The 72,089-nt window shown below is 37.6% G+C and overlaps 3 protein-coding genes across 3 annotated transcripts in view; all 3 read left to right on the top strand.

Annotated features, from left to right (window-relative positions):
- Nucleotides 1-7,412, top strand: part of slc25a23b (solute carrier family 25 member 23b) — a 26,765-nt gene extending 19,353 nt beyond the window's left edge. The window contains exons 7-10 of the mRNA XM_059348153.1: nucleotides 632-745; nucleotides 3,042-3,209; nucleotides 4,544-4,694; nucleotides 6,953-7,412. Of these exons, the coding sequence (XP_059204136.1) occupies nucleotides 632-745; nucleotides 3,042-3,209; nucleotides 4,544-4,694; nucleotides 6,953-7,137 (618 nt within the window). The 3' untranslated portion in view covers nucleotides 7,138-7,412. The remainder of the gene's footprint in view (nucleotides 1-631; nucleotides 746-3,041; nucleotides 3,210-4,543; nucleotides 4,695-6,952) is intronic.
- Nucleotides 7,413-15,414: 8,002 nt separating this feature from the next.
- pdxdc1 (pyridoxal-dependent decarboxylase domain containing 1) lies at nucleotides 15,415-63,765 on the top strand. The gene is made up of 23 exons (XM_059347968.1): nucleotides 15,415-15,582; nucleotides 22,247-22,391; nucleotides 22,690-22,764; nucleotides 24,177-24,260; nucleotides 27,281-27,430; nucleotides 28,138-28,327; nucleotides 29,549-29,617; nucleotides 29,709-29,787; nucleotides 30,611-30,695; nucleotides 31,595-31,643; nucleotides 33,544-33,645; nucleotides 35,598-35,723; nucleotides 38,498-38,548; nucleotides 49,241-49,301; nucleotides 50,767-50,837; nucleotides 52,866-52,971; nucleotides 53,885-54,059; nucleotides 56,221-56,339; nucleotides 57,799-57,920; nucleotides 58,287-58,379; nucleotides 59,844-59,940; nucleotides 61,056-61,148; nucleotides 63,126-63,765. Exons 2-23 carry the CDS (start codon nucleotides 22,315-22,317, stop codon nucleotides 63,386-63,388), a joined length of 2,337 nt encoding a protein of 778 aa, XP_059203951.1. The 5' UTR covers nucleotides 15,415-15,582; nucleotides 22,247-22,314; the 3' UTR covers nucleotides 63,389-63,765.
- Nucleotides 63,766-70,923: 7,158 nt separating this feature from the next.
- The window catches only part of gspt1l (G1 to S phase transition 1, like), a 34,280-nt gene continuing 33,114 nt past the window's right edge, over nucleotides 70,924-72,089 (top strand). Inside the window, exon 1 of the mRNA XM_059347970.1 lies at nucleotides 70,924-71,340. Within this exon, the coding sequence (XP_059203953.1) occupies nucleotides 71,127-71,340 (214 nt within the window). The 5' untranslated portion in view covers nucleotides 70,924-71,126. The remainder of the gene's footprint in view (nucleotides 71,341-72,089) is intronic.

The following is a 72,089-nucleotide window of genomic DNA, read 5'->3' as shown; positions in this document are numbered from 1 at the left end:
ATCACCATTTTATCCATTCTACATATGAATGAAATTACATTATTCAGCACCAAATGTGTGCAACAAATGGTATCAACCCAAAAACTGCTGCATCAACTTGTGGGAGCCAGTTGAACCTGGACTTTAGAAACCATAAACTAATGTTATTAACCCTTTATTCACCATAATAAGCTTCAATAAATAAATAATTGTTCCATTAAGTCATTCTTATTAGGTGTTTTTGACCAGAACAACTCAACACACAGTGCTGAGCTTCATCTTAGATTAATCTTCAGGTTCACCACCACCAGATGATGTCAACCTCTTCTATGAGGCATTTATCCTTGACCTGCTATCTCCCCCTAAACACCCACTGGCCACAACCACCAGAAAGCTCTTTGAATAGTACCAGGTTATTGTTAGCAGATAGATTAGTGGTTGCTTCTTTTACATCAATATAAATGATTGTTATTTAGGTTACTGACGGTTATTCTGTCTCCGATAGTGAATATATCTCACGTCAGGGTGTTCAAATCCTGTGTGACTATACCTTTATCACTACCGTCTGTCCTGCTGCATCACTCTTCTGGTCCTCCAACTTCTTCTTCATGACTCATGCCTGACCCTCCTCCTGGGCCTGTTGTTCCTCCAGATCAAGTGGCTGATCCGAGGGAGTAAAGAGGGAGGCGGTCTGCGGGTCCAAGAGAGGTTCATCGCTGGTTCTCTGGCAGGAGCTACAGCCCAGACCATCATCTACCCCATGGAGGTCAGTCTGAACTCTCTGGAAGCTTCACAGGAACATCATTTGTGAGTTTCTTGCCACTGTTAGTGCAGATTAACAAGTTTTAAATCAATGCAAATCAAGTTGTGAGGCAGACGGGCTTCTTTATCAAGAGCAATGTCACACAACTCAGCACCATGGGAGACAGACCAGTTCTCATTTTCATTGTTCATTTAGTAAGTATTAAAGTTTATTGATATAGCACTTTTCACAGATCAAATCACAAAGTGCTGTACAGAAGATAAAAAGAAAGAAATAAGATTATGACATAAGATTGATATGATATTTATTTTCTCGAGGGTTAGGGTCAAGGTTATTATAGTTAATGAAAACTAACAAAACTGTATTTTGTGGTTCCAAAACTAACTAAAACTAACTAAAATTATAGTGAAAATGTCCTTCGTTTTTGTCTTTGTCAACTTTTTTCATCCGTAAACCTTTTTGGTTGATATGAAATCTATTTCATCTATCTGGTTTTATGACTTAATAACCTTATTGGGGCTGAGATGGATCAGACAAAGGAAATAAAGGAAACATTTATTGTGACCTTATTGAATCTGGACCCAACAAATACCCCATTACAAAAAAAAATATAACTAATAAAAAATAACACTAAAACTAAGCGTTTTACAAAAAATAAAAACTAATTAAAACTAGCAAACTCACTCTAAAAACTCATTAAAACTAACTGGATTTGAAAAGAAAAAATCACAACGAAATTAAAACTAAAACTAATGAAAAATCCAGAACTAGTACTTTGGTACTTGTGTAAATTTCTACCTAGCGTCTGTGTTTGGAGACAGAACAGGTGAACAGAGTTAGCTGGCTAGTTGAGAGTTAGCTTCTTACTGAGGACACCTGAACTTCAGGTGAGCTGGTTAATAAGTTGCTATAAGTCATCTTTGTTCTGACTTAGCCTGGCTAACACCAGACTATTCTCAAATGAGGTCTAGTCTGGCAACAAGCAATGTATTTCTCCGTAGAGGAGGTGTGGTTTACGATCCTCCAGAGCCGTTTATTGGGCGCTTAGAATGTCTATCAAAGCGTCTGTAGGTAGCTCTTAGCCAATCAGATCAGTTATACCAGATGACGTAGTAGAGCAACAGAGATGGATGTTTGTTGTGTGTGTGTCTGTGAGAGAGTGTTGCTGCTGCTTTGCTTCTCCAGTTCTCGCTTTCTGCAAGATTATTTATTTTCACGCTTTATTCCCCCTCATGTCATTCAGCCACACATCCACTGATTTTATGGGCAATAAACAAGCTGCTGGGGGTCTCTGGGGGCTCCGCTGTCCCCCGGCTCGGAGCCAGATCACCGCCGGTGATCTGGCTCCGAAGACATTCTAGACATTGATAGACATTCTAAGCGCCCAATAAACGGCTCTGGAGGATCGTAAACCACACCTCCTCTACGGAGAAATCCATTGCTCGTTGCCAGACTAGACCTCATTTGAGAATAGTCTGGTGTTAGCCAGGCTAAGTCAGAACAAAGATGACTTATAGCAACTTATTAATCAGCTCACCTGAAGTTCAGGTGTCCTCAGTAAGAAGGCAGCAGGCTGGCTCTCAACTAGCCAGCTAACTCTGTTCACCTGTTCTGTCTCCAAACACAGACGCTAGGTAGAAATTTACACAAGTATCAAAGTACTAGTTCTGGATTTTTCATTAGTTTTAGTTTTAATTTCGGAGCCAGATCACCGCCGGTGATCTGGCTCCGAGCCGGGGGACAGCGGAGCCCCCAGAGACCTTTCGCCTTTCAACTTTGGCTCTAAACTATTTAAAACACCATCTACAGCTAAAGAGAGTTTCGCGTCTGCAGCAGCCATGTTGGATCCGTAAGAAAACTACAAGCTTCCGTCTGTCCAGTAGTACGCGTCATCGTCTCACCGTCCCTCCCCGCTCTGTGATTGGATCCTAAAACAGGGCTAAGAAACCTCCCTGGTTTCCAGACTGGATGGAGGTTCGAAATTAAATTTGAGCGCACAAGGCAGTCTGGGTACACCAGGCTAGTTCTGACTTGTAAAGGGCTTGAACTGCACTGTGCTGTCTCCCTTTGACCAGTGGCTCCTTGTGGCTTATAGAAACCTTCTGTTTGGGAAGTGAACATTTATTGGTGTAGACAATCTGTCCCACAATGGTGAGATCTATGTCTGATCTGAAGTCAATGACTTTCTATTTTCCACCTCAGATGAAGAGCAAACATGGGGATGAGAAGCAGAACATTAATAGATGGAGAATGTCCTCATGATGTCATTAATAATCTCTAGTTCCTGTCTGTTGTCCAGGTGCTGAAGACTCGTCTGACATTAAGGAAGACGGGACAGTACTCCGGTATGGCAGATTGTGCCAGACAGATCGTGATGACGGAGGGAGTGAGAGCTTTCTACCGAGGCTACCTGCCCAACACGCTGGGCATCATCCCCTACGCCGGCATCGACCTGGCCGTCTACGAGGCCAGTCTGCTTTTACACTAGCAATGAGCTGTTGGGGAAACTAGAACAAGAACTATCAAAAGTCTTCTGGTTTGTTGAAAAAATACCAAGCAGTGGTGGAATGTAACTAAGTACATTTACTCAAGTACTGGACTTAAGTACAATTATGAGGTTCTCTTACTTTACTTGAGTATTTCCATTTAATGTAACTTTCTACTTCTACTTCACTACATTAATCTGACAGCTTCAGTTACTTTACAGGTCCAGATTTAACATAAAAACATGAGACATTTAAAGCGATAACTCATGTTTATATGAATGCATCAATAATAATAATATAATAACATATATTTAGAATATCTAAAACAATCTGAGTGGGTCCATTCTGCATAACGAGTACTTTTACTTTTGATACTTTAAGTACATTTTGATGCTGATACTTTTGTACTTTTACTTCAGTAAAACCAAAATTTACCAAAAATTACCAAAGACGAGGTAAAAAAAACAAAATATTTTAAAAAATTACCTTAAAAAAGCCATAGAAGTTCCAAAAAATATGTAAAAAGACAACATTTTAAAAAAATTACAAGAAATTATTAAAATGACCAAAAAATACACAAAATTACAAAAAATACACAAAAAAAAATACAAAATTTTTACTTCTGCTTCACTACATTTAGAGACAAATATTGAACTTTTTACTTCACTACATTAATCTGACAGCTTCAGTTACTTTACAGGTCGAGATTTAACATAAAAACATGAGACATTTAAAGCGATAACTCATGTTTATATAAATGCATCAATAATAATAATATAATAACATATATTTAGAATATCTAAAACAATCTGAGTGGGTCCATTCTGCATAACAAGTACTTTTACTTTTGATACTTTAAGTACAGTTTGATGCTGATACTTTTGTACTTTTACTTCAGTAAAACCAAAATTTACCAAAAATTACCAAAGACGAGGTAAAATAACCAAAAGATTTTTAAAAATTACCTTAAAAAAAGCCATAGAAGTTCCAAAAAATATGTAAAAAGACAGCATTTAAAAAAAATTACAAAAATTAAAAAAAATAATTAAAATGACCAAAAAAGACACAAAATTACAAAAAATACACAAAAAAAAATAAAAATGTTTTACTTCTACTTCACTACATTTAGAGACAAATATTGAACTTTTTACTCCACTACATTTATCTGACAGCTTCAGTTACTTTACAGGAAGAGATTTAACATGTAAAATTCATATAAAACTCACATTAAACTTTCATATCAAGGTGGCCACAATTGGCCCGCGGGCCGCCAGTTTGAGACCCCTGGTTTACCCCATGTTTTGTCCCCCTCCAGACCCTGAAGAACGCCTGGCTCCAGAGGTACTGCGTGAACACAGCCGATCCTGGAGTCCTGGTCCTGCTGGGCTGTGGGACCGTGTCCAGTACCTGTGGCCAGCTGGCCTCTTACCCCCTCGCTCTCATCAGGACCAGGATGCAGGCACAAGGTGAGATATTCTACCAGTGTGTTCATATACAGGCTGGATCCTAAAGTCCAGGAGGGATCCTCAGACGGCTGAATCTGAAGGATCAGACCAGGATCCTCCAGAGGACAGAGTCCTCTCAGAGCGCTTACATGCAAGGTTTAATCCAGCTATACTTAAAAATCCATATTGGCGTCTAATAGGACTTCTGTCCTTGTCCCGGTTCACATGCAACTGATAAACTCTAGTAACTGACGTGAACGTGTCCTCCTCCTCACCACTGGGGGGCGATATGTGTCGTTTCAGACGGTTAGCATGGATCCTTTTAGTTCAACACTGATAATAACTAATGTGACCGGCTACTGGCCAGGTTTCTTGGATGTTTTTGTTCGGGTTTCGTACGCCAGAACGGGCTGTTGGGGGGCGGAGCATGTAGAGCAGGGGTCTCAAACTGGCGGCCCGCGGGCCAATTGTGGCCCTCGTGACGATATTTGGTGGCCCCCACCTTGATATGAAAGTTTAATGTGAGTTTTATATGAATGGCACTTTACCGTGTTGTGTGTGGAAGGTCCCTTTAATTACTTTTTTTTGTAATTTTGTGTTTTTAAAAAAATAATAATTTTGTCTCTTTTTTGTAATTTTGTGTCTTTCTTTGTCATTTTGTGCTTTTTTGTAATTCTGTCTTTTTTTGGTCATTTTGTTTCTTTTTTAAGCAATTTAGTTTATTTTCTGTCATTTTGTCTATTTTGTAATTTTGTGTCTTTTTTTGGTCATGTTGATACTGCCTCCAGTGGCCCCCAGGTCATTAGAGTTTGAGACCCCTGCTGTAGAGCATGCGTACATGCGTTGTTTGTCATACATGCCACCAAGGGAGGATCCTTCCTTGGTAGGATCCTTCCTTGGTAGGATCCTACCAAGGAAGGATCCTCCCTTGGTAGGATCCCACCAAGGAAGGATCCCACCAAGGAAGGATCCTACCAAGGAAGGATCCCACCAAGGGAGGATCCCACCAAGGAAGAATCCTACCAAGGGAGGATCCCACAAAGGAAGGATCCTACCAAGTAAGGATCCTACCAAGGGAGGATCCCACAAAGGAAGGATCCTACCAAGGAAGGATCCCACCAAGGAAGGATCCTACCAAGGAAGGATCCTACCAAGGAAGGATCCTACCAAGGAAGGATCCCACCAAGGAAGGATCCTACCAAGGGAGGATCCTACCAAGGAAGGATCCTACCAAGGAAGGATCCCACAAAGGAAGAATCCTACCAAGGAAGGATCCTCCCTTGGTAGGATCCCACCAAGGAAGGATCCCACCAAGGGAGGATCCCACCAAGGAAGGATCCTACCAAGGAAGGATCCCACAAAGGAAGAATCCTACCAAGGAAGGATCCTACCAAGGGAGGATCCCACAAAGGAAGGATCCTACCAAGGGAGGATCCCACAAAGGAAGGATCCTACCAAGGAAGGATCCCACCAAGGAAGGATCCTACCAAGGAAGGATCCTACCAAGGGAGGATCCTACCAAGGAAGGATCCTACCAAGGGAGGATCCCACAAAGGGAGGATCCTACCAAGGAAGGATCCTACCAAGGAAGGATCCCACAAAGGAAGAATCCTACCAAGGAAGGATCCTCCCTTGGTAGGATCCCACCAAGGAAGGATCCCACCAAGGGAGGATCCCACCAAGGAAGGATCCTACCAAGGAAGGATCCCACAAAGGAAGAATCCTACCAAGGAAGGATCCTACCAAGGGAGGATCCCACAAAGGAAGGATCCTACCAAGGGAGGATCCCACAAAGGAAGGATCCTACCAAGGAAGGATCCCACCAAGGAAGGATCCTACCAAGGAAGGATCCTACCAAGGGAGGATCCTACCAAGGAAGGATCCTACCAAGGGAGGATCCCACAAAGGGAGGATCCTACCAAGGAAGGATCCTACCAAGGGAGGATCCCACAAAGGGAGGATCCTACCAAGGAAGGATCCTACCAAGGAAGGATCCTACCAAGGAAGGATCCTACCAAGGAAGGATTCTACCAAGGGAGGATCCCACAAAGGGAGGATCCTACCAAGGGAGGATCCCACAAAGGGAGGATCCTACCAAGGAAGGATCCTACCAAGGGAGGATCCTACCAAGGAAGGATCCTACCAAGGAAGGATTCTACCAAGGGAGGATCCCACAAAGGGAGGATCCTACCAAGGGAGGATCCCACAAAGGAAGGATCCTACCAAGGAAGGATCCTACCAGTGATCCAGCACTAACCCAATGGTTCCTGTGTTGTCAGCTGTGACTGAGGGCCAGCCCAAGCTGACCATGCTGGGCCAGTTTAAATACATCATCTCCCATGAAGGAGTCCTGGGTCTGTACCGAGGAATCACCCCCAACTTCCTGAAAGTCATCCCAGCCGTCAGCATCTCATACGTGGTCTACGAACACATGAAGAAGATCCTCGGGGTGGGCTACTACTGACACAAAGAGGAGGATGGATGGATGAAGGACAGAGAGGCCAAAGGCTTCAGAAGAAGAGAAGAAATGATGAAGATCGTCAGATGACGAGGAGAGAGATGGAAGGAGTCGTTCTGCTGATGCTGCACCTCCTGTTGAGGAGGTTCAGGCTTCTGTAGCTTGTGGCTAGTTTACAGGTAGATCATATAATGTTTGTCCTTTCTGAAACCATCATACTACAGACAGAACGGACAAACATTGATATGATCTACCTGCAAACTGATAAAAAGGTGTTTAGTCTAAAAACAGATCAAACAGTAAATCTGAGGGAAATAATCTTGTTGCATGGACAGATTTATTAAATTAAGATTATTAAATCTAGAAATAAGCATGATGAACACTTAAAATAATAAATTAACTCTTCAAACCAGATAAAGTAAAGCTGCCAGCAGTGATGAACTGGCCCGAGCAGAGTGACCTGATGATTATTTGGTTCTTACCAAGATAAAAAAAAAACGTTTTGTGTCTTTTTTGGTGATTTTACAGCTTTGTGGTGTTTTTTTTTTTGTCTTTTTATTTCTTTTTGGTCAATTTACGTCTTTTGTTTCTTTTTTGGTCATTGTACGTCTTTTTGTGTCTTTTTTGTATCTTTTTTGTGTCTTTTTTTGGTCTTTTTTTTCTTTTTTATGTCTTTTTTGTGTCTTTTTTTGGTCACAAAATGACCAAAAAAGACAAAAAAATGTACAAAAGAGATAAAGTAAAGCTGCCAGCAGTGATGAACTGGCCCGAGCAGAGTGACCTGATGATTATTTGGTTCTTACCAAGATAAAAAAAAACTTTAGATTTAGAAGTGTTAGATCATTTATCTTGTTTTAAGAGTTAATTTATTATTGTAAGTGTTCAACATGCTTATTTCTAGATTTAATAATCTTAATTTAATAAATCTTGTCAAGGTAAATTATCTGTCCATGCAGCTAGATCATTTCCCTCAGATTTACTGTTTGATCTGGTTTTAGACCTTTAGATTTACTGTTTGATCTGGTTTTTAGATCTTTTTGCAGTTTGCAGGTAGATCATATCAATGTTTGTCCTTTCTGAAACCATTATAGGACATGCATCTACTCCAAGTCTATTTACTTCAAGTGCATTTGGATTTTTTTTATTTTGACAGTCAAAATAAAAAAGTCAAACCTTTTTTTTTTTTTAAGCAATTTTTAGTTTGGTTCTGTCACGAGACCACGGTGAAACCAGCTGTTGAAGCTCTAGCTCACTGTTCAGTTACGAGATGAGGTTGTAGATGGCAGAACATGTTTGTTTTCCCTGTTATCACTCTTATTAAAAACATAAAACGAGAAAGATGTTGCTCACTCCTTTAGAGTATTTTATCACTTCAACCTAAATCAGTGAAAAGTGGAATTTTGAAAAAGTGTTGAGGGCTAATTAGCCTAATCCCAAATACTCCAAACATTCTGAATTTCTGACTTAATGTATTTTCATAAAGCATATAACTATTTTCTATACCTTGTTCCTGCTGTGGAGCATCAGTCTTCAGCCAAAAAAACTATCTGCAAGAGTCAGAATAAGAGATATTTATGTATATGGAATATGTGTATCTGTGCATGTTTTTTTTTCTTTTTATATTTAGGTGAATATGAAGCGCATACGAATGTTCTGCAGTAGTTTGTTGGTTTGAAGCGGCAGCATGCAGTGGGAGGGTGATCCTCCATGTTACTATGCTAATGAATGCTGAAGACTTTTAGTTCCTTCTTTACAAATGTACTTGAATGATGAACGCTTGCTGCCACTGAGGCCTTGCAAGTATTACAGACAATATTTATAGAGCATGAGTGCATGTTTCCAAGCCTTTTAGTGTGTGTGAGGACTGTTTGAGCTACTTTCAACCCAAAACACACAAATCAAGCCGTTTTGTTTTAACCCTTCTAATGTACAACATGCTCTAAAATGACCCTCATTCATTCCCATGTTATTTAATATAATACTGTTATTTAATATAATACTGTTATTTAATGCTGCTGTGTGTTTCTGTGCTCTATTTTTTTTTATATCAGCTTATTTTATGATTGAATATTCCAAGTATTCTTTAAATATCTTGTTTTTGATAACAACAGATCATTATTTCCATTTTGCCTCTCATACTTTATGAAGAAAAAACGTTTTTGTGTTAGCTAACTAATTGGCTAAGTAGCTTGCTAACTACTTAGCCAAGAAGTTAGCTCAGTAGTTAGCTTAGCAAGCTACTTAGCTAAAATTATTAGCCAAGAAGATAGCTAAGTAGTTAGCATAGCAAGCTACTTAGCTAAAATTACAAGCAAAGAAGTTAGCTAAGTAGTTAGCTTAACATGCTACTTAGCTAAATGGATATGGGTCATTTTTGACCCATGTTGTGCATTAGAAGAGTAGTGACATAAAAAGGGATTTTATTAAAAAATAAATAAAGGAAAACATAAAATTAGGATGTATGATGATCAAAAACAAACTAATTGAGGAAAACCTGGAATACTGAATGATGAAAATAATTTATTGCAAAGATATATAGAACATAAAAACTCATACATATCAGGTCACTTTAGACCCATGTTGTGTATCAAAGGGATAATAATAATAACAAAAAAACATCATTATGTCAGTTGAATGTGCATGAGCACTTTACAAGCCTCAGTAATGGAATTTATTTTTTGACATTGAATAAATAAGAGGGCTCTAAATGTTCTGATGTGTCAACAGCATGCAGCTGTTTTCATCTACTGCAACATCCTCATTGAACTTTATTTAGACATGTCATATTTAAAGCTGCACTAATCCATTTTTGCCACTTGGGGCAGTTTATTTTTTCAACAATCTGTAAACAAAAACAGACATTTTAGCCGTGTTTCCTTTAGGGGGAAAAGTGTCCACCGGGAAAGTGTCAGGCTCGTTAAGAAGAGCCTCCGGCCCCCGCGGCTTGTTGAGAATAGCCTCCAACCCCCGCGGCTCGTTAAGAAGAGCCTCCGGCCCCCGCGGCTCGTTAAGAAGAGCCTCCGGCCCCCGCGGCTCGTTAAGAAGAGCCTCCGACCCCCGCGGCTTGTTAAGAAGAGCCTCCGGCCCCCGCGGCTCGTTGAGAATAGCCTCCAACCCCCGCGGCTCGTTAAGAAGAGCCTCCGGCCCCCGCGGCTCGTTAAGAAGAGCCTCCGACCCCCGCGGCTCGTTAAGAAGAGCCTCCGGCCCCCGCGGCTCGTTAAGAAGAGCCTCCGGCCCCCGCGGCTCGTTAAGAAGAGCCTCCGGCCCCCGCGGCTCGTTAAGAAGAGCCTCCGACCCCCGCGGCTCGTTAAGAATAATGTCCGTGCTGGTCTCCGGATCGATCCAGTCGCTAACACCTATTTTAATTTGTGTTTCAGTAGCCAGCAGTTCATCCATAATCCTCGTCAACAACAAACAAAAACACAATAAAAGTTATTGATTGGTGCAGCTTTGGATGCATGTTTAAATGAATATGACATAGTAAAGTATGTCTCACAATGAGCTGTCTATAATAAATAAATATTTGTTGCTGTTAATTGCTTGGAATGTAGAAATTATTTATGTACAGCCTACAAATATAATTTTCCGACTGTACATAAAAACTATTTTCATAATTACATTTCATAGTCTTTAGTGACTACAACACTATCTGTAATGTTGTTGTTTTTCCTCAGTTCACACAAAAACTATCTACAAAAAAACGTAGGTTTTGTAAAGGAACAGATGTATAAAATATTTTTATGCAGATTATAAATCCCCAGCTATGCTCTATTTTCAGCTGCAGCAGGAGTTTGACACCGTTAGCTAGAAATTAAAGAGAAAAATATAGAGATAAATGCATATATGAGCTGCTGATTGTCTGATTATGTGAGTCATAAGAAACAACTGAAGGAAATGGTACAAATTGATCGATATGATTCCATACTTGGTTGAGGCTGCTTGACTTGAACTTCTGGAAATGGACTTTTTCATCATATTCTAATTTATTGAGATGATTCTGTACATGAAAGTATGAAGGTATTTGTAGAGCGATGAGTGATGGATGGATCTGAACTGGTCTGTTCAATGGAAGAACACAATGATAATATTGATAATAATGATAATAATTACATTATAACTTTGATACTGAACAACAATGCTTTTGATGTGTAACAGATGTATGAGTGAGGGGAGCTGTATCTGTGAAGAATGTTATCAAGGAAATGAAAATAAATATATGTTCAAGTCAAAATTGTCCACATTGCATTTTTATAGATTTCACACGTCTAATTTATGATTGCTCTGTTTTCATCTGGAGTCATGTGATCAGAGTATTTCCTTACTACACACACACTGTATCATTTATTTGTCTACTTCTTTGAATATAAGATATACAGTGTACCTTGTGAATGGTTGATATGATTTCTGAGGTAAAGTAATACACTGGAATGCGTCAGTTTCCCATGATGCAACGTGATGTAGAGTCACCTGTGTTAGGTGGTCTTTTAACCTGGTCAGGTGTTTGTGTCCTGTTTACAATAATACAGGGGTCTCAAACTCAAATTACCTGGAGGCCGCTGGAGGCAGTATCAAAATGATCAAACAAAGACACAAAATTACATAAAAGACACAAATTGACCAAAAAAGACACAAAATTACAGAAAAAAACTAAATTACTTAAAAAAAGACACAAAATGACCAAAAAAGACACCAAATTACAAAAAAGACACAAAATGACCCATAAAAGACATAAAATGACCCAAAAAGACACAAATTGACCAAAAAAGACACAAAATTACAGAAAAAAACTAAATTACTTAAAAAAAGACACAAAATGACCAAAAAAGACACAAAATTACAAAAAAAGACACAAAATGACCAAAAGAAGACACTAAATTACAAAAAAAAAGACATAAAATGACCAAAAAAGACACCAAATGGCTGAAAAACACTAAATTACTTTAAAAAGACACAAAATGACAAAAAAACAAAACCCAAAAAAGTAATTAAAGGGACCTTCCACACACAACACGGTCATATAAATGTCACTTTATACTTCTACTTCACTACATTTAGAGACAAATGTTGAACTTTTTACTTCACTACATTTATCTGACAGCTTTAGTTACTTTACAGGTCAAGATTTAACATATAAAATTCATATAAAACTCACATTAAACTTTCATATCAAGGTGGGGGCCACAAAATATCGTCATGAGGGCCACAATTGGCCCGCGGGCCGCCAGTTTGAGACCCTATATCTGGGAGTGTTTCTGTAAAGCCTGATTTCCACCGGACGCGTTACTGCAGCGTAACGTCAGCGTCGCGTATGACGTTGCAAATAGGTAACACTCTAATCAATGAGAGCGTTTCCACCGGGCGCGTAGCGTAACGTTACTGCAGCGTCGCGTCAGCGTCTCTCCGCGAGCATTAGCTAGGACTTCTATTTCTCCGCGAGACGCTGCCAACTCGCGTGAATCTCAACAGAGCAGATCGCACCAGACAGGAAGTCCGACTCAGATTCAGCGTAAAACACTTCCGCCCCTTTCAAAATAAAACACAATACGCAGTTCATGCAGCCTAAAACTACTTCACATCAACGTTATGTTATGACCAGGGCACCAGATCAGCAATCAATCAATCAATCAATCAATCAATCAAAGGGTCTCAGAGGATCGGCGACACCGAAGACAAGAGACTAATTGTTGAAGTGGAACATCATACAATCATTTATGACATAACATATTGTTTTTATAAGGATAGATGGTCAGATCAACATATCTTTCACCTCAGAGAAGCAAAGTAAGCTGTTGGTTGTCGTTGTTGTTGTTTACTTCATACACACAGTTTATCCATAGACTGTATAAATAGAGTTTAGAGTTTATCACGGGAGCTTGCGGTCTCCCGTATGGTCAGGATTATGGCGTGATCTCGTTATCTCGCGTGTATACGGCCGGCCGGCTAAGCTGACGTGCTGCTGCAGTAACGCGTCCGGTGGAAATCCCCAGTAAGCCCAACACTGGCTTTTTCTCCCCTTAAGGAAGTGGTTTTGGTGCCTAAACTTAACCATTTTACAGCATTAACATCATGTTTAAAACCTTAATGCAGATGTTTAAAACGTGATGGAAAAGTTTTATCCAAGCCTCCTTCATGAGAAAGTTATCCAGCCTGATGGAAACCAAACGGCCGTGTCTCAGAAGTCAAACAGGTAATCTAATCTCCATCACCTTTGTTAAGCAGCCACATTTTAAACGTCTTTCTGTACTAGTGCAGAGCTCGTAGGAAGTAAGTATATGTACATTATATACTGACCACAACAACGTCTGCAACTCCATAAAACACTGACTGTTCATAAGGATCCACACCATCCAGCACATACACACTGAACACTGATATTCTCTGGAAACTATTAGAATATTATTGGAAAACCGAACCTTGTATCGCACTTTAAAACTGTTGTTTTTACGGTAAACAAAACAGCAGCTGTGGTTGCTGGAACTTTACCGTAATAAATACGGTGCAACTTTTTTAAATATTACGGTAAAAAGATATTAGCACTGTTGATTTCACGTTTAACATTCAGATTCAACTTTATTAATCCCAAAACGGGGAAATTTCTCTGTTGCAGCCCACCACAAAATTATTTCCCCTTTAGATGAAGACAAAAAATAAACAATGTAATAGAAAAAGACATTTAACAATATACAGTATACTACATTACCATTATATTCCATTTTTTACTGTAAATAAATTAAATAAAACATTAAGTAAATTAAAAAACATTAACCCTTTGATGCACAACATGGGTCTAAAGTGACCCGACAGAGTTTTTATGTTCTATATCGTTGCAATAATTCATCATTCAGTATTCCAGGTTTTCCTCAATTAGTTTGTTTTTGATCATCATACATCCTATTTTTATGTTTTCCTTTATTCATTTTTGAATAAAATCCCTTTTTCTGTCACTACTCTTCTAATACACAACATGGTTGAAAAATGAGCCATATCCATTTTTTTAGCTAAGTAGCTTGTTAAGCTAGCTACTTAGCTAACTTCTTGGCTAAGTAGTTAGCTTAGCAAGCTACTTAGCCAAGTAGTAACAAGTAGTTAGCTATGTAATAATACAAAGACTTTTTTTCTTCATAAATTATGAGAAGCAAAATGAAAATAATGATCTGTTGTTATCAAAAACAAGGTATTTAAAGAATATTTAGAATATTCAATCATAAAATAAGTTGATATCAACAGCTAGAGCACAGAAACACACAGCAAGCAATAAATAACATGGGAAATGAATGCGGGTCATTTTTGACCCATGTTGTGCATCAAAGGGTTAAATTTAACCCCTTAACGCCTGCTGTCGCAAATATGCGACAAACCGTTTGACTCAGTCAACCAGCCGAGACAGCGCCTCATTCCCCCAATGCCGTTGCAGGTTTATATAAATAAACGAGGGTGAATAAATAAAACATTGTTTTTTAGCGGAGCACCTTCTCTACAGGCTGCTCCAGCTCCACTGTCATAGGGACAGATATAAAAAATCTTTCCTTCCACATGCCATCACACTGTACAATAACAAATAATAACCTGGTTCATTACATACTGTCTATGCACTTTATGTGTTTTTATGCACACTGTTCATTACACCTTATTTGTTTCATAGCACCAACATTTTTATACTGTATATTCATATTTATTCTGCACTGGAATTCTATTCTACTCCTTAATACATACTCCTTCTTTAGACACTTTATATTTTATTGTATTTTTATTGTATTTTCATATTTTATTGCTTGAAGTATGCCTAGGTTGTTCTTTTTACTTAATTGTGTTGTTATTGTCTCTGTGTGTAATGCTGCTGCTACACTGTTATTTCCTAGCTTGGGATAAATAAAGTCTATCTATCTATCTATCTATCTATCTATCTATCTATCTATCTATCTATCTATCTATCTATCTATCTATATTACTGTGTTATTGTTATCCTATTATTGACCATTATGCCTGTTGTCGTAAATTTGCAACATACCAAAATTTCTATTTATTTTTTGTGCAAAAGTGAAATTAATAATCTCAACATTATTTACCATCTACTTAAAGGCAAAAACACACATAAAACATTTTTTTTATATACAGCTATATAAATTCAGGCGTTAAGGGGTTAAAAATATAAACATTTTTAAATATATCCGCCATCCTCACAACGTGACTGACCAGGCAGAGCGTGACGTAAGGTGACGTAAGGTGACGTAAGGTGACGTGTCCTCTGCCAGCGTGGAGGGACGTACGTCGCTCTCCAATCCAGGAAGTAAACTGTCCGGTTGCGTCTCCGGGACACAGAAGGAGTCCGACAGTAAACACGGGAAGCATTTAATATTTCACAGCTTTCATAGATTCAGCTGAAGGGAACCAGGAGGCCTTTCACCTCCTCAGACTGTCCGAGGCTCCTCCCGCCACACCGGAGAGCTGACGGTAAGCAGGGCTCGGTGGGAGCTAGCTGGTGTTCCGGTCCAGCCGGGGACCGGATTATCTGGTGACCGGAAGAGCCGCAGATAGAAACAATTAGACAATAAGAGGCTGAGTTCTCTATCTAGGTGGTTTATTAGGAAGTAAATGTTATCTGTGGAGCATTTATAAAAGTCTACATAAAAAGATTATTTTAAACCACAAGTTAACTTGGCGGAGGGTCACTAGATAACTCGGTGACCAGTTAAAGCGTAACACCAGCCTGTGACAGGCAGTAAACACTCTGATACCTGCTGTTATTATCATTATCATTATTATTATTATTATTACATTATTGTAACTGCTGCTGGAGGAGGAAGATACTTTATTAATTTTTTATCATTATTATTATTATTGACAGTAAAACATTGCAGCTTTATTACTAATATCTCCACTGAATAGAATAAAAAGCCTTTATTGTCACTGTACATATGTACAATGAGATTTAAAAGCTGACTCCTAAAAGCAGTGCGACAATAAATAACATATCTATAAAATATAAAAATATACAATATTAACATAGGCTCAACTCAACTTTATTTGTAAAGCACTTTAAAAACAACCACAGCCGCATCAAAGTGCTGTACAAAAACAATAAAATAAATAAAACAGGAAATAAACACTCAAATAAATAGTTTCTTTGCTTTTTAAAAATAAATAAATTAAAAAACAATAAATAAAAACACTAAAACAAGAGCAGAGTCTCATGCTGGTTGAAAGCCAAGGAATAAAAACAGGTTTTAAGATGAGTTTTTATAAATGCAAGTAAATGTAAAGAACATATATATGATATAATATAAACACAGGAAAGAAAGGGAGGTGAGGTGCACAGTCTTTCATTTCCCAAAGCAGATATGATGCTATACAGTGTAAATATAAAGTAAATATATTGCATGTCGAAGGACAAATATTGCACATTGCCAGGTATTGTTTATTTAAAAAGAAATATGAGAGAGACAACTGTTGACATGGTGCTTCTGTCATCCTCCAAAACAAACAATAAGCAGAGGAGGAGGAAGTATTCAGCTCCTTTACTGCAGTAAAAGTACTAATACACACTGTGACATGACTCCACTACAGTAAAAGTACTGCATTCAAAACTTACTGAAGTAAAAGTACAAAAGTATCAGCATCAAAATGTACTTAAAGTATCAAAAGTAAAAGTACTTGTTATGCAGAATGGACCCACTATGATTGTTTTATATATTCAAAATATATTATTTGATTTTTGTTATTTTTGTGTTTTTTTATTTTGGTAATTTTGTGGGTTTTTTTTTAAATGTTGTCGCTTTTTTGGTAATTGTAAATCTTTTTTGTAATTTTGTGTCTTTTTTTGAAAATTTTGTCATTTTTTTGTGTATTTATTGTAATTTTGTGTATTTTTTGGTCATTTTAATTTTTTGTAATTTTTGTAATTTAAAAAAAAAATGTTGCGTCTTTTTACATATTTTTTGGAACTTCTATGGCTTTTTTAAAGGTAATTCTGTTTATTTTTTGGGTTATTTTACCTCGTCTTTGTTAAATTTTGGTTTTACTGAAGTAAAAGTATAAAAGTATCAGCATCAAAATGTACTTAAAGTATCAAAAGTAAAAGTACTCGTTATGCAGAATGGACCCACTCAGATTGTTTTAGATTTTCTAAATATATGTTATTATATTATTATTATTGATGCATTTATATAAACATGAGTTATCGCTTTAAATGTCTCATGTTTTTATGTTAAATCTGGACCTGTAAAGTAACTGAAGCTGTCAGATTAATGTAGTGAAGTAGAAGTATAAAGTTACATTAAATGGAAATACTCAAGTAAAGTACAAGAACCTCATAATTGTACTTAAGTACAGTACTTGAGTAAATGTACTTGTAAATATGTATCTGATATAGAATGTAAATAAGAAATTCTTCATGTGGTTAATGTAATAAGATATATCTCTTAACGTATCTATAATTTAACAACAACCAGAATGATAATAATCCTAAAAAAAATCATTTTAATGAATGTATTAAAAAGAGGTTTACTCTCATGTGTTTAACAAACGGATCAAAACAAGAATGCTGATATTTAGATTCACTTTAAACGATAACAGCCAGTAATTTAAATATTAGGATATTAATATTAATTTAGTTTTGCATACAGAAAAGATACAGAATTATCTTCAAAGTGTCATCATCACTTTAATCAAAGTGTTTAGCATCTCTTTTTTAAATTATTATACTTCACGTATACTCTACTTTTTATTATAATAAATCTAGAGATCTGCCTCCAGGTCAAACTCACCACTGTTCACAGTCAAAATACATATCAGCAGAGATCTGGAATAAAGGTTTATTAATGACATGTTACTGTAATAAAACCAAGTATTTGAAGTTTAATTTATCAAGCAGTCAGACTTTATCTAGTCTCTGTTAGAGGCTCTGTCACTGATGTTGTGATGGCTGTATATTTGTATTTCATTGTTTATGTTAACTGTGTTTAAATGTTGTAACTTGTCTCTTGTTATGCTGCTTTCTTGGCCTTCTAGAGCTCTCTGGGAAAAGAGATCTTTTAATCTCAACAAGACTTTTTACCTGGTTAACCCATTTAGGCCTAAAACTTCCTGTAAAACCTCTGGGCGATTTTAAAATCAGCCCCTAAAATCTGAAGTTTTTCTGGAAATCCAACAGAAGTGTCAACTCTTCTACTAAATAATAGATTTTTCAGCCTCTGTAGCAGATAGAAATGAAATTCAAAAAGTATTTGAGAGCTTATACAAATACTACAAAACGACGTATCCGCTGTCCAGGCTTCAATGGGTTAAATAAAGGATAAATATTTATTAGTATATAACGTTTCATACATGTCCTGTTTCATCCTTACAGTGTGTAGAGGAGATCAGCACCTCTGCTTTAATAAACTGTGTGTGTGTGTGTGTGTGAGTGTGTGTGAGTGTGTGAGTGTGTGAGTGTGAGACTGTGAGAGTGTGAGTGTGAGTGTGTGAGCGTGTGCGTGAGCGAGTGCGAGTGCGTGAGGGTGAGTGTGTGTGTGTTTGTGTGTCTGTGCGAGTGCGAGTGCGTGAGGGTGAGTGTGTGTGTGTTTGTGTGAGTGTGCGTGTGCGAGTGCGTGAGCGTGAGCGTGTGTATGAGGGGCATTTTATGCCAGCACACTATACTAAAACGCCAATACGCGTGTCTGTAAGCACGCCTATTAATCAGACTTTATGCTGGCACAGGCGACGTGTTTTAGGCGTTTAAGTATAGTGTGCTGGCATAAAATACCACCGATAGTGTGTGTGCGTGTGCGTGTGTGTGAGTGAGTGTGAGTGAGTGTGAGTGAGTGTGCGTGTGTGAGTGTGAGTGTGTGTGTGTTTGTGTGTCTGTGTGAGTGTGAGTGTGTGTGTGTGTGTGTCTGTGTGTATGAGGGGTATTTTATGCCAGCACACTATACTAAAACGCGTGTACAGCGCCTATGCGATGACATCAAACGTCTAACGTGCGCGTGTAAATTCCATTCACTTTCAATGGACAGACAGGCGTCACGTAGGCGTCACGCAGGCGCTGTACACGCGTTGTTGCACATACGCCTACGTGACGGCTGCGTGACGGGTGAACTACGCCACAAATACGTGACATGAAGACCCGCGTGACTGTTAAGTACAATTCTACATAGGCGTACAGACACGCGTATTGCGAGTACACCAGATAACATGGGTGACGGGTGAAAAGTGCCACGAGCGAACGTAGTGGACGCCTGTGTGTGTGTGTAACGCGTGTAAGCCTATAACAATTTAAGTACACGCCTCGGCTGATGCTTAATGAACTGTATGTCCAAGCGCATAAAATTACTCAAGAAGCATCCTTATTCATTGGACAGGTCCGCATGGCTACTTAATATTCAATTTGTACATTACAGCTGATGCGTAATGAACTGTATGTCCAAGAGCGAACTGGGAACTGGCTGTGAGCGTCGCACTTTACTATTACTATTTTTAAGTAGCTGAAATTATTTTAATTATCCCTTTCACCCTTGCTATCATTAAATATCATCAAGAAAATAAAAACGGGCCTGAAAATGATAGAAATATCCTGACAGCTCTGTTGGGGCTTGGAGTTCATCTATAAGTTCTGCTTTCTTATAAACAACCCCGTATGAAGCTGAGACTCTGTGTAACAGCTGAACTGTTATAGGCGTACACGCGTTACACACACACACACACACACACACACAGACACACACACACACACAGACACAGACACACACACACACACACACACACACACAGACACAGACACACACACACACACACACACACACACACACACACAGACACAGACACACACACACACACACACACACAGACACACACAGACACACACACACACACACACACACACACACACACACACACACACACACACACACACCCAGGCGTCCGCTACGTTCGCTCGTGGCACTTTTCACCCGTCACCCATGTCATCTGGTGTACTCGCAATACGCGTGTCTGTAAGCACGCCTATTAATCAGACTTTATGCTGGCACAGGCGACGCGTTTTAGGCGTTTAAGTATAGTGTGCTGGCATAAAATACCCCTCATAGTGTGTGTGCGTGTGCGTGTGTGTCTGTGTGTGTGAGTGTGCGTGTGAGTGAGTGAGTGTGAGTGTGTGTGTGTGTGTGTGTGTGTGTGTGAGTGTGAGTGTGTGTGTGTGGTGTGAGTGTGTGAGTGTGTGAGTGAGTGTGAGTGAGTGTGAGTGAGTGTGTGTGTGTGTGTGTGTGTGTGTGTGTGTGAGTGTGTGTGTGTGTGTGTGTGTGTGTGTGTGTGTGTGTGTCTATTTGTCTTTGTGTGTGTGTGTGTGTGTGTGAGTGTGTGTGTGTGTGTGAGTGTGTGTGAGTGTGTGTGTGTGTGAGTGTGTGTGTGTGTGTGTGTGTGTGTGTGTGTGTGTGTGTGTGTGTGTGTGTGTGTGTGTGTGAGTGTGTGTGTGTGAGTGTGTGTGTGTGTGTGTGTGAGTGTGTGTGTGAGTGTGAGTGTGTGTGTGTGTGTGTGTGCAGCAGCTGTCTAAAGTAAACACCTGTAGGTGAACTCAGGTGCCCTCCCAGTAAAGCTCTGCTGTTTCTCCTCCTGAGGCCTGAAGTGTTGATCACATGTTGTTTGGACTGGAACAGAGTCGAGGATCTAATCGTGATGAAATGTTTACATGTTACCAACCAAAAGTTGAATAAAGTGAATTGGTTAAAACTGTGACTGAGGTAAACCAGAGGAGAACCAGATTCAGCCTGTGATTTCAAACATAAAGTTCCTTATCTTGCTTATTGTTAACTCTTCTGTCCTACAGAGTCTAACTGCAGTAGCTACATTTTTGGTCTAAATTCAGTTTTAACTCAAAATGAACTCCTTGATGTCTGTTTTATCTTGTGACAAAGTTTTAGATTTCAGTTTTACTTAATTTCAGAGAAATAATGATACAAAAACCACAAAATCCAACTCAAAACCAAGCAGTAATTGCACTTACCACAGTCTGCTTTGGATATATTTATATACTAATTTAAACGTAAAAATAATAGAAATGATAAGTTTATTTAAAAGGGAAATTATTATCTAGATAGTGATGAAGTAAAAAAGTGAGATAAAATGATATTAAGACTAAAATATAACATTACTTTATAATATTAAGTCTAAAATACACAAATCTTTGAATAGAGTTGTTAAACACTTTAAATACATTTATAACAAAATAAATTTGAAAATGTTTATTGACTGAAAACTAAATATAAAAGCTGAAAGAAGGCAACAACATTACTATTAGAAGCTTTTACAGCAAAACCACAGAACTATGTTCCTGGGGTCAAAGGTCAAATAAATCATCATGATTTTTTTATCATAAAATGACATCATCACTACATGTAGAAATAAGAGTCATATCACATATCTACCTATAACACATGAACAGTTAAAACACGTTAAAAACTTTAAAGCAGTTTTTCTCAGTTTAACCCTTTGATGGTTACAGCAGTTAGACTCTGTAGGACAGAATACACAAGCCAATATAATAATTATCCTCCAATTTGGCCAACACAACATTTGATGCAATCAACATATTGACATAATCATTAACAATTAATCAATGACAAAAACAATATCAGCTTGGACTGCCACATATATTTTTTTCTTTATTTTTTTTTTCAGCGTTATTCTGAAAACTTCCTGATATGATATCCTGACACACCTGGTACCTTTAGATCCCTCAGATCTTCTAGTTTCATATCATACCAGGATCTCCAGTATATTGTACACAATATATATAGTACACAAAATATCAGTACTTGGCAGCCATGAATGGATATAATATTAGCATGACTCAAAAGTCAAGATGTTTTCTGTATTTGGCAACTGTTTAATCTTAATCTTTAGATTTGCACTTTACACTACATTTTAAATTTATGATTGATTTTTTATTTTGTTGTATGTTTTTTATTCATTCATTCAGACTAAAAAGTATATATTTTCTATATATTTTTTTTCAGTATTTTATAATATTGTCAAGAATGTCATTATCGCAAATATACCCTGAAATATGGTGATAATCTTTGCTGAACGGTTTATAACAACTGACTTTAAAATGTTTTTCCTTCCTTCTATTCTCTTAACTTCCCACCAGCACACACACACACATACACACACACACACACACACACACACACACACACACACACACACACACTTTAGATGATGGTGGACTCAACGTTTGCTCAAGTGGGCAAAAATCTGAGCGAAGCCATGAGAATCCTGGGAGACGGACAGAGGTAAGATAAGAAACTATTATATTAAATGTATTATTATTATTATTATATATACACTTTTCTCAATGTTTCATTTAGAAAACAGATACAAAGATTACCACGAGGTTCACAATGATTTCCTTTTGGTCCTGTGATGTTAGTGAAGGTGGCAGGTGAACCTTCTGCCTCTTTTTGTTGAAGCACTAACTCTGTTTATCCATATATGGTTACATTTACAAAACCACTGAGAGCCCCTGAACATGAATAAAACAAATGACAGCATCTTCACCTCCGTGTCTTTTTGTGTTGTGCGTCTGTTTAGAGAGGAGGAGGAAGGACCAGAGAAGTGGCGCTTGACCAGAACCAGAACCAGCATCCCTGGACCCCTGCAGGGAGAGTACGACACACACACACACACACACACACACACACACACACACACACACACACACACACAGGTCCTGCCGGGTTTTCTCTGGCCTCAGCTCTATTCTTGGTGAACTGGAGAGTTTTTCTGTAGAAAGTGTTGATGGAAGTGAAGGGACAGGTTGTCCACCAGAGACACACACACACACACACACACACACACACACAGAGTACTCAATAGTATTCGATAAAGGAAACTTTGTTTTGTCTGAACTCTTACTCGAGTGAAACGGACAAACAAAGTTCAATCAGTTAGTTCAATCAAAGCTGATTTAAACAGTCAGCCAGATACACTACAGGCCAAAAGTCTGGAAGCAAGATCAAATTTGTACAAGAAAAGATCATAGCTTCATTGCTATACTTTGCAACAAAATAAACATGATTATTCTATAAAGAGTCACTTATTAGAACACATGTTGACTCTAATTATCAGCTCTTTGGGTTTTTATTGCTTAGACTTTGTGTTTCCTTCTTTCCTTAATGTATAAATCTGAACTCTTGTTTCTTTTGTCTGAGATATGAACACAGTTGAGATTTATTGGGGTTTTTGTCTCCAAACTCTCAAAAGACAAAGAGATAGTAGAAGTGAATAATGTAAACTGTGATTTTTTTTTTACTTTTGCACTGAAGTAGTGACTCTTCCTAATCTCCTCCACCCTAAAACTAAGCCCTTCTTTTCTGTTGGTAACATTTATTCACCAATGGTCTGATAACTTCAATGTTTACCTAAAGGTCAATGGAGGAAAATGGTTCAATTCAATAAAGGTAAAGTCTGATCATGTAGTAAACACATCCAGAAATCCAAAGAAAACACTGGTTTTGAAGAAAGACAAAGTGAATAGAACATTTAAGTTCCTTCCAAACTTTTGGCCTGTAGTTTACTTTAGGAATATTATAAAGGAGCCATTTAGATCTTTAGCTTATAACTACAGTAAAATGGATTATTCCATTTGTTTGAGTCTCATATTGGTCTCTTTTCAGTTCCATAATCCAACACAACATCTTCTTTTATCAGACTGCCACTTATTGTTGGGTTGATGGACAGTCACCGTCCACTGAGCCCAACATGGTGATTTAAAGCCCCGCCCCCCATGCTCACTTACACCTTTTTGTGTAGAAGAGAATTGTGGGAAATATAGGCATTTTTAAACTTTCAGTATGTCAGTCAGTAGAGGATTGAATGTCGCTCTTGGCAGTTTGAAGCTCATTGATAGGTCCAGAGTTTGGTGAGAGGAGGAGTTTTACAGTGTTATGAGGCCTTCATTTTGTACTAAGTGGGACATTTTGGCAGTGGGAAGAGTTTAAAGGGTTGTTGTATTTTTTATATTTTATTTTATTTTTATAAAAGTTGTTAAATCTCGTTTCTTTGTGTCTCCTGTTCAGTGGTCAGGATGTCGCCACGATACTGCGTCTCGTTCACAACCTCATTCATGATGAGGAGGAGGAAGAAGACAAGCCGAGCCAATAGTAAGTACAACTAATCAATGAAAAGCTTTCACAACAAAAGTCCTTTTTGTTTTTAACCCTCTGTGGTACGCATTATGATGCCAGTTAGGAAAAAATGTTTGGAGTGTTTTTTGTCTTAAAATAGACTAAATAAACATAATCTGAAGAAATGTTAATTCTTTTTTTGTTGAAGTTTTTATGGTTTGTTGTCCGTAGACAACATTGTCCCATAACGGTGCACAAGTGAAAAAGAAAGTTTTGAAATTAATTTTAACATCATTTATTTAATAAACATGTGTAAAAGATTCAGTAGCTTCAACAAGGTACAATACATAACATTTTAAATTTAAAAACATTAAAAAATAAACTTTTTTAACCGGTTTCTTGTCTGAATGTTGCCTGTCGGAAACATTGTATCATTCAACCAACGACCCATTGAAATAAATGTCTTCAACAATCTAAATTGATAATGAAACTATCAACAATGAAGCTTCACTCACCTATCAGTAGGAATATATATTTTTCCTGATGGAAAAGGGCCAGGAAATGACGTTTTGACGTCCCTCTCGGGATCATTAAAATTTTAACTTACTTACTAACTTACTTATGACTTACTTACTTACTTACTTACTTACTAACTTACTTACTAACTTACTTACTTACTTACTTACTTACTTACTTACTTACTTACTTACTTACTTACTAACTTACTTACTTACTTACTAACTTACTTACTTACTTACTAACTTACTTACTAACTTACTTACTTACTTACTTACTTACTTACTTACTAACTTACTTACTTACTTACTTACTTACTTACTAACTTACTTACTTACTTACTAACTTACTTACTAACTTACTTACTTACTTACTTACTTACTTACTTACTAACTTACTTACTTACTTACTTACTTACTTACTTACTTACTTACTTACTAACTTACTTACTAACTTACTTACTTACTTACTTACTTACTTACTTACTTACTTACTTACTTACTAACTTACTTACCTACTTACTAACTTACTTAATTACTAACTTACTTACTTACTTACCTACTTACTAACTTACTTACTCACTAACTTACTTACTGACTTACTTACTTACTTACTTACTTACCTACTTACTAACTTACTTACTTACTTACTTACTTACTAACTTACTTACTGACTAACTTACTAACTTACTTACTGACTTACTTACTAACTAACTTACTTACCTACTTACTAACTTACTAACTTACTAACTTACTAACTTACTTACTTACTTACTTACTAACTTACTTACTTAACTACTTACTAACTTACTTACTTACTTACTAACTTACTTACTTACTTACTTACCTACTTACTAACTTACTTACTAACTTACTTACTTACTTACTTACTTACTTACTTACTTACTTACTTACTTACTAACTTACTTACTTACTTACTTACCTACTTACTAACTTACTTACTTACTTACTTACCTACTAACTTACTTACTTACTTACCTACTTACTAACTTACTTACTTACTTACCTACTTACTAACTTACTTACTTACTAACTTACCTACTTACTTACTTACTTACTTACTTACTAACTTACTTACTAACTTACTTACTTACTTACTTACTTACTAACTTACTTACTTACTTACTTACTTACTTACTTACTTACTTACTAACTTACTTACTAACTTACTAACTTACTTACTTACTAACTTACGAACTTACTTACTTACTAACTTACTAACTTACTTACTTACTTACTTACTTACTAACTTACTTACTAACTTACTAACTTACTTACTTACTAACTTACTTACTTACTTACTTACTTACTTACTTACTAACTTACTTACTAACTTACTAACTTACTTACTTACTTACTAACTTACTTACTTACTAACTTACTTACTTACTTACTTACTTACTTACTTACTTACTAACTTACGAACTTACTTACTTACGAACTTACTTACTTACTTACTTACTTACTAACTTACTTACTTACTAACTTACTTACTTACTTACTAACTTACTTACTAACTTACTTACTTACTTACTAACTTACTTACTAACTTACTAACTTACTTACTTACTAACTTACTTACTTACTTACTTACTTACTTACTTACTAACTTACTTACTAACTTACTAACTTACTTACTTACTTACTAACTTACTTACTTACTAACTTACTTACTTACTTACTTACTTACTTACTTACTTACTTACTAACTTACTAACTTACGAACTTACTTACTTACGAACTTACTTACTTACTTACTTACTTACTAACTTACTTACTTACTTACTAACTTACTTACTAACTTACTTACTTACTTACTTACCTACTTACTAACTTACTTACTTACTTACTTACCTACTAACTTACTTACTTACTTACCTACTTACTAACTTACTTACTTACTTACCTACTTACTAACTTACTTACTTACTAACTTACCTACTTACTTACTTACTTACTTACTTACTTACTTACTAACTTACTTACTAACTTACTTACTTACTTACTTACTTACTTACTTACTTACTTACTTACTTACTTACTAACTTACGAACTTACTTACTAACGTACTTACGAACTTACTTACTTACTTACGTACTTACGAATGTAATGTATGGATCAGTCCTCCCTGTGTGTTGGATGATGGAGGTGTAATGTATGGATCAGTCCTCCCTGTGTGCTGGATGATGGAGGTGTAGTGTATGGATCAGTCCTCCCTGTGTGCTGGATGATGGAGGTGTAATGTATGGATCAGTCCTCCCTGTGTGCTGGATGATGGAGGTGTAATGTATGGATCAGTCCTCCCTGTGTGCTGGATGATGGAGGTGTAATGGATGGATCAGTCCTCCCTGTGTGCTGGATGATGGAGGTGTAGTGTATGGATCAGTCCTCCCTGTGTGCTGGATGATGGAGGTGTAATGTATGGATCAGTCCTCCCTGTGTGCTGGATGATGGAGGTGTAATGGATGGATCAGCCCTCCCTGTGTGTTGGATGATAAAGGTGCTGTGTGGTGTTTCCAGTAGGATGCAGAATGTGGGTGAACAGGGTCACATGGCGTTGTTGGGTCACAGCCTGGCCGCCTTCATCTCCGTGTTGGACAGAGAGAGGCTGAGGAAGCTGACCACCAGGATCCTGTCTGACACCACGCTGTGGCTCTGCAGACTCTTCAGGTAGGCCTCAGGACGAAATACTACACATTCAAATTTGCATTGAAATGAATGGGACGGCCGGAAAAAAATGAGCGAAAAAGAACAATAATTGGAGATTTTTAAACGTCTACTTCTCCGGCATAATTTCACCTAGAGACTCCATTTAAACTTTAAACAGTAGACACAAGTCTTGTGTATCGGTGTATTAATCCACGTTTCGATAGGTCATATAGTTTTTTATCAATCCCTGTTCAATGACCATGATCATTTTTGGAGAAATTCTGAGATTATAATGGGTGTGTATTGCACGGAATGTTCGTGTCACAGTGTGTGACATCATCACCAGAGTGTAGAGGGAGAGAAGAAACTGTCAAAAAATAAATTTGAAAACTGCGCTCCAGGCCGCAAATTCCACTCTACAGAAATAATTTATACATAGAAACGTAGGAAAATTAGTCTTCTCCCTCACAATCCTCTGGTAAAGCTGTCAGAGTTATAGTTTGGGCATTCTTTTTAAATCAATTTATTTTATGATTGAATAGTCCAAGTATTATTTGAATATCTTTTTTTTATTACAACAGATCATTATATCCATTTTTCCTTTCATACTTTATAAAGAAAAATTGGTTTTGTATTATTACATCAAGTTTACACACATGGGTCTAAAATGACTCATTCATCCAAATTTGATTTAAAATTAAATGACCTCATACTATAATGTTCCCCAGGTACGACAACGGGTCGGCCTACTTCCATGAGGACGACCGGGACGGCCTGGTCAAAGTGTGCCGGCTGGTCATTAACGCCCGTTATGAAGAATATGCCTCTGAGGGCTACGCAGTCCTCAGCTCTAAACAACCCGTCATCTACCAGAGCGCCTCTGGCCGGTCTGGACTGGGCCAGCACCTGTGCAGCCAGGTAGGAACGATGTCACTCACTCACAATAATGATGAAGATTATGGACCCTCGGTGGGAAACTTTGATGTGAATATTATAGAGAGCTCACAGCGCTGCAGCTAGAGAAAACACATTAAATACACAAAACACAACAAACTGAGAAAACATCTTCATCAATCTGACAACACAAGAGCAGCATTTAGAAAACAAAGACCACAACACAACAGAAGTGTTTCCAGAGGACACTTAAAAGTGACGCACACTTCTGGACATGCTTGATATTATCACGTTATTTCAAGATATTTCATGTTATAAAGCGAAATTATCACTTTATTTCATGATAATGATATTTTCCCTTTTTTTTGCCCGCTAGCGTTAGCCCGCTAGCATTAGCCCGCTAGCCCGTATCAATCACATTTGCGTGTGTGCTAGAAAATGGCACTTGTATTGCTTTCTTTTTTGTTGTTATTTGTTGTTGCCTTCTCTCATTGTTGTCATTGATTTATTTTTACAAAAAAATAAATTGCAGTTAAACAAATCAAATAAATGAATGATACATGTTTGGTCTCTCTCAACGGCACCCAGTTGGTCCCGCTAACGCTAGCACGCTATCGGTCGGCCGCTAACGTTAGCATGTTATTGATCACCGGCTAACGTTAACATGCTATCGATCACAGCTAATGTTAACATGCTATTGATCGGCCGCTAACATTAACATTCTATAGATTGGCCGCTAACGTTAGCATGCTATCGATCGCCAGCTAACGTTAGCATGTTATCGATCACCAGCTAACGTTAACACGATATGATCGTTATAACGGTATAACGTGAAATTATAATTATCTTGAAATAACGTGATAATATCAAGTGTGTCCAGACGTGTGCGTCACTTTTAAGTGTCCTCTGGAAACACTTCTGTTGTGTTGTGGTGTTTGTTTTCTAAATGCTGCTCTTGTGTTGTCAGATTGATGAAGATGTTTTCTCAGTTTGTTGTGTTTTGTGTATTTAATGTGTTTTCTCTCGTTGCAGCGCTGTGAGCTCTCAGGGCCACCGTAGATTATGCCTCAACTGTGGCTATGTTTTGTTTGTAGAAAACAACCACAGAGTTTTTAGAAATATTCAAATTTTACACAAAGGGGCTTTAAAAACAAAAGATGCCACCCAGGTCTGAGGCACTCATCTTGAATCTCAACAAAGTAGAACATTTGATATAAAATGATATTAATATCTGTCTGTCTTTAGCTCGGCCTGCCTCTCTCCAGTCTCTGCACCGTCCCATGCAACACCGTCTTTGGATCCCAACACCAAGTGGTAGGACAATACAAAAGAAGAAACAAATCAAAACACACATTCAGATAGTTGATATTAGTTCGTATTGACTCAGATCCTGTTTGTCTGTTAGGATGTTGCTCTGTTGGACAAACTCATCAAAGAGGATCTAGAAGCTGGGAAGCTTCCTCTGCTGTTGATCGCCAACGCAGGTGAAGGAAAACCACAGTTTACTTTTCACTATCTACCAGGGCTGCACGATTATGCCCAAAATGATAACCACGATTATTTTGATCAATATTGTAATCACGGTTATAATTACGATTATTCATCGTGTTAGGGAAAACATCTGTATTTTTATTGCTCTACTTTTAAACAAACAATAGGAACAGTTTTTAGTGTCTGGTGCCTGTTGTAAACAAACAGACCCCGCGGCTCGTTAAGAAGAGCCTCTGGCCCCCATCGGCTCGTTAAGAAGAGCCTCCGCGGCTCGTTAAGAAGAGCCTCTGGCCCCCGCGGCTCGTTAAGAAGAGTAAGAACGAGTCTCCAAAAGTCTCCAATAACACCAGAAAAAGTCTCTGGATTTGTCTCCAGTCGCTTTCTTGAAAAATAGTCTCTAAGGGGGTCTGAAAAGTCGCTAAATATAGCAACAAAGTTTCTAAGTTGGCAACACTGCTTCACCAGCTTTTACAAATGTTGCGTGTTGTTGTGGCGTCCAGTACTACGTCACATCGTGTTTAGCGTTCCATCCAATCAGCAACCAGGCTGTTTTCAGTGGAGAAACACGGCCCCGCCCCCTGGTGGTTGGTGGACTACTGGTGTAGAAAGTGTTGATTAGATCTGCAGGAGAGACGCATTTTAAAATGGAAATATCACCGATAATCAGGTTAATTTAATCGTGGCGGACAAAATCGATCAAAATTCGAATCATTGTGCAGCCCTACTGTCTACACAGGTGGCACATTACATTAACAATGTTCTACATTTTAAATCAAACCAGTTGCTTATTAGACTTTTTGTACTCTTTTCTCCCAGGTACCCCTGGAGCAGGACATACAGACAAACTGGGTCGTCTGAAGGAGCTGTGTGATCAGTACAGCATGTGGCTCCATGTGGAGGGGTGAGGCAATTATCTTACTGTCTGTAATACAAGGGCTTAATGTATGCAACACATTTTAACATGAATTCATTGAAATACTCTTAAATGTTTATGCAGTTGTGACTAATACACTGTAAAAAAGGAGTGTCCAAAAACCAGATCAAACAGTAAATCTGAGGGAAATGATCTTGCTGCATGGACAGATAATTTACCTTGACAAGATTTATTAAATTAAGATTATTAAATCTAGAAATAAGCATGTTGAACACTTAAAATAATAAATTAACTCTTAAAACCAGATAAAGTAAAGCTGCCAGCAGTGATGAACTGGCCCGAGCAGAGTGACCTGATGATTATTTGGTTCTTACCAAGATAAAAAAAACTTTAGATTTAGAAGTGTTAGATCATTTATCTGGTTTTAAGAGTTAATTTATTATCTTAAGTGTTCAACATGCTTATTTCTAGATTTAATAATCTTAATGTAATAAATCTTGTCAAGGTAAATTATCTGTCCATGCAGCAGGATCATTTCCCTCAGATTTACTGTTTGATCTGCTTTTTAGACTAAACACCTTTTTTTTTTTTGCATTGTGCAACTAATTTTTTAACATGAATTCACTCTTAAATGTGACTAATGTTCTTCACACCATTTTTATAATTGTCAGAGCAGCTGAAGCTCATAGCCCTTAAACACATATTGTAGCCTTTTCTTTTGTTTTGGCCTAAAATACAAATATATATATGGCACACTTGGAGCATTTACCAACACTGTCCTAAAGTGAAATGGTACTTTCTGATTATTATTATTTTTCTTATAAATGTGCAGCATCACCTTTTGGAAATCTAATGTTTGAATATAAATGTTTAAATGAATGTCAATGCTTTAATATGAACTGTTTTGATGGTGTTGTCTTCCTCAGGGTGAACCTGGCCACCTTGGCCCTGTGTCAGGTCACCTCTGCTATCATGGTAATTCATTTTAAATCTTCCACTCAAAGCCACAACCAAAAGGTTTCTGCTGCAGAAAGATATAAATACTGATACTGAATAGTGATTCAACATACATCTTGTTCTTCACCGTGGTTCATTAATTAAAGAATTAAAGTCTTAGCGACAGTTTCCACCGTGATCACATACGAGACGGATTAAACACGGAGACTCAACTGAGGCCACCGTCGCTAACTGTTCACAACGTCAGCAGCTGGTCATAAACAAAGCAGCATGGCTAATTATGCACAGAGTCTCCGCTGATCATAAACATCGTGATGATGAATTAACAGCATCACAAACTGTACACAGAGTGTCTGGTGCTTGTTGTTAACAAACAGAGATCACTAAGTGAACACCTCCTGCAGCAGCAGCACATACACACTGTACTGCTACAGAGCTAACTGTTAGCCTGTTAGCACATACACACTGTACTGCTACAGAGCTAACTGTTAGCCTGTTAGCACATACACACTGTACTGCTACAGAGCTAACTGTTAGCCTGTTAGCACATACACACTGTACTGCTACAGAGCTAACTGTTAGCCTGTTAGCACATACACACTGTACTGCTACAGAGCTAACTGTTAGCCTGTTAGCACATACACACTGTACTGCTACAGAGCTAACTGTTAGCCTGTTAGCACATACACTCTGTACTGCTACAGAGCTAACTGTTAGCCTGGTAGCACATACACTCTGTACTGCTACAGAGCTAACTGTTAGCCTGTTAGCACATACACACTGTACTGCTACAGAGCTAACTGTTAGCCTGTTAGCACATACACACTGTACTGCTACAGAGCTAACTGTTAGCCTGTTAGCACATTCACACTGTACTGCTACAGAGCTAACTGTTAGCCTGTTAGCACATACACACTGTACTGCTACAGAGCTAACTGTTAGCCTGTTAGCACATACACACTGCCTGCCTGCTGTAACGAGCCTCCGACCCCGCGGCTCGTTAAGAAGAGCCTCCGGCCCCCGCGGCTCGTTAAGAAGAGCCTCCGGCCCCCGCGGCTCGTTAAGAAGAGCCTCCAGCCCCCGCGGCTCGTTAAGAAGAGCCTCCGGCCCCCGCGGCTCGTTAAGAAGAGTAAGAACGAGTCTCCAAAAGTCTCCATTAACACCAGAAAAAGTCTCTGGATTTGTCTCCAGTCGCTTTCTTGAAAAATAGTCTCTAAGGGGGTCTGAAAAGTTGCTAAATATAGCAACAACGTGGCTAAGTTGTTCACCAGCTTTTACAAATGTCGCGTGTTGTTGTGGCGTCCAGTACTACGTCACATCCTGCTTAGTGTTCTATCCAATCAGCAACCAGGCTGTTTAAGGGGAGAATAAAGACCCTGCTCTACTACAGGGACTAAAAAAGTCCAGACAAAAGACCGCTAGGACGGCTCGTATTCAGATTAGGGGCGTTTCAGAGAGTGAGACCCTCCTCATTTCCTCAAACAGATCCCTATTTAAAGCGATTTCAGTGTATGTGATCAGGAACAACAGCCACTGTGGTTGTTTTGCTGTTTAAAATTCAGCTGAAGCTTCTATGAGGAGGCTTCAGTCTATGTTACAGTTAAAGTGTGAATCTTCCAAAGATACAGTGTTTTTGGTATGAATATATGGGTTCTTTCCTTTCTGAACTGTGGCACAAAGTGAGAATTGCGTATTATTATGACCAACTTTGGAAGATATCTACTTGATTTGCCTCTTATTAACTTTGCTCAGACTTTGTGATGCATTTTGTCCTCCTTTACTGGCATTAAGGAGATATCTTGGCAGTACATTTCCCACCTTATTGTAGTTGTAGAAGTCAGACGCCCAGACCACAGCATTGACCTTGACTTTGTCTTGTGTCATGTTTTTATTCCTCTACGTGTTGTAACGTGTCCAGGCAGCGACCAGGAGTGACAGCATGACGCTGACCCCGGGTCAGTGGCTGGGACTGCCTGCTGTAACTGCTGTCACCCTCTACAGACATGAAGACCCAGCACTGGTAGGCTCTGATCATTTCACACTGTTCATTCCACACGACAAGACAAGACATGTTTCTGCTAGTTTCATGGCAACTTCTGGTTGTTGTCTTCGTCCTGATCTGAGCCGATGAAATCATAGTCTGTATCTAAATACTGTTTATAGTGACGTCTGGTTGGTTTGTGTCCTGTTGGAAGCATCAGTTCATCGTTCCTCTTAGTCTCCATCTTGTTTCTGATAAGGGGATCAGACCATAGACACAAAATGACCAAAAAGAAAGACACAAAATGACTAAAAAAAGACACAATATGACCAAAAAAAAGACACAAAATGACTACAAAAGACACAAAATGACAAAAAAAAGACACAAAATGACTAAAAAAAGACACAAAATGACTATAAAAAGACACAAAATGACCATAAATGACAAAAAGACACAAAATCACCCAAAAAGACAAAAGAAAGACACAAAATGACTAAAAAAAGACACAAAATGACTAAAAAAAAGACACAAAATGACTACAAAAGACACAAAATGACAAAAAAAAGACACAAAATGACTAAAAAAAGACACAAAATGACAAAAAAAGACACAAAATGACCACAAAATGACAACAAAATGACAAAAAAAGGACACAAAATGACAAAAAAAGACACAAAATTACCAAAAAAAGACACAAAATGACAAAAAAAAGACACAAAATGACAAAAAAAGACACAAAATGACCAAAAAAATACACAAAATGGTATTGAGGAGGAGGAGGGGGGGAGGAGGAGGAGGAGGAGGAGAGGAGGAGGAGGAGGAGGGGGAGAGGAGGAGGAGGTGATCTCTGACTCCAGCCTCTCTACACCTCAACCTGACTGACTCATGTTAGCATTAGCTGTTAGCATTAGCTGTTAGCATTAGCTGGTGCTAGTTTAAATGTTGTTATGACCTCAGTAAACTGAGCAGCGACTCCTTGGAGTGTCTGTTAGTCCAACAAACGCTGAACAAGACATTTAATGAACAAAACCTTCAGATAATACGTCATTAAGTCAAAATACAGTCAAAGGATCAAAGTTATGAGACCAAACCACTAAACCTCCTTTTTTATATCTATATAACGTTATATATAACTTTATTGACACGTTGCCGTGGAAACTCTTCCAGAACAAACAAACCCAGGACTTTCACCCAGGAGACATAAAAAAACAACAATGTAAAAACACCAAAAAAGACACAAAATTACACAAAAAGACACAAAATGACAAAAAAAGACACAAAATTACCAAAAAAAGGAAACAAAATGACCAAAAAGACACAAAATTACCAAAAAAGACACAAAATGACGAAAAAAGACACAAAATTACCAAAGAAAGGAGACAAAATGACCAAAAAAGACACAAATTGACCACAAAATGATCAAAGAAGACACAAAATGACCAAAAAAAGGCATTAATTGACCAAAAAGACTAAAACACATGAACACTTTAACACAGTGGAGACAGAGCTGACTTCCAAAATGATTTGGCGACCCCCAGAAATCATCTCGCGACCCCAATTGGGGTCGGGACCCCAAGGTTGAGAACAGCTGATTTACACTATTAACATCAGATGTTTTACTAGTGATTGAGACCATAGTGTTGTCCTGAAAACATTTCTGAGGGAATAAATCAAGTGACAAGTTTTCTCATTTTGTATTGAAATGAATGGACCTAAATGCTTCTGCAGCCACACTTAGCGCCCCCTGCTGGAGTCTTTGGGAGAATGCAGCTTGAGTCACTTCCTGGTTTCCTCCCGCTCAGACCCGGAGGTTGCCGCCTGGATGAAATGTCATTTTTCTGCTCACAAACGGCCAAGTTTTCCTTCAATAGCTGCCTTTTAGACTTCAGATTAGCTCTGAATTTCATTTCAATGAGTCAGATTGTGTTGAGGTGTCCATGGCGACTCTCTCAGGGTCCCTGTAATGTTTGTCCCTGTAATGTTTGTCCCAGTCTCTGGCAGCAGGTCTGACGTGCAGCCAGCCGGTGGCCAAGCTGAGAGCTCTTCCTCTCTGGCTGTCGCTGCAGTACCTCGGTCACAACGGGATCATCCACAAGATCAGACACGCCTCCCACCTGGTGAGCTCCTCCATTCATCTCCATGGATACTACACACACACTACTGGTCAAAAGGTTTACAACACACCAACTTTTACAGAAATGAATTGAAAATGATGCAGTTTAATGTCTCAGTGTACTCTGAAATTAATGCACATTTGCAACATTTAAAATTCTTTATTGAGCATGATAGTGTTTTGAAAGTGAAAAATGACCAAAAAACATACACAAAATGACCAAAAAAAGACACAAAATGACCAAAAAAAGACACAAAATGACCAAAAAAGACACAAAATGACCATAAAAAGACACAAAATGACCAAAAAAGACACAAAATGACCAAAAAAAGACACAAAATGACAAAAAAAGACACCAAAAGACACTAAATGACTAAAAAAAGACACAAAATGACACAAAAAAGACACAAAATGACAAAAAAAGACACCAAAAGACACACAATGACTAAAAAAAGACACAAAATGACCAAAAAAGACACAAAATGACAAAAAAAGACCCCAAAAGACACAAAATGGCCAAAAAAAGACACAAAATGACAAAAAAGACACCAAAAGACACAAAATGACCAAAAAAAGACACAAAATGACTAAAAAAAGACACAAAATGACCAAAAAAAAGACACAAAATGACTTACAAAGACATGAAAAGAATTCAAAAATGGACAAAATAGCCCAAGACTCCATAGAGTTAAGTTGTTAACCCATTTCTTGTTCCCTGAAAAAGGCCTACTTGTATAATTCTGAAATGTACATTATTTTCCAGTTTTGGTTAAGCTTACCTTTTTTTATTTACCTCTGGCAGTTCACCACTTACCTTTGGACCCTTTCAAGCTGTTCATTTGACTTGAACTGCTTGAATTTCAAAAATTGGGGTGTTCTAAAACTTTTGACCGGTAGTGTATTACAATAAACTTTTTCTTTACATTATTTTAAATAAATATTAAAACATCTTGTGGGATGATGTGTTATGGGCTGAAACATGAGCCGCCAGAAACTGAATCTGAATGATTTATATTTTAATTTGAACTGCTTAACTTGAATAATTGCATTAAAAAACTGAATTTGAATCACATAAATTGAATTTGTATTGTTCAATATGAATCACTGCATTGAAAAACTGAATTTGAATTATAATTTGAAATTGAATTTATTAGTTTGGAACTGAACATTCTGGTCGCAAAATTCAATTCCATTGCGCCTCTTTGGCCAATAATAAATAAAACTAGAAAATTTCCTCTGGGGAAATTCTGAAAGGGCCACGGGGGCTACTGCCGGTGTGTGTACACTATGATGAGACTCTTCAGAGATTTATAACTATGCCCTTTAACCTCAAAATGTGTGTGTGTAGTGAAAATCGCATAAAGTTACCTGTGTGTGTGTGCGCGCGCGCGCGCGTGTTTGAAGCATGTGTATGCATGTGTGTGTGTGTGTGTATCTGTAACTGTAATCACATCAAAGATCAAAGCAATCAACTGAATTAACTGACACCTGTTAATGAAAGAGTGACAGCAGAGGTGGACAGACTGGAATTTCTGGCCTCGAACAGAAAGCATTTTTGGCAAAACCATAATACCTATCATTGATCCGACTTCACTTTGAGCGTCCTGAGTTCTTCCTGAACGTCTACATATGATTTTTGTGAAGAAAAATTAAAAAATAGCTTTGTTAGAGCGATCTAAAAAAACAGTTAAATGTCAGACAGCTCAGAAATCTTCCTGCGTTTTTAATATGGGAGCCAATGAGGCTGTTGGTGGTGTTGGTGGATCATCTGTGCGTCCTACGCCCAAACTATAACTCTGACAGCTTTACCAGAGGATTGTGAGGGAGAAGACTAATTTTCCTACGTTTCTATGTATAAATTATTTCTGTAGAGTGGAATTTGCGGCCTGGAGCGCAGTTTTCAAATTTATTTTTTGACAGTTTTTTCTCTCCCTCTACACTCTGGCGATGATGTCACACACTGTGACACGAACATTCCGTGCAATACACACCCATTATAATCTCAGAATTTCTCCAAAAATGATCATGGTCATTGAACAGGGATTGATAAAAAACTATATGACCTATCGAAACGTGGATTAATACACCGATACACAAGACTTGTGTCTACTGTTTAAAGTTTAAATGGAGTCTCTAGGTGAAATTATGCCGGAGAAGTAGACGTCTGAAAATCTTCAACTAATGTTCTTTTTTGCTCATTTTCTTTCGGCCGTCCCATTCATTTCAATGCAAAATTTTGGGCAGTTTTTCGCGACTTGCGTCGCGAAAAATTCATATTTAGTAGAGAAAAGTAATAGCACACCGATCCCGATCAAACCGCACGTTTTGATATATAATTTGTCCTGCAACTCTTCAAGTTGTAGGACTAGTAGCGGGACGAAATTGCGTCCGGAAGAGGAAGAAGAAGAAATCCACAGTATAACAGTAGTGCAGCACTGGTCCCTACAGATATTGCTGGATGGGACCAGTGCTGGGGAGATTGCCCCGAGGCCCTAATAATAATAAAAACTAATGAATTCAATTTCAAATTACAATTCAGATTGAGTTTTTCAATGCAATGGTTCAAATTGAACAATACAAATTCAAATGATTTGATTCAAATTCTGATTTTAATGCAATAATTCAAGTTAAGCAGTTGAAAATTCAAATATAAATCATTCAGATTCAGTTTCTGGTGGCTCATATTTCAGCCCATAACTTAGGCATCAACGTCATATTCTTTTTTTTTTTTTCTAATATGGAAGTCGGTCATTTCACTTTGGTCTCTCTCCTCTTCAGAGCCAGAAACTCCTGCAGAAGCTGAAAGCTGTGGCCTCCATCAGAACATCGGTAGGTCTTCTATGTTATTATTATTATTATTATCTTAATAAGACGTGAAGAGATTCTCTGAGAACACACAGAGTGAAAGGAAAGACCAACTCCTGCAGTGTTGATGCTAACACGACATGTGTTGATGCTAACACCACATGTGATGATGCTAACACCACATGTGTTGATGCTAACACCACATGTGTTGATGCTAACACCACATGTGTTGATGCTAACACCACATGTGTTGATGCTAACACCACATGTGATGGTGCTAACACCACATGTGTTGATGCTAACACCACATGTGTTGATGCTAACACCACATGTGTTGATGCTAACACCACATGTGTTGATGCTAGGGGTGTGCCATATCGTATCGTTCATGATAATATCGGTATATTTTTTTCATGGTTAAAAAAATGCATATCATGATATTGGCAACATTCCTACTTCTTGATGTAGTGGCGTAAGGCTAACAATAGCTAACAATTACATTTTAATCACAAAAAGCTACTTACTCTCTGTCGCTAAACACATGCAGCTTTCAAAATAAGAGCACAGTGTGTTAACAGAATCTACCACAGAACTTACAAGAAGACTGTCAAAATAAGATGCCTTAAATAAAACATACAAGAACCTTTATTTTCCTTTACAAAATGTCATTAAATTATGCCCCCGGAACCCCTAAATGGTTATTTTTTATTATTTTCTCATAATTTTTTTTTTTAATTTGGCAACTGTTGAGATTTGCACTTCACACTACATTTTAGATTTTTATTTATTTATACAGACTAAAAAAACCCCATCATTTCGATATCTTTTTAAGTATTTCGTAATATCGTCAAGAATATCGTTATCGCAAAAATAGCCTGAAATATGGTGATATTCTTTTAGGGCTATATCGCCCAGCCCTAATTGATGCTAACACCACATGTGTTGATGCTAACACCACAGTCTCTGTACAGCGTGTTGACTGGCAGAGAGTCTGGGATCAGAAGCATTCAACATAATCATACATATGAACAATCAGAGTGTTGGAGGTCTGACTTCTTACACAAAGAGACTCAAACTCCCAGCAGCTGGTAGGAAGTGGAGCATTCTACTGGAAGGTTTCTCAGCTGGTTCTTGTAGTATTACATGTTAGGGTTGTTAACACAGTTATTATAGTTAACCAAAACTAACCAAATAACCAAAACTAGAATTGAAAAAAACATTTTCGTTAACTGAAATAAAAATAAAAACTAGAGTTTTTAAAAAAACGATAACTAACTAAAACTGTATTTTGTGGTTACAAAACTAACTAAAACTAACTAAAATTATAGTGAAAATGTCCTTAGTTTTCGTGTTTGTCAACTTTTTTCATTCATAATTCAGTGTTTCTATTGGAACATGCAACACATGGTGAATATGTTTACTGAGACTGGGATGTTTACACTAGAACCAAAATTCAAAACACCAGAACTGTAAGAGTTAATAACCTTATTGGGGCTGAGATGATAAACCAAAGGAAATGAAGGAAACATTTATTATGACCTCTTTGAATCTGGCACCAACACATAGACCATTACAAAAAAACTAAAACTAACACTAAAACTAATAAAACTAAACTAAAACTAAGCATTTTTTAAAAACTATAAAACTAAACTAAAACTAGCAAACTCACTCTAAAAACTAACTAAAACTAACTGAATTTGAAAACAAAAATTCACAACGAAATTAAAACTAAAACTGATGAAAAATCCCGAACTATTCTAACCTTGGTTGTTACCATACTAACATGTTCAGCTCCATACCATACTCAGGAAAATATTCAATACTGGATACCAGCGAAGCTGTGGAACAGTTTACCGCTGCATATCCGCTCGTCAGAGACTTTGGACAATTTAAAATCTTCTCTTAAGACTCATTTTTTCTCCCAGGCTTTCCAACCTGCGTGAGAAGAAAGTTGTTTCTGTGTGCTCTACTGTACATCTCATCTCATATATCATTAGATTAAATTGTCTTTTATTTTTGTGAGTTTATTGTTGTTCAATTATGTATCTTGTATTGGATTGGATTTTTTGTTGTGATTCAGTTATGTAAAGCACTTTGGTCAACCTTGGTTGTATATAAGGTGCTCTAGAAATAAACCTGACCTTGAGGATAAAAACAAAGACCCCAAAATTTAACAGAAATATTTTTATTAACAAGAAAAATGCAACATGTAAAAATGAACAGAACCACCAGAGGTTAAATATTTGTAATAAAAACAGTTCTGCAAAAAGAAACTGCAACTATGATAACAAGCTTCAGGTCTGACGTAGTGCAAAACATAAATAAATACAATAAACAACAACAATTAGAACAATATTTCCAGCTGTGTGTGTTGCTGTTTGGTTGCAGGTCGACTTTAGTATCGATACTTTTGAGAATGAGTATCGTATCCGGATACAACGTTTTAGTATCGATACTTTTTTTAGTATCGATACTTTTAACGACCCTACTAGACGTCTAATAACACAATAAAAGTTGACCAGAATCTGACACTAGAAAGGAGTTATTATAAAGGTTTAAAAACACTAGACAAAGATAATAATAATAATAATAATAATATTAATAATAGCCTCCAACACTAGACAAAGATAATATTAATAATAATAATAATAATAATATTAATAATAGCCTCCAACACTAGACAAAGACACATGAGGAAGGAGAAATAATAATAATAATAATATTAATAATAGCCTCCAACACTAGACAAAGATAATAATAATAATAATAATATTAATAATATTAATAATAGCCTCCAACACTAGACAAAGACACATGAGGAAGAAGAAATAATAATAATAATAATAATAATAATAATAATAATAATAATAGCCTCCAACACTAGACAAAGACACATGAGGAAGGAGAAATAATAATAATAATAATAATAATAATAATAATAATAATAATAATAGCCTCCAACACTAGACAAAGACACATGAGGAAGGAGAAATAATAATAATAATAATAATAATAATAATAATAATAGCCTCCAACACTAGACAAAGACACATGAGGAAGGAGAAATAATAATAATAATAATGATAATAATAATAGCCTCCAACACTAGACAAAGACACATGAGGAAGGAGAAATAATAATAATAATAATAATAATAATAATAATAATAATAATAGCCTCCAACACTAGACAAAGACACATGAGGAAGGAGAAATAATAATAATAGTAATAATAATAATAATAATAATAATAGCCTCCAACACTAGACAAAGACACATGAGGAAGGAGAAATAATAATAATAATAATGATAATAATAATAATAATAATAATAATAATAATAGCCTCCAACACTAGACAAAGACACATGAGGAAGGAGAAATAATAATAATAATAATGATAATAATAATAATAATAGCCTCCAACACTAGACAAAGACACATGAGGAAGGAGAAATAATAATAATAATAATAATAATAATAATAATAATAATAATAATAATAGCCTCCAACACTAGACAAAGACACATGAGGAAGGAGAAATAATAATAATAATAATGATAATAATAATAGCCTCCAACACTAGACAAAGACACATGAAGAAGGAGGAATAATAATAATAATAATAATAATAATAATAATAATAATAATAATAATAGCCTCCAACACTAGACAAAGACACATGAGGAAGGAGGAATGTGTTGTTAGTGAAGGTAAACTGTGACGTGTGTGTGTGGTGAAGGTGTTCATCACTCTTTTTAGGGTTAAACCATATTTGCTGACTATGACTCTGGTAAACGTAGGATGAACTTGTGTTTGGCCACATTTACCGTGAAGATGGTGGTTTGAGTGTGGAGTAGCATTGTGTGTGTGTGAGGTAGCAGGTGGGTTATGAACATGAATAGAGTGACTCTGTGGGTTGGTTCCAGGGCCTGGTGGCTCCCCTCCCGCCCATCTCCGGGGCCTCGCTACGGGACGTCCTGGGCTCCCTCATGCTCTCTATTGTAGGTGGGACCAACCTGTCTCCCTCTTCCTCTCCCTCTTCCTCTCCCTCTTCCTCTTCCTCCTCCTCTTCCTCTTCCTCTTCCTGTCACTGCTGACCATTGTCTCTCACTCACACCAGCCCAGCGGTGTCTGGGTGTCCATTGGCTGATGGACTGTTCACTTCTTCCTGGTTGTTTAGGATGTGGACCCCTCAGGCATGTTCTTTGAGGTCCTTCAGGGAATGCCTCCACTCATTATGTGTTGTTGCCTTTGGAAGAAACACAAGGGTCATGAATAATTAATACATGTGTCATGTGCTGTTGCATCACATTCATTCCTTTTGTTTAAAATCCAAATCCCAGTTGGTGATGCTTCCTGTTAGGATCCATAGCAGGAACAGGGTTTCTGAACCAGTTTAAGGCGGGAAACATTACCGCATTCTACCATTAAGACCTGTTGGGCCTGTTGTTATTCTACCATTAAAACCTGTTGGGCCTGTTGTTATTCTACCATTAAAACCTGTTGGGCCTGTTGTTATTCTACCATTAAAACCTGTTGGGCCTGTTGTTATTCTACCATTAAAACCTGTTGGGCCTGTTGTTATTCTACCATTAAAACCTGTTGGGCCTGTTGTTATTCTACCATTAAGACCTGTTGGGCCTGTTGTTATTCTACCATTAAAACCTGTTGGGCCTGTTGTTATTCTACCATTAAAACCTGTTGGGCCTGTTGTTATTCTACCATTAAAACCTGTTGGGCCTGTTGCTATTCTACCATTAAAACCTGTTGGGCCTGTTGTTATTCTACCATTAAAACCTGTTGGGCCTGTTGTTATTCTACCATTAAAACCTGTTGGGCCTGTTGTTATTCTACCATTAAAACCTGTTGGGCCTGTTGTTATTCTACCATTAAAACCTGTTGGGCCTGTTGCTATTCTACCATTAAAACCTGTTGGGCCTGTTGTTATTCTACCATTAAAACCTGTTGGGCCTGTTGTTATTCTACCATTAAAACCTGTTGGGCCTGTTGTTATTCTACCATTAAAACCTGATGGGCCTGTTGTTATTCTACCATTAAAGAGGAAAGAGGATATGTGGTTCTGTAGTATTTGTAGTTTTTTACACCTATTTTCGGTCTCTTGGCCAATGAAATTTGTGTCTTTTTTGTCATAATTTTGTCTTTTTTCTCATAATTTGTGTCTTTTTTGTCATATTTTTTTGTCATAATTTTTTGTCTTTTTTGTCATAATTTTGTCTTTTTTGTCATATTTTTTTGTCTTTTTTGTCATAATTTTTTGTCATAATTTTGTCTTTTTGTCAATTTTTTTTTTTTTTCATAAGTTTATCTTTTTTGTCATAATTTTATCTTTTTTGTCATAATTTGTGTCTTTTTTGTCATAATTTTTTGTCTTTTTTGTCATAATTTTGTCTTTTTTGTCATAATTTTTTGTCATAATTTTGTCTTTTTGTCAATTTTGTTTTTTTTCATAATTTTATCTTTTTTTGTCATAATTTTGTCTTTTTTGTCATAATTTTGTCTTTTTTGTCATAATTTTTTTTCATAATTTTGTCTTTTTGTCAATTTAGTTTTTTTTTCATAATTTTATCTTTTGTCATAATTTTGTCTTTTTGTCATAATTTGTCTTTTTTGTCATAATTTTTTGTCATAATTTTGTCATATTTTTTGTCTTTTTTTGTCATAATTTTGTCTTTTTTGTCATAATTTTGTCTTTTTTGTCATAAGTTTATCTTTTTTGTCATAATTTTATCTTTTTTGTCATAATTTTGTCTTTTTGTCATAATTTGTCTTTTTTGTCATAATTTTTTGTCATAATTTTGTCATATTTTTTGTCTTTTTTTGTCATAATTTTGTCTTTTTTGTCATAATTTGTGTCTTTTTTGTCATAAGTTTATCTTTTTTGTCATAATTTTATCTTTTTTGTCATAATTTGTGTCTTTTTTGTCACATCCATGCTCCAGGACAGGAAATAAAGAAACGTGGGATTATTTCCATGGTGGGACCTTCAAGCTGCTCTGGCAGCTCTAATAAACTTACAGGAGTCTTTCCACCAAATGTCCAGGATATGTACAGATAGTATTAGTGAACAGAGAAGGATCTGGAATTACCTCCATCACATTCTGGATGCAGCGATTGGTGGGAGGAGCCAGACGGCTGTGAACGAGACCTGGGAGATCTAGTGATGGAGGAGAACTTTGTGGAAGGAGTAGCTGATGGAAACTTCCACATGGCCAAAGATGCTCTTATGGCTTTAAGTGATGCCGCCTGGCTGCATACAATCACATTCACACACTTTAGATCACCGTATCAGCAGATTTCCTCCTGGAAACACTCGATAAACCAGAATAAAAAGTGAAGACGAGACGCCACTTTAGTCTTCTGTTCACACCGTCACCATGGAAACGGAGCCTAATCTAACCTCCGTTGTGTTAAGTTGTGTTTAAAAGAGGTGTTCCTCTTTTTATCTTAGTTTTTAGAGGAACAGAAGCTGTTCGTGTCTCCTGCTTCACTATCTAGTGTTTGTTGACATAACGTTGGTTATGACTCCTTTAATAAGTGGAGGCGTCCCATCTGGTGATCTTTGTTTGCTCTCTTCTATCTTATCAGTTCATTATCTAAACTGCCGTCTCTTCTTCCTGCTGGGTTGTTCCACCTGACCAGTTGTATGACTTGAACCTTCGGTTAGCTGTTCTCCCTCCTGGCTTCTGTCTGAGGCTGGGTTTCTTTGTTGGTTTGTACTCGACGCTGGCCTCTAGATGGTCTTGGGGTTAGGGTTAGGATCTGGCTGGACCAGACCACCAACAACAGATAGATGGAAATCCTCCTTGTGCTTCAAATGGACACTAGGTCACGCAACATGTTTTATATCCACATCCAGAGACGAAAGCGTCTGAACCTGTTCTGTGTGCATGAATGAGAGGCTTGAGATGTGGAAAAAATAGTTTGAAATAAGAAATAATAGTATTTGAAGTACAGTTGTTCCAGTTCTGGAACCAGTATCTCCCATACTGCAGAAAATGCTGCATCAGAGTCCTGGAGTCCCAGTTCCCCCACTTACAGCAACAAACAGGATTAATGTTCCGTTAGTTAGATTATTGCAGCACATAGAGAGTCCATTAGAGGCTGATGGTGCGTTCAGGGTCTACACCAATGTCAGAATTTTCTACGTTGTTCTGAGCTCCAAGTTCTGACTTTGAGAGTAAATATAACACACCATACGGCGTTACGGTAAGAACGTGTTAGACCCGCCTTCAAAATAAAAGCAAACACATGTAGCTTTCAAAATAAGAGCACATGGATGTGTTGGCAGAATCCACCACAGAGTTTACAAGAAGACTGTCAAAATAAGAGCCTTAAATAAAACATAGAAGAACCCTTATTCTCCTTTACAATAATTCTCTAAAATATGAAGTGATTCAGATGGAATAGTGGCGTGAGACCCATGTTTGGGTCCCCCATCATCGTCTTGGATGACCAACCTTTCTGTTGTCAAAAACGTGGGATTTCGCTGCTTAATGAGCACAATAACCACAAAGATAATCATATCACAGTCATGCAGGTGGAGGATGATATATTTTTTATGACATACTGGTATCAGATCGGTACTCGGTACCCACAGCACAAGAATCAGGATCAGCATCGGGAGGGAAATGGTATGGGAACATCTCTGACCGTGTGTTCAGACCGGACGCGTAGCGAAGTTTCGCGTCGCATTACTCGCGCGAGTAGTTGAATTTACTCGTGCGAGTAAATAACTCGCGAATTTTCGCCCAAGAGACCTCCATTTCATTCTGTCATCAACCATGACAAGCATAGCGTCCCTGTACCTGCTCTGGAAGTCCGAGATCCGTCGGAAAACACGCCGTGGTGTCTGGGTGAGTGACATCATCCGGAGGCGCACTCAGCACGGAGAGAGGACCGCAGAGTACTTCCACCTTTTTCCCTCCTGCCGACCCACTCCTCCTTCCTGCCTCTTTTCTCCTCTCTCTCATGTATGTATCTCGGACACTGTCGTCCAGAATCTCAACGCTGATAGGCTGTCCCGACACAGCGTCACGCCAATATTTCGCCAAAGTTTATTGAACTCACGCGAATTCGCGTTGTTTCATTCGCGCCAATCGCGGCATTCGCGTCACGCGAAACCCGCGATTCGCGCCGCCGGCAAAAATTCGCGTCTATTCGCGTGTTTGCATTGACTTTGTATGTAATCTTGTCGCGCGAAATATTCGCTACGCGTCCGGTCTGAACGCACCGTAATTTGAAGAAAGGAAAAGAGAGCAGTTCACATCCTGCCTAGTGTCACTCCTCCTGGCCAATCAGGAAGGAGGATTCAGACAGCAGCAAGCATTTTATTTTGACAACCTGTCCTGGGTTCAGTTACTAATTGTCTCGTATTACAGATGAAGCGTTCTTTAACCTGACAACACCACATGCTTGTGATTATTCATGACCCTGTCACCCCCCCCCCCCCCCCCCCCGGCATGGCGCTGGCTTTAACCTCCATCAGTTACCGACTTCACTGCTGGTTTACTTCCTGTTTTACTTGCTCAGCAAACTGAGACAAAAAAGTGTGCCACATGCAACTTCACCCAGATCGTTTGTTTGAGTTTTATTGTGGTAAAGTGGCAAAGAACAATTTGACCCAAATAATAATAATCCTGAGGTGAAGCTGGACGGGAGAAGCAACCAGTGGAGGCTGGAGCAGGAGGCTCATAACGCTGCATCCATCATGGTTCACATCCCCAACGCCACATATTGGTCAGTTTCTGTCAGTTTGTGTCAGCCAGAGGATCTAAAGTGGAGCTTTATCTCACTGAGACTCCAGAGCTTCTATCATGGACAGACTGGAGTCTTCTCCTGGTTCTTCCTCTGGTTCTTCTCCTGGTTCTTCTCCTGGTTCTTCCTCTGGTTCTTCTCCTGGTTCTTCTCCTGGTTCTTCCTCTGGTTCTTCTCCTGGTTCTTCCTCTGGTGTTTATCTGCTGAATCCATTTCTGCTCATGTCAAACTGTAAAAGTTACGGTTTCATTGTAAAGGAGGATCCACTGAAGGTTTCACTGAAGCACAGAGATGATCTCTCTGACAAACTGCTCCAAAGAATGAATGGAGGTGACATAGAACACACACAAGAAGACGCAAAAACACACACAAGAACACACAAAAACACACACAAGAACACACATAAAACACACACAAGAACACGCAAAAACACACACAAGAACACACAAAAACACACACAAGAACACACAAAAACACACACAAGAACACACAAAAACACACACAAGAACACGCAAAAACACACACAAGAACACACAAAAACACACACAAGAACACTCAAAAACACACACAAGAACACACAAAAACACACACAAGAACACGCAAAAACACACACAAGAACACGCAAAAACACACACAAGAACACACAAAAACACACACAAGAACACACAAAAACACACACAAGAACACGCAAAAACACACACAAGAACACGCAAAAACACACACAAGAACACACAAAAACACACACAAGAACACACAAAAACACACACAAGAACACACAAAAACACACACAAGAACACACATAAAACACACGTAAAAAAACACACAAAAACAAACAAAAAATGACGAAAAACACACAGAAAAACACACAAAAAACGAGAAAAACACATAAAAACACACAAAAACACACATAAAACACACATAAAAACACACAAAAACAAACAAAAAAATGACGAAAAACACAGAAAAACACACACAAAATGAGAAAAACACACAAAAGCACACACAAGAACACACAAAACACACAAAAAACACACGTAAAAACACACATAAAACACACATAAAACACGCACAAAACACACAAAAACAAACAAAAAATGAGAAAAACACAAAAAACACACAAAAACACATGTAAAAACACAAAAACAAACAAAAAATTACAAAAAACACATAAAAAACACACAAAAACAAACAAAAAATTACAAAAAACACACACAAAAACACACACAAAAACACACCTAGAGCTGTCCTGAGCCGCTGACTTCTAATTGAAGGCTCACAATAACCTCTCACAGAGAAGAGTTTGGTATATTATTCTTCTCCTGCGCTGACAGAGTCTATGAAGTGTTGCAGTTGTTGGTTTTTGGTCCCTGATGTCTCTTGATCCTCCAGGATCACATCAACTAGAGAGTTTAGGAGAAAACTCTGGTAAAATGTGTGTCATTTCTGGTTTAAAGAGGTCATGTGACCTCAGAAAGATCCAACTTTGGTCTTAAATGAAAGCCATGGATGCTCCTTTACAATGACACCAAACAACCATTTATTATATATTCACACATTGGGACATTATAGACATTTCTAATATTGGGCGATTCATCAATCATTATGCTAATTAATCAATAATTATGACTAAACCGTAACTTCTACAGCTTCACATCCGGCAGAAATGGATTCAGCACAAACAAATACTAGAGGACGAACCAAGAAAAGACTTTTAAAGCCTCCAGCTGATTTTCTGAAGGTTTCTCCTCATTCAGTCTATAAAGACCAAAGGAAACATTTCTATGACTCCAGACGTTAGACGCATGGACACAAGCAGCAGCTGACAACAAACAAGGTTCTGCATGTCATGCAGCAGCTCACCTGTAAACTATGATAATAATAATAATAATGATGATAATGTGAGTGTCAGCTGGTTGATGTGTGTGGTTGTGTGTCCAACAGGTGGAGGATGAACTCAGCTCTCCTGTGGTTCTCTTCAAGTTCTCCCAGGAAACCAGTTCTGGTAAGAGTCACAAACTGCTTTATTAAGCGTCTTTGACAGTTATAAACTATGTCTGTAGTGAAGTTAGTGTGTTAAAGCCTTAACCCTTTGGAGTTTGGGGCTATTTTGACGGTTTTTGACTCCTTTTCATTCTGTATAAAACACTTAGTGACGTGTTGGTGTCATTGTTTTCACCTGATTATTATTGTTTTACTTTTGACTTACTGGATCGACATTTTCAACACACAAAAACACAATATAAACACACAAAACACACACACAAAATTACAAAAACACACATAAAAACACTTTTTTTTAAACAAAAAACACACTTAAAACATTTTTTTAAAACAAAAAACACATAAAGACACACTTAGAACACACACAAAATTACAAAAACACACATAAAAACACTTTTTTTTAAACAAAAAACGCACTTAAAACATTTTTTTAAAACAAAAAACACATAAAGACACACTTAGAACACACAAAATTACAAAAACACACATAAAAACACTTTTTTTAAACAAAAAACACACTTAAAACATTTTTTTTAAAACAAAAAACACATAACGACACATTTAGAACACACACAAAATTACAAAAACACACATAAAAACACTTTTTTTTAACAAAAAACACACTTAAAACATTTTTTTAAAACAAAAAACACATAAAGACACACTTAGAACACACACAAAATTACAAAAACACACATAAAAACACTTTTTTTTAAACAAAAAACACACTTAAAACATGTTTTTAAAACAAAAAACACATAAAGACACATTTAGAACACACACAAAATTACAAAAACACACATAAAAACACTTTTTTTTAAACAAAAAACACACTTAAAACATTTTTTTAAAACAAAAAACACATAAAGACACACTTAGAACACACACAAAATTACAAAAACACACATAAAAACACTTTTTTTTAAACAAAAACACACTTAAAACATTTTTTTAAAACAAAAAACACATAAAGACACATTTAGAACACACACAAAATTACAAAAACACACATAAAAACACTTTTTTTTAAACAAAAAACACTTAAAACATTTTTTTAAAACAAAAAACACATAAAGACACACTTAGAACACACACAAAATTACAAAAACACACATAAAAACACATTTTTTCCACAAAAAACACACAAAACACACACAAAATTACAAAAACACACATGAAACCCCTTTTTTTTTTTTACAAAAACACTTAAAACACACACAAAAATGGACAAGAATCACAAAAGTAGAGCTGAGTAGAGCTGCAGCAGGAAGCAGCTGCTGATGTTTCTATGTTTCTACGTCATGAAGAAGTCAAAGAGCTGCGGAGCTTTAATGGACTCCAGACGGTTAGCATGAAAAATCTGTAAAGTTTATTGATTATTGAAATAATACCAGGAAAAATGATGTATTTCTTCACTATACACTAAATGAATGATATTATCTGTTCCTTGTTGTTGGTGTGTGCAGCTTCCAGTGGAGGCTCCGTGGAAGGTTTCTGTGCTGGAGAGAAGGAGGTGCTGGACGCCTTCAACAGATGGGTGAGTGCTCCTCCAGGAGCCAATAAAACCAGTTGGTTAAAGAGACTGGATATCCCTGATCTGACACTTCTTCAACCCAGCTCTTTATGGTCATTTAGAATAAGATCTCCACCACCAGTGGAGCTATAAATGATTTAGACTTATTTAACAACCAACATGTGAAATTTAATTTATGTACATGAAGGCAAAGCTCTGGATCTACCGCTCCATCTACGCTCCAACCCTCAGCTTTGGTCATGAGCTTTGGGTGGTGACCAGAGAACGAGATCACGGATACAAGAAATGAGCTTCCTCCGTAGGGTGGCTGGGCTCAGCCTTAGAGATAGGGGGAGGAGCTCAGACATCCAGAGGGAGCTCGGAGTAGAGCTGCTGCTCCTTCACAAAATCACCAAAAAAAGACACAAAAAAATCACCCAAAAATTGCCGAAAAAAAGGACACAAATTGTAAAAAGACACAAATTACCCAAAAAATACACAAAATCGCCCCAAAAAAAGATACAAAATTGTGAAAAAAGACACAAAATCGCCAAAAAAGACAAAAAATTACCTTAAAAAAACAGATAGGGGGAGGAGCTCAGACATCTGGAGGGAGCTCGGAGTAGAGCCGCTGCTCCTTCACAAAATCACCAAAAAAAGACACAACAAATAACCCAGAAATTGCCTAAAAAAAGGACACAAATTTTAAAAAGACACAAATTACCCAAAAAAGATACAAAATTGTGAAAAAAAGACACAAAATTACCCCAAAAAACGATAGGGGGAGGAGCTCAGACATCCAGAGGGAGCTCGGAGTAGAGCTGCTGCTCCTTCACAAAATCACCAAAAAAAGACACAAAATAACCCAAAAATTGCCTAAAAAAAGGACACAAATTGTAAAAAGACACAAATTACCCAAAAAAGACACAAAATCGCCCCAAAAAAAGATACAAAATTGTGAAAAAAGACACAAAATCGCCAAAAAAGACAAAAAATTACCTTAAAAAAACAGATAGGGGGAGGAGCTCAGACATCTGGAGGGAGCTCGGAGTAGAGCCGCTGCTCCTTCACAAAATCACCAAAAAAAGACACAACAAATAACCCAGAAATTGCCTAAAAAAAGGACACAAATTTTAAAAAGACACAAATTACCCAAAAAAGATACAAAATTGTGAAAAAAAGACACAAAATTACCCCAAAAAACGACAGGGGGAGGAGCTCAGACATCCAGAGGGAGCTCGGAGTAGAGCTGCTGCTCCTTCACAAAATCACCAAAAAAAGACACAAAATAACCCAAAAATTGCCTAAAAAAAGGACACAAATTGTAAAAAGACACAAATTACCCAAAAAAGACACAAAATCGCCCCAAAAAAAGATACAAAATTGTGAAAAAAGACACAAAATCGCCAAAAAAGACACAAAATTACCTAAAAAAACAGATAGGGGGAGGAGCTCAGACATCCGGAGGGAGCTCGGAGTAGAGCCGCTGCTCCTTCTCCTCTAAAGGAGCCAGCTGAGGAGGTTTGGGCGTCTGGTAAGGATCCTCCCTGCGCCTCCCGTTAGAGGAGGTCCAGGTCCAGCTGGTAGGAGGCCCCGGGGAAGACCCAGAACACGGTGGAGGGATTATATCTCTCTATTATTATAGGAGGGACGTCTGGAATACCCTGCTTATCCTGCTGCCCCCGCGACCCGGCCCCGGATAAGGGGAGGAGAAAGGATAGATTTACAATATGAAAATAACTCTGATGAGAGAAAGCAGTAAGAACGCTTTCAATCTGTATTTTTACTGGACTGTATGTATGTGTAATGAATCTATATAATGTACAAGTTTCACTTTCTTAATAATGTTTTGAGATGCAGCTGTAGAACAGGGCCAGAGCTGAGTTCAGTTTCAACACAACATGTTGTCATTTGATGGGACTATTGTGTGCTATGACAACATGTTTTAAAGTCAGATAGAGGTTAAAAGCAGCACCAGAAGCTTTGTGGAGTGTTCCCACCACTCGACTGTTAACTCCCTATGGCTGATGAGTGTAACTGTCTGTGGTGTAGCTGGGAGAGACGCTGGTCCTGATGGTTCCCACCAGTGGAGTGGACGTGGTGGAGCTGGAGGACGAGGGGACATGTGTCCGCTTCAGTCCTCTCCTCACTGCTGCAGGTAACACCAGCAACCATCCTGCTCCATGTCTCTGATATATGAAATACTGCCAGCAAGGATGAAGACATCATCATACACTGTAAAAAGGTCAAACCAGGTCAAACAGTAGATCTGAGGCTGCATGGACAGATCATTTACCTGGACAAGATTTATTAAATTAAGATTATTAAATCTAGAAATAAGCAGGTTGAACACTTAAAATAAGTTTTTTTTTTTAAATCTTGGTAAGAAACAAATGGTCGTTTTGTGACCAAAAGAAGATGTAAAAAGACACAAAAAAGACGTAAAATGACCAAAAAAGACATAAAAGACAAAAAAAAAAAAAAACACAAAAAAAGACAAAAGATGTAAAAACACAAAAAAAAGACACAAAGTGTTTTTTTATCTTGGTAGAACCAAATAATCATCAGGTCACTCTGCTCGGGCCAGTTCATCACTGCTGGCAGCTTTACTTTATCTGGTTTGTACATTTTTGTCTTTTTTGGTCATTTTGTGACCAAAAAAAGACACAAAAAGACACAAAAAGACACACAAAGACACAAAATGACCAAAAAAGAAACAAAAGATGTAAAAAGACAAAAAAACACCCAAAAAGGAAAAAAACAAAAGACGTAAAATGACCAAAAAAAGACACAAAAAGTTTTTTTATCTTGGTAAGAACCAAATAATCATCAGGTCACTCTGCTCGGGCCAGTTCATCGCTGCTGGCAGCTTTACTTTATCTGGTTTAAAGAGTTAATTTATTATTTTAAGTGTTCAACATGCTTATTTCTAGATTTAATAATCTTAATTTAATAAATCTTGTCAAGGTAAATTATCTGTCCGTGCAGCCTCAGATGTGGTGTTTTACCTGGTTTAGACCTGTTTATCAGTGCCAACAGTCCCGGTCCTGACTCTGTCCCGTCTGGTGTAGTTGTGGGGACGCAGCAGGAGGACGTGGACCAGCTGGTGGAGAAGTTATCAGAGCTGCTGCCTGTGATGAGCTCCACCATCAGCCTGAGAGCAGAGTTCAGAGAGGAGACGCACCGACGCGCCCCAGCCCTCCGCTACCTGGAGCAGCTGAGCTGGCCCGGCCTCGGGGCGCTGAGGTAGCTGTTAGAGGCCTGGATGGTGTTGATGTTGATGATGTTGTTAATGTTGTTGATGTTGTTGATGTTGTTAATGTTGTTGATGTTGTTGATGTTGTTGATGTTGTTGATGTTGTTGATGTCGTGAATGTTGTTGATGTTGTTAATGGTGTTGATGTTGTTGATGTTGTTGATGTTAATGTTGTTGATGTTGTTGATGTCGTGAATGTTGTTGATGTTGTTAATGGTGTTGATGTTGTTGATGTTGTTGATGTTAATGTTGTTGATGTTGTTGATGTCGTGAATGTTGTTGATGTTGTTAATGGTGTTGATGTTGTTGATGTTGTTGATGTTAATGTTGTTGATGTTGTTGATGTCGTGAATGTTGTTGATGTTGTTAATGGTGTTGATGTTGTTGATGTTGATGTTAATGTTGTTGATGTTGTTGATGTCGTGAATGTTGTTGATGTTGTTAATGGTGTTGATGTTGTTGATGTTGTTGATGTTAATGTTGTTGATGTTGTTGATGTCGTGAATGTTGTTGATGTTGTTAATGGTGTTGATGTTGTTGATGTTGTTGATGTTAATGTTGTTGATGTTGTTGATGTCGTGAATGTTGTTGATGTTGTTAATGGTGTTGATGTTGTTGATGTTGTTGATGTTGTTGATGTTAATGTTGTTGATGTTGTTGATGTTGTTGATGTCGTGAATGTTGTTGATGTTGTTAATGGTGTTGATGCTGTTGATGTTGTTAATGGTGTGAATGTTGTTGATGTTGTTAATGTTGTTGATGTTGTGAATGTTGTTGATGTTGTTGATGTTGATGTTAATGTTGTTGATGTTGTTGATGTCGTGAATGTTGTTGATGTTGATGTTGTTGATGTTGATGTTGTTGATGTTGTTGATGTTGTTGATGTCGTGAATGTTGTTGATGTTGTTGATGTTGTTGATGTTGATGTTAATGTTGTTGATGTTGTTGATGTCGTGAATGTTGTTGATGTTGTTAATGGTGTTGATGCTGTTGATGTTGTTAATGGTGTGAATGTTGTTGATGTTGTTGATGTTGTTGATGTTGTTAATGTTGTTGATGCTGTTGATGTTGTTGATGTTGTTGATGTTGTGAATGTTGTTAATGTTGTTGATGTTGTTGATGTTGATGTTAATGTTGTTGATGTTGTTGATGTCGTGAATGTTGTTGATGTTGTTGATGTTGTTGATGTTGATGTTAATGTTGTTGATGTTGTTGATGTCGTGAATGTTGTTGATGTTGTTAATGGTGTTGATGCTGTTGATGTTGTTAATGGTGTGAATGTTGTTGATGTTGTTGATGTTGTTGATGTTGTTAATGTTGTTGATGTTGTTGATGCTGTTGATGTTGTTGATGTTGTTGATGTTGCGAATGTTGTGAATGTTGTTAATGTTGTTGATGTTGTTGATGTTGTTGATGTTAATGTTGTTGATGTTGTTGATGTTGTTGATGTTGTTGATGTTGTTGATGTTGTTAATGTTGTTGATGTTGTTAATGGTGTTGATGTTGTTAATGTCCTGAATGTTGTTGGTGTTGTTGATGTTGTTGATGTTGTTGATGTTGTTAATGGTGTTGATGTTGTTGATGTTGTTGATGTTGTTGATGTTGTTAATGGTGTTGATGTTGTTGATGTTGTTGATGTTGTTGATGTTGTTAATGGTGTTGATGTTGTTAATGTCCTGAATGTTGTTGGTGTTGTTGATGTTGTTGATGTTGTTGATGTTGTGAATGTTGTTGATGTTGTTGATGTTGTGAATGTTGTTGATGTTGTTGATATTAATGTTGTTAATGTTGTTGATGTTGTTAATGTTGTTAATGGTGTGAATGTTGTTGATGTTGTGAATGTTGTTAATGTTGTGAATGTTGTTGATGTTGTTAATGTTGTTGATGTTGTTGATGTTGTTGATATTGTTGATGTTGTTGATGTTGTTGATGTTGTTGATATTGTTAATGTTGTTGATGTTAATGTTGTTAATGTTGTTGATGTTGTTGATGTTGTTAATGTTGTTAATGGTGTGATGTTGTTGATGTTGTTAATGTTGTTGATGTTGTTAATGTTGTTAATGTTGTTGATGTTGTTGATGTTGTTGATGTTGTTGATGTTGTTGATATTGTTAATGTTGATGATGTTGATGTATTGATGTTATTGATCAGGTACGAGCCCCAGGCTGAAGGGATGGATGAGAGCAGGAGGAAACTGGAGCTGGAGAAAATCAACACTGAGCTGCTGAAGAAACTCCAAGAGCTGGACACTGACATCATTTTCTCCACTGGTTAGTTCTTCCTCTGAGCTGAGACCAGAGCTGGATATCTATATATCCAGATATATACCCAGATATATACCCAGATATATATCCAGATATTTTTATCTCAAAGTGAGAGCAAATGTTCAATCAAAGTCAAATCTGACATGTCAAAGGAGTTTTATTGGAACCGTTTATTTAAGTGAACATAAATACTGTAGAACAACAGGAGAACCTTTTTTAAAATCAAAGCTCCATAAAGTGCACATTTAAATAAAAAAATATCTTAAATAAAAATAGCCTATGAAATAAAAATATTTTTACTGAAATTAATATATTTATATGAGAAAAGAATAACAAACACTAGAAAATGTCTAAATAAATTGTGAGTGTGCTTGACTCTCTCCCAGACATTATTAGATTACAATTTGAACTTTTTTCAAAATGGAAAAGACGAAATCATGTCGGATAATAAACCAGGTGTGTGTGTGTGTGTGTGTGTGTGTGTGTGTGTGTGTGTGTGTGTCTGTTTGTCTGTGTGAGATAACGAGAAAAAAGTCAAAGTCACAAGAATAAAGTCAAAATGAGAAGAAAAAAGTAAAACTGAGGAGAGTAAAGTTGAAAATTACAAGAAAGTAGTTGAAATTACGAGAAAAAAGATAACAAGAAAGTAACAGGAAAAAGGTGAAAATGAGAAGAAAAATGTCAAAATAACGTCAAATGAGAAAAAAAGTCGAAGTCACGAAAAAAAGTCAAAATGAGAAAAAAGTCAAAATGAAAAAAATAGTCAAAATGAAAAAACATAAGTCGGAATCATGAAAAAAAGTCAAAATAACGTCAAATGAGAAAAAATTCGAGGTCATGAATAAATTCAAAATGAGAAAAAAAAGTCAAAATGAGAAAAAAAGTCAAAATGAGGAAAAAAGTCAAAATGGAAAAAAGTCAAAATGAGAAAAAAGTCAAAATGAGAAAAAAAGTCAAAATGAGAAAAAAAGCCGATGTCACGAAAAAAAGTCAAAATGAGGAAAAAAAGTCAAAATGAGGAAAAAAAGTCAAAATGAGAAAAAAAGTCAAAATGAGAAATTAATTCAAAATGAAAAAAAAGCCAATGTCACGAAAAAAGTCAAAATGAAAAAAATAGTCAAAATGAGAAAAAAAGTCAAAATGAAAGAAAAAGTCAAAATAAGAAAAAAGTCAAAATGAGAAAAAAGTCAAAATGAGAAAAAAAGTCAAAATGAGAGAAAAAAAGTCAAAATGAAAAAAAGTCAAAAATTTAAAAAAAGCAGAAGTCTAGTAAGGGCAGTATTTATATAGAAAGAAAGGGGAAAAATGCACTATATCGATATCTGTGATATGGTCTAATTCCATATCACATTTAATAATATATGGATATATCTTTTTTTTATCGGTATATATTGCCCCGCCCTAGTGGAGACCAGTTAAAATGTCACTCAGTCCTGGTCTTATTTATTCTCCTCGTCTTCCTCAGGTCCAGAGTTCGGGACAGAGGAGAACTGTATCTTCGTCGGCATGGTGACGGAGGACGTTGACGTGTCGGAGCTGGTGAATACAGTCGCTGCTCTGGGGAGAGACATCGAGGAGAGCGGGAGGGTAACTGCTGCTCTGTTGTGTTTTATAGTTTATCAAAGATTAAATACTTACAACCACAGTACAACCACAGCTCTCCCTGCACACTTTCTATCCTGGATGTCAGCAGAGCTTGGAAAAAACATTATCATTGTCTTTTTATAAGCTCATCTTCATCAGGCGACATGGAAGGAGACCGATAGAACAGAGGAGGACGATTTGAAATACCAGGACACGTTTCTGAGAGACAAACTGAAGAAATGAAGCCAGGGCTTTTAAAGTATAAGAGCCAGTCAGCTGTGGCTGTTACAGGATGGTTCTAGTGATGTAAAATGTCTATGTGAATGATTATTGTGTCTGTTTGTAAGTTGTTGACTGTTTGTTGTGTAGCTGCTGGAGAACATGACGGAGGTGGTGAGGAAAGGAATCCTGGAGGCAGAGCTGCAGCTGCAGAAGGCCACCGAGGAGAAACTCATGGAGGAGGTACGCTAGCACTGTGTGTGTCTGTGTGTGTCTGTCTGTGTGTGTGTGTCTGTGTGTGTGTGTGTGTGTGTGTGTGTGTGTGTGTGTGTCTGTGTGTGTCTGTGTGTGTGTGTGTGTGTGTCTGTGTGTGTGTGCCTGTGTGTGTGTGTGTGTGTGTCTGTGTGTCTGTGTGTGTCTGTCTGTGTGTGTGTGTGTGTCTGTGTGTGCCTGTGTGTGTGTGTGCCTGTGTGTGTGTGTGTGTGTGTGTCTGTGTCTGTGTGTGTGTGTGTCTGTGTGTGTGTGTGTGTGTGTCTGTGTGTGTGTGTGTGTCTGTGTGTGTGTGTGTGTGTCTGTGTGTGTGTGTGTGTCTGTGTGTGAGTCTGTGTGTGTGTGTGTGTGTGTGTGTGTGTGTGTCTGTGTGTGTTAGTGTGTGTGTGTGTCTGTGTGTGTTAGTGTGTGTGTGTCTGTGTCTGTGTCTGTGTTTGTGTGTCTGTGTGTGTGTCTGTGTGTGTGTGTGTGTGTGTGTGTGTGTGTGTGTGCGTGTGTGTCTGTGTGTGTGTCTCTGTGTGTGTGTGTGTGTGTGTGTGTGTGTGTGTGTGTGTGTGTCTGTGTGTGTGTGTGTGTGTGTGTGTGTGTGTGTGTGTCTGTCTGTGTGTGTTTGTCTGTCTGTGTGTGTGTGTGTGTTAGCCATGAGCTAACGTTAGCTAACAATTTAAGTTGTGTTAATTACAAAAAGCTACTATCACTTCCTGTCGCTAAACAATGCAGCTTTCAAAATAAGAGCGCAGTGTGTTAACAGAATCCACCACAGAATTTACAAGAAGACTTAAATAAAAAATGCAAGAACCTTTATTCTCCTTTACAATATTTAATTAAATATGCAATAATAATATCAGTGTATATGATGGAATAGTGGCATTACAATGTGTGAGAGGCTCCAAATTTGAGCTCTTATGAAAAAAAAAATGGCCCCCAGACCCCCTCGATGGTCATTTTTATTATTTGCTACACACAAGAGTCTAGAGTAATTTTTTTGTATTTGGCAACTGTTGAGATTTGCACTTTCCACTACGTTTAGATTTATGATTGATTTATATTTTGTAGAACGTTTTTTATTTATTTATACAGACTAAAAAAAATCATATTTTCCATATAATTTTCAGTATTTTGTATCATGATAATCTTTTAGGGCCATAATGACCAGCCCTTATTTATTCTATATTCCAATATTTTCATACCATTTCAGTTATTTATTCTTGTTTGTGATATTTTATACCTTTATTGTCCTTAAGTTGTTTTTGTTTTGTTGTTAATTGTTTTATGCACCAACAGGAGTTGAACTCTGATTTATCTGTATTATATACAATGACAATAAAGGCTATTCTGTTCTATGTTGGGCATTAAATTATGTGTGTTTTACTAAATGTTTTGTTGTGTGTGTGTGTGTGTGTGTGTGTGTGTGTGTGTGTGTGTGTGTGTGTGTAGGGGATGCTGAGGCAGCTTCCTGTGGTCGGCTCCGTGTTAAACTGGTTTTCTCCGTTTCAAAGCACCATAAAGGGACAAACCTTCAACCTGGCTGCAGGTACACTAAATTATCATAACTATAGTAATAGTTATTAGATCCCGACAGATATGATGCTGATACTGATTCTAGAGAGGAAGTTCATTGATAACTGATGTGGTGGTTTATATCGTCATTTTTATTTTTTTGCTGGAATGGAAATAGACCTTTTATATGTGGATTGTGCATCTTTTTTTCACCATTCTGCATCACGAGTACTTTTACTTTTGATACTTTAAGTACATTTTGATGCTGATACTTTTGTACTTTTACTTCAGTAAGAAGTTTTGAATGCAGGACTTTAGTTTCTTTTCAAGTCGAGATTAACATAAAAAACATGATTTCAAGTCAGCACGTTTGACATAAAATGACCAAAAACGACAAAAGAAATTGCAAAAAAAAGGTTCAAAATTACCAAAAATGACCAAAGACGAGGTAAAATCACCAAGAAACCAAAACAAAATTACCTTAAAAAAGCCATAAAAGTACCGAAAAATGCGTTAAAAAAAAACACAATTAAAAAAAGAAAAGAAACAAAATTAAAAAAGATAATTAAAATGACCAAAAAAGACACAAAAAATGACAATTTGTAAAAAAAAAAAAAAAAAAAAGATTTGCAATTACCAACAAAGCAACATTTAAAAAAGACACAAAATTACCAAAAAATGTATATACATTTAGAATATATAAAACATTCTGCATAACAAGTATTTTTACTTTTGGTACTTTAAGTACATTTTGATGCTGATACTTTAGTACTTGTACTTTTTAGTGGAGTCATTTCACAGTGTGTATTAGTACTTTTACTGCAGTAAATAAAGGATCTGAATGACATTTATTCCATTGGAAACATTTATGTTCCAACTCATAAACCTGTTTTTGTAAATATAAACTCTGATGTCTGAATTTGATGCGTTCTGTTTTCCTGTTTAGTTTACCTGTGTAAAATAAAGAATGAGTGTATGTGTGAGGTAATACTGGTGTTGATGGTGTGTGAGGTAATACTGGTGTTGATGGTGTGTGAGGTAATACTGGTGTTGATGGTGTGTGAGGTAATACTGGTGTTGATGGTGTGTGAGGTAATACTGGTGTTGATGGTGTGTGAGGTAATACTGGTGTTGATGGTGTGTGAGCAGGTTCCCTGGACTCCACAGAGACCACCTACTCCACCAAGGCCCAGTCAGCCAGACACAACCTGCAGGAAACCCCCTCCTCCTCAAAGAGACAAGGTGAGCTAGCACGCTAACGTTAGCACTCAGCTAACACGCTCATTAACATAATCACTGCCAGGATCATACAGGTGGTTACACCTTCTAACAGTTAATGAGCTCATTAACATAATCACTGCCAGGATCATACAGGTGGTTACGCCTTCTAACAGTTAATGAGCTCATTAACATAATCACTGCCAGGATCATACAGGTGGTTACACCTTCTAACAGTTAATGAGCTCATTAACATAATCACTGCCAGGATCATACAGGTGGTTACGCCTTCTAACAGTTAATGAGCTCATTAACATAATCACTGCCAGGATCATACAGGTGGTTACGCCTTCTAACAGTTAATGAGCTCATTAACATAATCACTGCCAGGATCATACAGGTGGTTACGCCTTCTAACAGTTAATGAGCTCATTAACATAATCACTGCCAGGATCATACAGGTGGTTACGCCTTCTAACAGTTAATGAGCTCATTAACATAATCACTGCCAGGATCATACAGGTGGTTACGCCTTCTAACAGTTAATGAGCTCATTAACATAATCACTGCCAGGATCATACAGGTGGTTACGCCTTCTAACAGTTAATGAGCTCATTAACATAATCACTGCCAGGATCATACAGGTGGTTACGCCTTCTAACAGTTAATGAGCTCATTAACATAATCACTGCCAGGATCATACAGGTGGTTACGCCTTCTAACAGTTAATGAGCTCATTAACATAATCACTGCCAGGATCATACAGGTGGTTACGCCTTCTAACAGTTAATGAGCTCATTAACATAATCACTGCCAGGATCATACAGGTGGTTACGCCTTCTAACAGTTAATGAGCTCATTAACATAATCACTGCCAGGATCATACAGGTGGTTACACCTTCTAACAGTTAATGAGCTCATTAACATAATCACTGCCAGGATCATACAGGTGGTTACACCTTCTAACAGTTAATGAGCTCATTAACATAATCACTGCCAGGATCATACAGGTGGTTACACCTTCTAACAGTTAATGAGCTCATTAACATAACCACTGCCAGGATCATACAGGTGGCTACGCCTTCTAACAGTTAATGAGCTCATTAACATAATCACTGCCAGGATCATACAGGTGGTTACGCCTTCTAACAGTTAATGAGCTCATTAACATAATCACTGCCAGGATCATACAGGTGGTTACACCTTCTAACAGTTAATGAGCTCATTAACATAACCACTGCCAGGATCATACAGGTGGCTACGCCTTCTAACAGTTAATGAGCTCATTAACATAATCACTGCCAGGATCATACAGGTGGTTACGCCTTCTAACAGTTAATGAGCTCATTAACATAATCACTGCCAGGATCATACAGGTGGTTACACCTTCTAACAGTTAATGAGCTCATTAACATAATCACTGCCAGGATCATACAGGTGGTTACGCCTTCTAACAGTTAATGAGCTCATTAACATAATCACTGCCAGGATCATACAGGTGGTTACACCTTCTAACAGTTAATGAGCTCATTAACATAATCACTGCCAGGATCATACAGGTGGTTACGCCTTCTAACAGTTAATCAGTTTTTGATCATCTGATAATGCTTTCTGACATAAATCTAATTTAAAACTGTACAAAGAAAAATATATCTCATTTTCAAACTGGTCAGCAACATGTTCCAAAAAAACTACAGGCAGGGACAACAAAAGAAATAAAACCCAGGTTAACTAGTGTATGTATATATATATATATATATATATATATATATATATATATATATACATACATACATACATACCTAGTAAAGGCAGCATTTATATAGAAAGAAAGAAAAAACGAAATATGAGACATGGTCTAATTCCATATCTCATTTAAAAATATATCGATATTATATATTATATACACGAGTTTCACTTTCTGAAATGCTTGACAACAAACCCTGAACGTGTTGATGATGTTCTGGTGTTCTGAGGCGTTCCTGTGGGTTCTCCTGACAGGTCAAAGGTTATTCAGGCGCTCCGGAGCCTCCGAGTCCTTCAGTGAAAGCAGCTCTGTGGGCCAGGCTGAGGAGGGCAGCTCCTCCCCCAGCAGAGCCCTGCTCCCCCCCAGCTCTACACCTCCTCCTGAGGAGGAGGAGTCACACGCTGCCACACCACAGGAGATCCAGGAGTCCTCCACACAGCTGGAGGAGGAGGAGGAGGAGGTGGAGGAGGAGGAGAGGCAGCCTGAAGGCCAGGAGGAGGAGCAGAGTGGCAGATAGGAGCCTCCTCTAACTGGTAGCAGCCTCCATGATGTTAGAAAGAGAAACGAGCGTTATCACGTTATGAATCCAACTCTTCCAGGTTTGTCTCCGTCTGGAGTCAGTCCACCCAGACGCTCTTTAACGGGATTAACACAGTTTGAACCGGTCCCAAACATTAAACTGAATTATTATAATGTACTGATAAGAAACTGAGCTCAGTTTCATTTCGTAGGTGGATCAAAATGTTTTGTTGTCAAACTCTTTTTGTAGCTGAACTCAAAACATCCTGACAGATGATTTCATCTCTGATTGGCCCTGAGAGCAACGAGAGAAAACACATGAAAACACAACAAACTGAGGAAACATCTTCATCAATCTGACAACACAAGAAAACAAACACCACAACACAACACAAGTGTTTCCAGAGGACACTTAAAAGTGACGCACACGTCTGGACACACGTGATATTATCACGTTATTTCAAGATTTCACGTTAAAACGCTATAACGATCTTAATTAGCCGGCGATCAAATCATCTGTGCAGATCTTTTGATTGATCGCCGGCTAACTTTAACATGCTATTAATCGGCCGCTAACGTTAGCATGCTATTAATCGGCCGCTAATGTTAACATGCTATTGATCAGCCGCTAACGTTAGCATTCTATGAATCGGCCGCTAACGTTAGCATGCTATTGATCAGCCGCTAACGTTAGCATTCTATGAATCGGCCGCTAACGTTGTGCTATTAATCGGCCGCTAACATTAGTATGCTATTAATCGGCCGCTAACGTTAGCATGCTATTAATCGGCCGCTAACATCAACATGCTATTAATCGGCCGCAAACGTTAGCATACTATTAATCGGCCGCTAACGTTAACATGCTATTAATCGGCCGCTAACGTTAACATGCTATTTATTGACCGCTAACGTTAGCATGCTATTGATCAGCCGCTAATGTTAGCATTCTATGAATCGGCCGCTAACGTTGTGCTATTAATCGGCCGCTAACATTAGTATGCTATTAATCGGCCGCTAACGTTAGCATGCTATTAATCGGCCGCTAACGTTAGCATGCTATTAATCGGCCGCTAACATCAACTTGCTATTAATCGGCGGCTAACGTTAGCATACTATTAATCGGCCGCTGACATTAACATGCTATTAATCGGCCGCTAACGTTAGCATGCTATCGATCGTTATAACGTGAAATTATAATTATCTTGAAATAACGTGATAATATGAAGCGTGTCTAGACGTGTGCGTCACTTTTAAGTGTCCTCTGGAAACACTTGTGTTGTGTTGACGTCTTTGTTTTCTAAATGCTGCTCTTGTGTTGTCAAACTGATGAAGATGTTTTCTCAGTTTGTTGTTTTTTGTGTATTTTGGTGTGTTTTCTCTCGTTGCTCTCAGGGCTCCGTAGGATTGACAGGTGGAACAAAGAATAATACGTTAAAGTCCAGAATGATGCTAAAGGTGGATTTTTCTAGACTCTTATCTAAGAGATCTCTTGTCTTGTTGGATTAGAGGATATTACTTTAGCTTTAAAGAGAAACATGATTGGTTCATTTAATACTCACTCAAACACAGAACAGACTATTAAAGGCAAAGAGTGCCACTGCGATTACAAATGTTAGATTTTTCACTGTAAATAATTCACACAGATGTTATATATCTAACCCAAATTACAGACTATAATTATTTATAATGAAATAAATCTGTATAGACGGAGTAGATAAAGTATGGTAATCTATTTAAGAAAGAAAAGCCTGCTGATAATATCAGTCACCTGCCTTTAGAGCTTCCTACACTCCTTCATGTTTGCACTAAAAGAAAGAAAGAAAGAATAAAGTCTGAAGATTTAGAGGAAAAAAAAGTCACAATGCAAAGGATATAAAACTGTAATTACATGAGAAAAAGGTTTGACTGCAGTTATTCCTACCAGAAACATATAAACGGTGTTTTATTGGTGATTATCTGCAGGGTAAGAAAATATATTTATCTCATAAAATTACAAATCTGAAAAAAATATTTATTTGAAAAGTACGTCTTTGTTCCCATAAATAACAATAATAGCGACCTTTATCCACTAAAACACAAATCAATGAATTACTCATTTATTTTCACAATGTCATTCCTTTTTTCTCTCTAAATTATAACTTTTTCCCAAATAAAATGGTATCATTTCTCTCATTTGACGCTATAAACTCCAGCGACCGATTTGTGATTAAAAATCAAATTATTTTTAAACGCAGACGGGCTCAGAGTGATGTCAACTCTTTGGTTTGTATGTAAATGTTTGGGGGTTTTTGTCTGTAATGAGCAAAAAGCAAACTTGTGTCACTAAGAGTTGTTTCCCAGGTTTGTAGGAATATTTCTGTTCTTTGCCAAAACATCCTGCCAGACCTGGTCACACGTCTTCTGACCGGGTCGCCAGTAAAACTCCTCCAAGTGCCATTTTAGAAGGCCAAGTGGAACTTTCTTTTTCTTATATTTTTCTAAATTAAGGTTTGCACTATGAAGTCTCCTGGTAGAAAACCTCCCAGACAGCTCTGATGATGATGATGATGATGATGATGAGGAGGAGACTCTTGTAGCTTTTTATTAATGTTTCTTTAAAGGATTTCTGTGTGAAGAAGTTGATAAAGCTGAAATGTTCCTCACTCCACCACGGTTCTACAGCTACAACTCTAGAACGTAGAATATCTGATAGAAAGCGTCCAGTCTGAGGCTCGTTGGGACAGTTTGCATATTGGAGCGTTCCACAGTGAGACGAGTCCCGTTTCTGTCTACAGGACTTTATGTAACCCTCCATGTGATGGAAATGTCTTTTCATTTCCATTTACAGTAGAAAACCCACTCACTGTCATTTCTACGGTGAAGTTCTGGCCACCAGAGCTGACGGTGTTTTACTGTAAATGAAACAGATGATTTTTTACAGTGTGTGATTCATTTTGAACTTAATGATTCGGGTGATTTGGCAGAATTCTTTATAATTTGGTGTCATGGAGGTGCTTCAATGTGAAAAATGAATCCTCAAAACATTTAAAACACAAGCCATACTAGTGGTGGAATATTGACTGTAAAGCATTGTAACATGCTTTAGTTCAGTGCTTTAATAAGGAATTAACACACATACAAAAATATCCATTTTTTCAGCGTTATTGCACTTATTATGTAGAAAATGTATTTACTACTGTACTTTATTTAATTTCTAATATGGAGTTAATGAAGCAGAATCTTGTTGATGATTATTTCTGTTATGTGATTATAATGCAAAGCTAAATTAATCTTTATAACCTGATAATAATAATAATAATAATGTGTTTAATGAAGAACTTTTGATTTGATTGGACCGTCCCGTCACTGTCTGAATGATGATGATTGTATTTAATGAGCAGAATATTAATATACTGTAACTTCTGGAACCATGGAGGCTTTTTGGGGGTAAAAGTCTTTTCTTGGTTCTTCCTCTAGTATTTGTTTGTGCTGAATCCATTTCTGCTGGATGTCAAGCTGTAGAAGTCACGGTTTAGTCATAATTATTGATTAATTAGCATAATGATTGATGAATCACCCAATATTAGAAATGTCTATAATGTCCCAATGTGTGAATATATAATAAATGGTTGTTTGGTGTCATTGTAAAGGAGCATCCATGGCTTTCATTTAAGACCAAAGTTGGATCTTTCTGAGGTCACATGACCTCTTTAAACCAGAAATGACACACATTTTACCAGAGTTTTCTCCTAAACTCTCTAGTTGATGTGATCCTGGAGGATCAAGAGACATCAGGGACCAAAAACCAACAACTGCAACACTTCATAGACTCTGTCAGCTCAGGAGAAGAATAATATACCAAACTCTTCTCTGTGAGAGGTTATTGTGAGCCTTCAATTAGAAGTCAGCGGCTCAGGACAGTTCACCTCCATTCATTCTTTGGAGCAGCATTGTCATCAACTAATCAATCATTATGCTAATTCATCAATAATTATGACTAAACCGTAACTTCTACAGCTTGACATCCAGCAGAAATGGATTCAGCACAAACAAATACTAGAGGAAGAACCAAGAAAAGACTTTTAAAAAGCCTCCAGCTGATTTTCTGAAGGGTTTTTCCCAGATTGGGTCCTGACTGTAACTCTTGAATGTTTTCTACTTTTAGTTTACAGAACAGAAACACTTTACATTGTAAATTCTGTCTCTCAACAGAATAAATTCAAAGTTTTCTATTCTTAACGTCAGGCTACAACCTTCTGTGGTTCAGTTCTAATTCTTCATGTCTGAGTTTTAGTCTTCCTTCCTCTGTACTGTTATTGGGTTATTTATTGTAACTGACATGTTTGTGCTTCAGTTAGTCAGTAACAAGGTGGTTATAGTTAACGGAAACTAACGAAATAACCAAAACTAGAAGTGAAAAAAACATTTTTGTTAGCTGAAATAAAAATAAAAACATGAGTTTTTAAATAAAAATGATAACTAACTGAAACTGTATTTTGTGGTTCCAAAACTAACTAAAACTAACTAAAATTATAGTGAAAATGTCCTTCGTTTTCATCTTTGTCAACTTTTTTCATCCGTAAACCTTTTTGGTTGATATGAAATCTATTTCATCTATCTGGTTTTATGACTTAATAAACTTATTGGGGCTGAGATGGATCAGACAAAGGAAATAAAGGAAACATTTATTGTGACCTTATTGAATCTGGACCCAACAAATACCCCATTACAACACAACTACAACTAATAAAAACTACACTACAACTAATAAAAACTAAACTAAAACTAATAAAAACTGAACTACAACTAATAAAAACTACACTACAACTAATAAAAACTAAACTAAAACTAATAAAAACTAAACTAGAACTAATAAAAACTAAACTACAACTAATAAAAACTAAACTAAAACTAATAAAAACTAAACTAGAACTAATAAAAACGTAACTAAAACTAACCATTTGTAAAAGCCGGTGAAGCAGTGTTGCCAACTTCGCAACTTTGTTTCTATATTTAGCGACTTTTCAGACCTCCTTAGAGACTATTTTTCAAAAATACAACTGGAGACAAATCCAGCGACTTTTCCTGGTGTTATTAGAGACTTTTGGAGACTCGTTTTTACTCTTCTTAATGAGCCGCGGGGGCCGGAGGCTCTTCATAACGAGCCGCGGGGCCGTAAGAACGAGTCGAAGCGGCCCAGTCCTCCTGCAGCAGTCTCTCCCAGCTGCAGAGCCAGAGGGGATGTTAATCCCTTAGCGTCCAGTCTGCAAATTGCTAACAGGCTAACAGTTAGCTCTGTAGCAGTCCAGTCTGCAAATTGCTAACAGGCTAACATTTAGCTCTGTAGCAGTACAGTGTGTATGTGCTAACAGGCTAACAGTTAGCTCTGTAGCAGTACAGTGTGTAGTGCTAACAGGCTAACAGTTAGCTCTGTAGCAGTACAGTGTGTATGTGCTAGCAGGCTAACAGTTAGCTCTGTAGCAGTACAGTGTGTATGTGCTAACAGGCTAACAGTTAGCTCTGTAGCAGGACAGTGTGTATGTGCTAACAGGCTAACAGTTAGCTCTGTAGCAGTACAGTGTGTATGTGCTGCTGCTGCAGGAGGTGTTAGCTTAGCGATCTCTGTTTGTTTACAACAAGCACCAGACACTAAAAACTGTTGCTATTGTTTGTTTAAAAGTAGTGCAATAAAAATACAGATGTTTTCCCTAACACGATGAATAATCCTGATTAATAATCGTGATTATCATTTTGGCCATAATTGTGCAGCCCTATACACTACCATCAAAAATATATACTTTGTTGGACCCAGTTATTGCAATACATGCATAGTGTAATACAACAATCCTTGAGGCTCTGAGGTGTTGATTCTATTTTTGTTTTTTGTGTGTGACATATTCCTGGTATTATTTACATTGGAACATATTCCTGATATCACATCTCATATACACATATGACCGCTCACGGCTAATTACCGGCGTTAGCGTCCTTTAGCCGACTCTGGTAAACCCGAGGCTAACGTGCACGGTTAAAACAATATATGGTTCAAAAGATAAGAAGTTAGACTTTAGTTTCACACCATTTAATTAATATGAAACATAACATCATAATTATTATATTAGTAGTTTTTTAGCCGGCAGTCTCCGACTTGGGATACAGTTACGCTAGTTCCATTTCTTTTCTTTCTTTATATATGAATGCTGCCCTTACTAGGGTTTGTCATATGTTATTTTGTAATGTTCCTTATTCTTTTCTCACATAAATATATTTATTTCAGAAAAAGGTTGGCCTATTTTATTTAAATGTACATTTTATGGGGCTTTGATTTTTTATTTTCACTTAAATAAACAGTTTCAATGAAACTACTTATTATATATTTGACTTAGACTGAACATTTGGGATAAAAATGTCGGGATGTAAACCGTGTATTATTATATTCATATTATATTCAGCCTAAATATATCAGGATAAGCAGTGGCGGTTCTAACCAGGGGCCTCCAGGGGCCACTGCCCCTGTGAAGAAGCCTTTGGCCCCTGCTGTGGCCCCTGTGTCAAATTAATAATAAAATGATCAATTTATAATGATGAACGACGGAACAATTCTAACCTATTTTTTGTTCAAACAATATCTCATTGTGCATAAAAGGAACCCAGAATGTTACATTGTATAATAGTTTAATTGTGCAATAAAAGCTTGTGTATATATGTATACATAAAAAAAAAAGATCATTCTCACTATACTGCACTTTCAAAATAAAAATAAAAGTAATTGTGCACAAAAATGAGAAATTTAATTGTTGTGCAAAAATAATTATTGTTTCAATCAGTGTATTTGTATCTTCCAAATACACTTAAATGAGATTTTTAAATGAGCTAAAATAAAGGTTTTGAATGCCTAAATATAATCTTTTGATGAGTTTTTTAATGTGCCCCTCTGATTAAACACTGGCCCCTGCTTGGCCCCCTCAGTAAAACTAGTCTAGAACCGCCACTTTTGGTCCATTCAAAAGTAACTTTCTCATGGAGGGTAATAGAACATTTATTAATGTACTCGGCCCAGAAAAGTCTTCCATTTCTTTTCTTTTGTTGTTTATTAGTTTTGGTTATTGTTTAGGTTTGAACAATTCCATCTGTGGTTCTTCTTTTTGATTTTAACGCCCTGTTTCTGCCCTGAAAATGCTGCATTGTGAACAACAAATCTGTTGAAATCATAAAGGAAAGAAACATTTTGTATAGCACACACAGTTCTTATTAAACAGCCACGACATAAACAGTCAACCGTGTCTTATTATATTCATATTATCTTCAGCCTAAATATATCGGGATAAGACTTTTGGTCCATTCAAAAGTAACTTTCTGGTTGAAACAACAAAACGAATCGAATCTGCGGTTTGTGAAAAGGTCAAACGCCGCTAACGGAAACTGTGTCGCACTGCTCTCTGGGGGATGGAGTTTTATTGCCACCAGGTCTCCGTTAGCGCGAACGTTACCCGCTTGTGCTAAGACTCCATTTCCCAGAGTGCACCGCGGGCAGCACTCTGCCTGACTAGACGCAGTAGCTCACGCGGACTGTCTCTGGGAGTGCTGAGTCTCGGACCGGCTGCTGCTCTTCACCTCCACCTGAACACCGTCACAGTCCGCGGGCCGACCTGATCACAGCACCGGGCTCTGGGCGGACACCTCCCCGGGACCAAGAGCTGCCTAGCTGACACCTCACAGCAGTAAAATAATAATAAAAAGCACCGCAGAGAGCCGCGATGGACCCGAGAGCCGCGGAAGCCCCCGATGCTCCGGACTGCTGGGAGCAGGAGCTGGAGGCCCCGGGCCCCGACCCGGGCCCCGACCCGCAGCTCCAGGCCGCCTTCACGGCCCTCAACGTTAACGCCAAACCGTTCGTGCCCAACGTGAACGCTGCCGAGTTTGTTCCGTCTTTCACCGTCAGAACGAACTCGGAGCAGCTGGATTCTGCCGGTGAGTTCTCAGTCACGTTGGGGGAACTTTAGCTTAGCATGCTAACTTAGCCTAGCCTAGCTGCTAACTAACCGGTAGCCTCTGTTGGTTGGTTAGATGGGTGGATGCTAACAGGCTAACTTAGCTTAGCATGCTAACTTAGCCTAGCATGCTAACTAACCGGTAGCCTGGGTTAGCTGGGTGGATGCTAATGCTAGGCTAGCAGGCTAGCTCACTTGCCTCTTGGACAGACACGCGTTCCTCTGAGCGCGTTAACCAGCTAGCCTGTGTGCTAGCTGGATTAGCATTAATATAGACTTTATGACTGATTCTGTCACTTTAACAGCCTGCTGGTCCTATCAGTGCTAGCCGCTAGTTTGGTGCTGTAGCCTGTTGACTGTCATAACTGTCTCATTAAAGCAGCCGGCGGGAGCTAACTAGTTAGCATTGTGGCTAGCTGCTTTATAATGGAGCGCCTGTGTTGTTAAACATGTTAACATGACTACAGTAAACATGGAGAGGCTGGTTAACAACACTGGTAAACAGTAAAAACTCCTTATTGTTAAAGTTAAAGTTGCCATTGAAGAGAAATGAGTGTGACGTGTTTGTGTGACGTGGATGTTGTGACGCGCTGCTGGTCACCATGTGTCACTGGGAACCAGTTCCTGTACTCTACTGGGATCATTCAGCAGCTTCTGTCCACAGAACCAGGCAGAAAGAGGAGCAGAGCAGAGATCCTTTATTCTACAGCAGGGGTTCACAAACTTTTC

Source organism: Centropristis striata, chromosome 13 (genome assembly GCF_030273125.1).
Source record: "Centropristis striata isolate RG_2023a ecotype Rhode Island chromosome 13, C.striata_1.0, whole genome shotgun sequence".
Taxonomy (NCBI): domain Eukaryota; kingdom Metazoa; phylum Chordata; class Actinopteri; order Perciformes; family Serranidae; genus Centropristis; species Centropristis striata.
This window is presented reverse-complemented; position numbering and strand designations above follow the sequence as displayed.

What these genes read in the sequence shown, in the direction of transcription:
- pdxdc1 (XM_059347968.1), top strand. Translation starts at nt 22,315, where the DNA reads ATGATGGTGGACTCAACGTTTGCTCAAGTGGGCAAAAATCTGAGCGAA. An exon ending in TTGGATCCCAACACCAAGTG is followed by an intron (nt 29,618 to 29,708) that starts GTAGGACAATAC and finishes TTTGTCTGTTAG; the next exon opens with GATGTTGCTCTGTTGGACAA. An exon ending in AGGAGAAACTCATGGAGGAG is followed by an intron (nt 58,380 to 59,843) that starts GTACGCTAGCAC and finishes GTGTGTGTGTAG; the next exon opens with GGGATGCTGAGGCAGCTTCC.